The 72,089-nt window shown below is 37.0% G+C and overlaps 1 pseudogene across 1 annotated transcript; it reads left to right on the top strand.

The window, feature by feature from the left end:
* Positions 1 to 32,717: 32,717 nt before the first annotated feature.
* LOC308244198 (AP-1 complex subunit beta-1-like) lies at positions 32,718 to 35,701 on the top strand (annotated as a pseudogene). Its single transcript has 2 exons — positions 32,718 to 32,782; positions 32,887 to 35,701. The product of its transcript is annotated as an AP-1 complex subunit beta-1-like (transcript).
* The last annotated feature ends 36,388 nt before the right edge of the window (positions 35,702 to 72,089 follow it).

Below are 72,089 nucleotides of genomic sequence, written 5' to 3'. Positions count from 1 at the left end.
GATCATAATAATCTGCCCACTCAGTGTATATACCAATAAAATGGTAGTGTAGTAATGGACAAGCAAATACACAGGTCTGAAAGAAATGAAAGATAGAAAACTCTTAGATAAATTAACAACCAGGTTGAAGAATTAAAGGATTTTAATATAACATAACTAACCAGAGACCCTGCAATTAGAGGCCTCCTTTCTCATCTCTTAGGTGCCTGATGTCCTTTACACTATATCTAAAGGTTTACCAAATCCTTGTCTGTCCCTTAGTTATCAATTTTTATTTATTTTATTATTTGTGGTGAATTTAAAGTGAGTCATTTTAATATTAGACTTTTATCATTATGGCAATAAGATCAGTTATAGTTTAAGCCATGTTTAATAATGACTGCTGGTTTATATAACATATTGTTGATTTTTTTGATATGATGAAAATATTTTAAATTTTGCAGAAGTTTTCCAACCAGAGTCATTTAAGTGCTACAGCCTATCTCTCATATGGCAAAGTTCTTTATAACTATACTAGAGACTTGATGCATAAAATTAATGCCCGAGGGGTGGTGATCCCTCAGCCCGGCCTGCACACTCTCATAATCCGGAACCTCCCACTCCTAACCATCCATCTGCTCGCTCCTTACTGCTTGGCTCGCCACTCCTTATCGCTGCTGTGGAGGCGGGAGAGGCTCCCGCACCGCCGCTGTGCTCACTATCCGTGAGCCCGGCTTCTGTCTGAGCAGTGCTCCCCCTGTGGGAGTGCACTGACACAATCCAGAACCCCTTGGGGGATGTCAGACTGCCAGTCAGCCTGATCCTTGCAGGCCAGGCCGAGGGACTCCACTTGTACACGAATCCATGCACCAGTCCTCTAGTATGCATATCAGATTTTTGGCTAATCTCTTCCTGCCCTCCCCCCTCACCCCTTCCCTCAGTCTCTTCCATGTTTCCATGTCTGTGTGTTGAACGTCTGCCTCCTGTTGGTCAGTGCATGTCATAACTACTGGTTGAACAGTTGAATGGTTTAAAGGTTAGATGGTCACTTAGGCTTTTATATGTATAGATATAGTATAATATGTTTATTGGAGAGTCTGAGCTTTGTGGGGTATACACTTGAAAATAATTTACTTTTTAAATCAATGTTCCCAACTGTGCCAAGCCAAATATTTTCTCTTCTGGGTAGCAGATCTCTCAATTATGTCTTGGGTAGATTCTATAATTTCTCTCTAAGTGATTAAAAATTCTAGTCTAGTTAGCAACTCTAATGTCATATCCTCTCCTCATCACAATACAGGGGTTTGGGGCTAAAAGACTTGGAATGGGGAAGAAGTGTAGTCCACTTTCTCATTTGCTTATTATTACCAGTAGTCAAGTGGAAGGTTATAATATGTCTCTTCGGGACCTCTCCCCACCATCTACATTATGCTTTTATGTCTGTAGCTGCTCTAGGAAGAGACATAGAGTAAAGGGACAAGAGTCTCTTTACTTCATTGAACTTGCAAGAGCAATACTTTGTTTCTCTTATTGTCAACTGCCTTGGTCTCCTGGATCACACTGATAGGCTGCCAAAGTCCTGGATAACAGACATCTAACTATTGACTTTCTAATGAAACATGTGGTTCCTTGGAGGCTCTATTTGGAACATACTCACCGTAAATTTACATCATTTATTATTATGTTCATTTAACACTTACATAGTTTTTACTTTGTGCTATGCCCAGTTCTACATGCTTTACAAATTTAATTATCTGAAAATCATATGAAGTAGGTACTTTTACTAGTTTGATGGAGAAACTGAAGCACAGTGAACCGAGCAAATTGTGCAAGGTCATATTGGTAGTAACTGGAGGTAGTAATGGTGTAGAGCCAAAAGCTTTCTAGACTAAAGATATAATTTTATATGTTTGGAGTCATCAATATATATTTTTCATTTTTAAACTGGGATTTTTGAATTATGAGCATGGGTGAGTTCTCTGAAAGGGAATACCCAACTGGGAAAATCAATAATATTTAAGCAACACAAAACATCCCAGGGATGAAGACTTTAAAGAACCAGGAAGATCAGAAGATTAGACTCTATCACACACAGAGACATGGACATCCCCAGCAAACTGATAGCTGGGTGCCCACTCCAGCCTCACTTTCCAAGTGACTGTTCTAAGTCATTAATAGAAGAAACTAACCACTTGCAAGCCAGGGTGTTAGAAAAAGGCATTGTCTCAGTTTATGTAACTCTCAACAAAAAAAGTTTTAGAGTCAATAAAACATTGTCGTTGGAGAGTGAGTCAAAGGCAGTTTCCCTCAGGCTTAAGCAATTTAATTAATAATGTATCTAGGAGCAATCTTGGAAATTCATTTATCTTCTCATCGCAAATACAGTGATATTTTGATGTTCTTTATATATTGGCATTCTGAACAAGAAACTGCATGGCTTGAGTCTGCACTGAACCCTGAAGTCACTGGAGCCAAAGACTGGAACATTTCAAATAGAAATGAACAGCTGCAAAATGTTCAAATATGTCCAGTGGATCAAGATTTGGGAAATTAGATTCCGTATTTAGGAGATCATTCTGGTTTTGTAGGAGAAAATTGAAGTTCATTCATTTTACAGTGGCAACTCATGTTAAAATTTGACATTTCAATATTTGATTTTGAATTTTTAAATTTGAGATATGAAATACAGTGTTAAATTAATTTTTCTATTGAAGGTTATCCAGTTATCCCAAAGCCTTTTATAGAATGGGCTATTTTTTCCTTCTTAATTTGAGAGCTAAACATTTTCATATATTAAAATACTAGAGGCTCAGTGCACAGAATTCATGCATTGGAGGGGTGTCCCTCAGCCTGTCCTGCACCCTCTCTAATCTGGGACCCCTCGGGGGATGTCCAAATGCCGGTTTAGGCCCAATCCCACAGGTTCCTAACCACTTCTAACTGCTGGCTCCTAACCACTCACCTGCCTGCGTGATTGCTTCTAACCACCTCTGCCTCCTGGCCTGATCGCCCCCTAACTGCCCTCCCCTGCCGGCCTAATTGCCCCCTAACTGCTTGCTCCCCCGCACCAGCCTGATCTCGCTCCTAACTGCTTGCTCCCCCACGCCAGCCTGATCTTGCTTCTAACTGCTTGCTCCCCCTTGCCAACCTGATCTCACCCCTAACTGCTTGCTCCCCTGCTGGCCTGATCTCGCCCCTAACTGCTTGCTCCCCTGCTGGCCTGATTGCCCCAAACCACCTCTGCCTCAGCCCCCGCCACCATGGTTTTGTCCGGAAGGAAGTCGGACATCCAGTCGACCCGGTCTAATTAGCATATTACCCTTTTATTAGAATAGGTCATATATGTATTTTTTTAATCCACACCTGGGAATATGTTTATTGATTTTAGAGAGAGGGAAAAGGAGAGAAAGAGAGAAAGAGAGAGAGAAACATCAATGTGAGAGAGAAACATCTATCAGTTGCCTCCCTACCCTGCCCTCCCTCTAGGGACTGAACTGCAAACTAGGTATGTGCTCTGACCAGGAATCAAACCTGCAACTTTCTGATGCACAGGGCAATGTTCCAACCAACTGAGTCACACAGGCCAAGGCATATATATATATATATATATATATATATATATACATATATATATATATATATATAAAGCGTAATATGCTAATTAGATCAGACAGCCAAATGACCTTATGGACGTCATTCCAGACATCCTTCTGGATGAAGCCACGGTGGCGGGAGCTGAGGCAGAAGCAGTTAGGGACAATCAGGCAGGCAGATTGATTAGGGGTGATAGGGCAGGCAGGAAGAGTGATTAGGGGTGATCAGGCAGGCAGGTGAGCAGTTAGGGGTGATCAGGCAGGCAGGCAGGTGAGTGGTTAGGGGTGATCAGGCAGGCAGGCAGGCAGTTAGGGCAGTGGTCGGCAAACTTATTAGTCCGCAGAGCCAAATATCAACAGTACAATGATTGCAATTTCTTTTGAGAGCCAAATTTTTTAAACTTAAACTTCTTCTAATGCCACTTCTTCAAAATAGACTTGCCCAGGCCGTAATATTTTGTGGAAGAGCCACACTCAAGAGTCCAAAGAGCCGCATGTGGCTTGCGAGCTGTGGTTTGCTGATCACTGAGTTAGGGGCATCAGGCAGGCAGGCAGAGTGGTTAGGGGCGATCTGGCAGGCAGGAAGGCCAATGGTTAGGAACCAGCAGTCCTGGATTGGGAGAGGGTGCAGGCTGGGCTGAGGGACCCTGTACCTCCCGCACCCCCCCATGCAGAATTTCATGCACCAGGCCTCTAGTATATACATCCTATCTAATAAAAGATTAATATGCAAATTAACCATCACTCCGCTACACCCACAAGCCACACCAACAAGCCACGCCCACCAGCCAATCAGGAGCAAATATGCAAATAACCCCAACCAAGATGGCTATGGCCACAGAGAGCAGGAGGGAGGCTTGGGTTTCCCTGGCAATGGAGGAAGCCAAGCTTTCCACCTGCCCTTGCTGGCCTAGGCCTCCACGCAAGGCTACAAAGTTTCAATGATAGAAGATACATAAATCCAAACAGAAATGGCTGCCGCCACGGAGCAAGCAGAAGGCTTGGCTCCGCTCCAGGCTAGAAAGTTTCAATTGTAAAAGATAAATAAACCCCAGATACCAGGGCCTCCGCGTGGGTTGTCAGGAAGCGTGGCTGGCCTGCAATCCACCACAGGCTTCTCTCCCAGGCCTCCTCACGCCCCAAGAGAACCCCCACCCTGATCCAGGACACCCTTCAGGGCAAACCAGCTGGCCCCCACCCATGCACCAGGCCTCTATCCTATTTAATATAAGAGTAATATGCAGATTGACCATCACTCCAACACACAAGATGGCTTACTCCATGTGGTCAAAGATCCTGCCCCCATGTGGACACAAGATGGCCACCACAAGATGGCCAGCAGGGGAGGGCAGTTGGGAGGGACCAGGCTTGCAAGGGAGGGCAGTTGGGGGTGATCAAGCCTGCAGGGGAGGGCAGTTAGGGATGACCAAGCCAGCAGAGGAGGGAAGTTGGGGGCGACCAGGCCTGCAGGGAAAGGCAGTTGGGAGGGACCCAGGCCTGCAGGGGAGAGCAGTTGGGGGGGGGGCGGGGACCAGGCCTGCAGCAGAGGGCAGTTATGGGTGACCAGGCCTGCAGGGGAGAGCAGTTAGGGGAAAACAGGCCTGCAGGGGAGAGCAGTTAGGGGAAAACAGGCTGGCAAGGGAACAGTTAGGCATCAATCAGGCTGACATGGGAGTGGTTAGGGTGATCAGGCTGGCAGGCAGAAGTGGTTAGGGGCAATCAGGAAGGCAGGCAGGCGAGCAGTTGGGAGCCAGCAATCCTGGATTGTGAGAGGGATGTCTGACTGCCCATTTAGGCCAATCCCACTGGGATCAGGCTTAAACGGGCAGTCGGACATCTCTAGAGGGGTCCCATATTAGAGAGGGTTCAGGCTGGGCTGAGGGACACCTCCCCTCCCCCCCCCCCCCCCCCGCCATGCACGAATTTTGTGCACGGGGCCTCTAGTAAGTATATATATCCTATATAATAAAGAGCTAATATGCTAATGGTCATGATGCCCTCACGCCGTAATGACCTTTCAGCAGGAGGCTGCGTGTGTGGCAGGGTGGAGCCGCCGCATTGCTCCAGAGAAGGGTGGAAGCTTAAATGTTTGCAAATATTTTATAATGATTGTCTTATGATTCATACATAATAAGATCTGTAGTGTTTTTATGCAGTATTTGATGCATTTGGTATCTGTGTTATGCTTGCTTTGAAAAAAATATTTTCTTAAACCTATGATCCAGAAGAGTTTAAATATCTTGAAAATGACCTATGTATTAAGGATTTTTATAAATTTTCCATTTAAAACTATGGCCTAGCACATTTGGGAAGAAGTCTCAATTTAGCCACATTAATTCTTCTGAGGGAATTGACATGTTTGAAGTATTATTGCAGATGCAGTCAGTTTCTATTTTTCTAATTTTTTATTGTATTCCACTTTTCATATCTATTTTATTATTGAGCAAAGAAGCTTTTATGGTTTTCAAATTGTCTAAGTTTTTATTTTTTTGTTCCACATTTTAAAATTTTATATATTTGTTTTTTGTTTTTATGTGTGTGACTAGATTGGTTAGTAATTTGTTGACTATATAGTTATTTTAAAAACTAACTTTAAATGTCATTGGTTATACTTTTTTCAGGCTTATCAATAATTTGCTTTAATAATTTCTTCTTATCTTTTTCTTTGGCTTAATTTGGGATTTTTCTAACTTTTTGAATCAGATAGTTTATTTGTTTTAATTATTTTTTATTGACAAAATTGATAGCTATGGATTATCTTATTAATATACTTTAGGTATATTTTATAGGTTTTAATACAGAACATCTTTATTTAAATATTTTCTAGATCTTGTAATGCTTTTATTTTATTCTCTTTAGTAGAAAATTTTTTAAGGAAAAATACATTATTAATTTTTATTTGTTAGGCTATTTTGGTTTCTGATTTTAATGTTAAACATTTCTAGTTTTACCCAGATGGTGTTACTCATTGGATGAGCAGTGACCCTGAACCAGGAGGTCATGGTTAGTTTCCTGGTCTGTGCACATGCTCAGGTTGTGGGCTCAATCCCCGGGTTGGGACGTGCAGGAGGCAGCCGATCAATAATTCTCTCTCATCATTGATGTTTTTCTCTCTCTCTTCTTTCCTCTTTGAAATCAATAAAAACATATTAAAAATTCTAGTTTTCTTTCTCTTTAGTCAGATAATGGTATCTTTACAATATTTATATTTGTGATTATTGGAGCTCTTTTACTAGTGGAGATTCTGGTCATGTTTATTGTTTTATGAGCATTTAGGCAGTACCTTTGCACATGCAAAGTTCAATAGTTTTCAATAAGACCTGTCACATTCATGATGTTTTTTCAGATCTTCTGTCTTAACTTTTTATTATTTTCATTGTTATTATTTATCCATTTACTAGTCTGGACTAAGTCAATGAATTAAATTTTCTCACAGTACGGATTTTCTAATATTTCTGTACTTATATAGTTTTGCTTTATAATATTAACTTGTTATTTTAGTAAATAAATATTCCAAACTATTAAAACTTAATGGTTAATGGCCAACTTTAGCATCATAAAGTGAGTTTCTAATCTCTTATAATGTTTTGTTTTGTTTTTACATAAATTCAGCTTTTCCTCCAAAACTTATTGAGGAGTGATTGACAAATATAATTGTACATATTTAAAGTACACAGTGTTTCCATGTGATGTACTATACATTCTGGAAACATTACCAAGGTCAAGATAATTAACACATTCATCCCTTCATATAGTTAACTATGTGTGTGTGTGTGTGTGTGTGTGTGTGTGTGTGTGTGTGTGAATGCTTGAGAAGTTCTCCTTTCAGTAACTTTCAAGTTTACAATAAGGTTTTATTAGCTACTAGAGGCCTGGTGCACAACATTTGTGCATGGGGGGGGGTTGTCTCTCAGCCCAGCCTGTGCTGTCTCGCAGTCCGGGACCCCTTGCTCCTTACCGCCCACCTGCAGTGGAGGTGGGAGAGGCTCCCGCCACCGCTGCTGCACTTACCAGCCATGAGCCCAGCTTCTGGCTGAGTGGTGCTCCCCCTGTGGGAGCGTATTGACCACCAAGGGGCAGCTCCTGCATTGAGCGTCTGCCCCCTGGAGGTCAGTGTGCATCATAGCGACTGGTCACTCTGCCATTCGGTCGATTTGCATATTAGGGTTTTATTATATAGGATTGTCACAATGCTATACCTTAGATCTACAGAACTAATTCTTCTTATAATTGAAAATCTGTAGCCTTTGATCTATATCTCCCTATTTACACCTCCTCTCAGTCTCTTTCATTTCTGTTTCTATGAAATTAGGTTTGTGGTGTTTTTTTTTTAAGGTTCTACATGTAAGTGATGCTATACCACTGCCTTTTTCTGCCTTAGTTGACAGCATATTACTCTCATGGTCCATCCATGTTGTCACAAATGTCAGGATTTTTTTCTTTCTTTTTATAGCCAAACAGTATTTCATTCTATCTATCTATCATCTATCTATCTATCATCTATCTATCTATCTATCTATCTATCTATCTATCTATCTATCTATCATCTCTAGCTATCAATCTTCAATCTACATCACAACTTCCTTATCCTTTTATCTATTGAAGGACATTAAGGTTGTTTCCACATCTTTGCTATTGTGAATAATGCTGCAATAAAAATGGGAGTGCAGATATCTCTTTGAAGCACTGAACTCATTTCTTTTGGATATATTCACAGGAGTGGAATTGCTGGATCATATGATTGTTCTATTTTTTTAATATATTTTATTGATTTTTTACAGAGAGGAAGAGAGAGGGATAGAGAGTTAGAAACATCGATGAGAGAGAGACATTGATCAGCTGCCTCCTGCACACCCCTACTGGGGATGTGCCCGCAACCAAGGTACATGCCCTTGACCGGAATCGAACCTGGGACCCTTCAGTCCTCAGGCTGACGCTCTATCCACTGAGCCAAACCTGTCACGGCTGATTGTTCTATTTTTAATATTTTAAGAAACCACCTACATAATGTTTTCCATAATAACTATCAGTTGTCATCCCCACCTAATATGTGTAAAGATGTCTTTTTCTCCATATCCCTGCCAACATTTACTCTTTATTTTTTTATGAAAGCCATCTAAACAGGTGTGACAAGATATATAATTGTAGTTTTGATTTGCATTTATATTGGTGTTGTTGAGCACCTTTTTATGTAATTATTGGCCCTTTAAATATAATCTTTGGAACAATATCTATTAAGGTCCTTTGACCATTTTTAATTGGATTATTTTATTGCTACTAAATTGTATGAGTTCTTTATATAATTTAGATAGTACCCTTTATCAGATCTATGGTTTGTAAATATCTTCTCCAATTTGTAAGTTGCTTTTTAAAAAATTTCTTGATGGTTTCCTTTGCTGTGCTAATTCTCCTCAGTTTAATGTACTTTCACTTGTTTATTTTAGGTTTTGTTGCATCATTGTTAAGGATCCTTTCTTCTATGATTGTTTTTTTCTAAAAGTTTTATGGTTTCAGGTATTACATTTGAATCTTTAATGCATTTTTAGTAATATTTTGTGAGTGGTATAAGATAGAAATCCAGTTTCACTCTTTTGCATGTGGATATCAGTTTCCCCAACACCATTTATTGGAGATACTGTGCTTTATCCATTCTGTGTTCTTCTACCCCTGTCAAACAGTGCTGCGTATATGTAGGTTTATTTCTGGAAAGTGTGATGTCTCCAGCTTTCTTCTTTCTCAAGGTTCCTTTGGATATTAAGGGTTTGTCATGGTTCCATACACATTTTAGAGTAGAGTTTTTTTCATTTCTGTGAAAAATGCAATTAGAAATTTGATAGAGAGTGCACTGACTCTATACATTTCTTTGGACAGTATAGACATTTTAATAATATTAATTCTTCTAATCCAAATACATGGGGTATATTTCCATTTATTTTTTACTTCTTTAATATCTTTATTAATTTTTTATTGTTTTTAGTATACAGGTCTTTCACCTCCTTGGTTAAATTTATCCCTAAGTATTTTTATTGTTTGGGAGCTATTATAAATGAGGTAGCATTCTTAATGTTTCTTTTAGATGGTTCATTGGTAGTGTATAGAAATGTAACTGATATTTGTAGGTTGACATTTGCAGCCTGCAACTTCACTGAATTCACTTATTAGTTCTGACAGGGTTATTTTTATGGTTTCTTTAGAGATTTATATATAAGATCATGTCATCTGCAAATAGAGATATTCCTTTCTGATTTGGATGCCTTTTATTTCTTTTTGTTGCCTGATCTCATGGGCTAGACTTCCAGTATTATGTTGAATAGAAGTGTTGAGTGTGAACATTTTTGTGTTCTTACTGCTCTCAGAGGAAAGACTTCACTTTCACCAGTGAGTATGAGGTTAGCTATGGGCTTGTCATACATAGCCTTTTATTGAGGTAAGTTCTTCCTATATTTAATTTGTTGAGAATTTTTTTTATCATGGAAGGATGTTGAATTTATTAAATTATTTTCAGCATTTATTGAGATGATTATATGATTTTTATCCTTCATTCTGTTAATGTGGTATATCACACTAAGTGATTTGCAAGTGTTGAATCATCTTTGTATCCTAAGACTGTTTCCCACATAATCATGATATGTGCTCTTTTTAATGTGCTCTTAAATTAAATTTACTAATATTTGGAAGTAGGGGTTACATTTGTATTTATCAGAGATATTGACTTATAATGTTCTTTTCTTATAGTATACTAATCCTCGCTGTGGTATCAGAGTAATGCCAGCTTGGTAAATTTACTTTGGAAGTGTCATTTTCTCTTCTATTTCTTGGAAGATTCTGAGATGGATTGGTATTACTTTTTCTTAAAATGTCTTTGGGTATAAAACCATCTGGTCCTGAACTTTTGGTATAAAGACAGTAAAGCCATCTGGTCCTGAACTTTTGTTCTTTTGGGTGGAGCTTTTGATGACAAATTGAATCTCTTTACTAATAATCAGTCTGCTCTGACCTTTTGTTTCTTTATGATTCAGTCTTGGTAGGTTGTATATTTTTAGAAATTTATCCATTTCTTCTAGGTTATTGTCTATGATACTATCTTACACTCCTTTGTATTTCTGTGGTATTAGTTGTAACATCTCTTTCATTTTTATTTCTATTTATTCAAGTCCTCTTTTTTTCCTGATAAAAAAAGTCTAGATAAAGCCTTGTGTATTTTATCTTTTTATAAAACCAGCTCTTAGTTTTATTGATCTTTTCTACTGTCTTTATTTCTGCTTTGATCTCTATTTTCTTTCTTCTGCTAACTGTGAGCTTAGTTTGTTCTTCTTTTTCAGTTTCTTAAGGTATAAGGTCAGGTTGTTTATTTGAGATCTTTCTTGGTTATTGCTGTAGGCCGTTTTGCTATGAGCCTCCCTCTTTGAATTACTTTTGCTGCATCCCATAAATGTTAGTATGCTGTTTTTTTTTTCATTTTTATCAACCTATTTATTATTTTTCTGTTTTAATGTCTTTTTTGATCCATTGGTTGTTCAGTAGCATGTTGTTTTATCTCCACAAATTTGTGAATTTTTCAGTTTTCTTACTGTAATTGATTTTTAGTTTCATGTCATTATAGTTAGAAAAGTTGCTTGACATGATTCCAATCTCCCTAAATTTTTTAAGACTTGTTTTGTGGTCTAATATCTGTTAGGTCTATCTGATCTAACATATAGAATAAATCCGAGGTTTCATTATTAATTTTCTGTTTGGATGAAGGAGTATTGAAGTCCCTTACTATTATTGTATTACCATTTCTTTCTCCCTTTGGGTCTGTTAATATTTGCTTTTTATATTTATGTGCTCTTGTTATTGGAGAAGTGTCCTCTTCCCCACTGGGAGCTGGGGGTGGGGTACTTACAATATCTCGATAAAAATAATTTTCTGAGACTTGCACAGGAGGATGAGTGATTTTTATTTGCATGGAATTACATCCCTAGGTTTCCAAAGTCCCATTTCAGTCATAGAAGTGTAGCTGGGGTTTAAGTAAAGCTAGAAGCAAAGTCAGTGTCCAGAGTTTCCACTCCATGTTGCATCCAGGTCCAATGCAGCATCAGGCTAATTGTAGTCCATTAGTCCATTCTGTGTGAGGGTCCGCATGGCATGAGCAAATACAGGAGATCATGCTTTGAACAATAAGAGTCTCAAGAGCATAAGATGAACAAATCATGAGAATTCCTTTGTTTAAGGGGTTAGATATCCCAAATGTGTGACCTTGCAGTGGCCATGCCCATTCTGCCAATGGCCTGTTCCCATGTACGAGTGACAGGCAAGTGCTTTTAACATTTATCTATTGAATTATAATGTGTCTTGGTGTGGGGATATTTGGATTAATATTTTTTTTGTAACTTTCTAAGCATCCTGGATCTAGATACCTGTTTTCCTTCCCCATGTTATGAGAGTTTACTGACATTATTCCTACAAATAAGTTTTCTGTTTATTTTCTCTCTCTTCTCTTCTTTGGATCTACATAATGTGAACATCTGTTTGATATTTTTCCTAAGGTTCTTTAAGCTATTGCCACTGTTTTTCTTTCTGCTCCTCTGGAAGCATTCCAATTCCCTGCCTTCGAGTTCACTGACCTTTTCTTCCACTTTTTCTAGTCTACTGTAGAACCCTCTTTTTTAATATTTCAGCTCAGCTATTGCATGCTAGCTCTGTGATTTTTCTGCGAGGACTTTCTTATATTTTCTATATTTTTGTTAAAATTCTCATTTTGTTCCTACATTATTCTCCTGACCTTAGTGACTATCTTTATGCCAATTTTTTGAATTCTTCATTAGGTAAATCATTTATCCCCATTTCATTAATGTCTTTTCTGGGTTTTAACTTTTTCTTTCATTTGGGATATAGTTCTCTCTGTATTTTCCTTGACTCCTTGTGCATTAAATAAAACAGTCACTTCTCCCAATCAAATGAGTGGCCTCGTGTAGGATGTAGGAGATGAACCCTGTCCTGATCCCTGCCCAAGCTCTTGTTTGTCTCTCAAACTTCTGTCTAAACAGCCTTCTGTTTCTTAGCGGTTCCCATAGTTGAGGTTGTGCCAAGACCTGTCAGAGTCTCAAAGAGAGGATATCAGTGAGCTACATAAAGACTGATTGGAAGCTGTAGCCTCAGGCAGCAGCTTTTAAAGTATTTGAATATAACTCTTTGAGGGGAGATTGGGCAGCAGCCATAAAAGCCAGGGCACCAAATAGAAGCACAAACTCCTTTCACTAGTAACCTGGGGTGGGGCAGAAGAACATTAAGATGCCACCTGCTGGCCTCTCTGGTCTCTGGGGAGGATTATATGTTAAATGAGAATTCTGCTCCTAAGGATGTAGCTTTTAAGATCTACAAGTAGTCCTTTCTCAGGGAAAGTCTTGGTGTTTTTTTCTGCTACCTCTGTGCTGTGCTCTGGAAGATAGCCAGTTAAGAACTACCTCTCTGTTATAGTTCCGTGGAACCTGTGAATGTATTTCTACTAGCCACCAGAATTGCAATCAAGGGATGCATCCGCTGGGTGACATCCGCAAAAGCAAATGAACCAGACATGCACAAGCTCCTTTCTGGGAGATACCGATGACCTGGAGAGTGGCAGAAGACAGCAATGTTGGTACCCACTGGCCTGGCCTTTTTATAGAGAATATTACAATAGGCTCCTATATTAGAAGCCTGTCCCTTGGACTTCAACTTTTAAGATAAATAAATATGCATTTTTCAAGGAAATACTAGGGGCTTCAGTGGGCTATCTCTTGTTGATCTCAAGGGGAAAGCCACAGGGAGTTCTTGCAAACCCATTAAAAACTGTTTGCTATCTAGCTTTATGGTCTCATGAACACAAGCTCCATTGGCTTTCAGTGCTCGATGTTTTGGGGGCCTATCTGTCAGAGGAAAGTCTTAAAAGTTGGGGCACCACATGTGGGGTCCAAGCCCTTCACTCTTCATGGAGAAGCAGGAGTAGTGAGTTCCTTCCCAATGGTTTGTTGCTGGGCAGGGGCTTGGGTTTATGGTGAGAATGAGTCTCAGCCTCCTCTTCCTGTTTCAGTGTGTTTTTCCCCCTCATTTTCCTGATGTATAGGACTGGCTCTGCTAGTTTGGAGTTTTCCAGAGCTATTGTTCCACATAGCTATAGATTGAGTGTGTCCATGAGAGAAGATGAGTTCAGGATCCTCATATGTTGCCATCTTGAACCAGAAGCCCTTCTTTTTCATTCATATTTCTTTTTTCTGCTCTGACTAGATAATATCACTCTTGATATCATATTTTTCTTTAATTTCTCAGAATTTTTCTTTAACATAATTGAGCGAGTTGTTGAATCTCTCTATTGCATTTTCTCTTTCATTCATTGTATTCTTCAGGTTCAAAATTAGTTTGGTTTTTGTGATTTCTATCTCTTTGTTAAACTTCTTGCTTTCCTAAGTTCATTGGGTATCTATAGTCTCTTGAATTTTATTAAGCACCAGAAGCCCAGTGCACAAAATTCGTGCACTCGGGGGTGGGGAGTCCCTCAGCCTGGCCTATGCCCTCTTGCAGTCTGGGATCCCTCTCACAGTCTGGGACCCCTCGCTCCTTGCCACCTGCCTGCTTGTTGCTCCTTGCTGCTCAGCTCGCTGCTTCTGCCACCACCATTGTGCTCGCCAGCCATGAACCCAGCTTTTGGCTGACCAGCGCTCCCCCTGTGAGAGCGCACTGATTACCAGGGGACAGCTCCTGCATTGAGTGTCTGCCCCTGGTGGTCAGTGTGTGTCATAGTGACCGGTTGTTCCACCATACAGTCAATTTGCATATTAACCTTTTATTATATAGGATACCTTAAAATAATTATTTGTTATTTTTTAATTCTTTATTGTTTAAAGTATTACATACATCTCCTTTTTCCCCCATTGACCTCTCCCTGGCTGTTCCAACCCCCCCAACACATGCCCTCACCCCCCTACTGTCTGTGTCCATGGATTATGCTTATATGCATGCATACAAGTCTTTTGGTTGCTCTCTTACCCCTCCCTCCCCTGCCTTCCCTCTGAGGTTGGACAGTCTGTTCGATACTTCTATGTCTCTGGCTCTATTTTTGCTCATCAGTTTATGTTGTTCATTACATTCCACAAATGAGTGAGATCATGTGATACTTATCTTTCTCTGACTGGCTTATTTCGCTTAGCATAATGCTCTTCAGGTCCATCCATGCTGTTGCAAATGGTAAGAGTTCCCTTCTTTTTACAGCAGCATAGTATTCTATTGTGTAGATGTACCAATACATCATGTTTTTTAACCCACTCATCTGCCGATGGGCAGTTAGGCTATTTCCAAAACTTAGCTATTGTAAATTGTGCTGCTATGAACATAGGGGCATATATTCTTTCTGACTGGTGTTTCTGATTTCTTGGGATATATTCCTAGAAGTGGTATTACTGAGTCAAATAGGAGTTTCATTTTTAATTTTTTGAGGAAACTCCATACTGTTTTCCACAGTGGCTGCACCAGTCTGCATTCCCACCAGCAGTGCAAGAGGGTTCCATTTTCTCCGCATCCTCACCAGCACTCATCGTTTGTCGATTTGTTGATGATAGCCATTCTGACAGGTGTGAGATGGTACTTCATTGTTGTTTTGAATTGCATCTCTCAAATGATTGGTGACTTTTAGCATGTTTTCATATGTCTCTTGGCCTTCTGTATGTCCTCTTTTGAAAAGTGTCTATTTAGGTCCTTTGCCCATTTTTTGATTGGATTCTTTATCTTACTTTTGTTAAGTTGTATGACTTCCCTATAAATTTTAGAGATTAAACCCTTGATGGATATAATGTTGGCAAATGTGTTTTCCCATGCAGTGGGCTTTCTTGCTGTTTTGTTGATGATTTCTCTTGCTGTGCAGAAGCTTTTTATTTTGATGTAGTCCCATTTGTTTATTTTTTCCTTAGTTTTCATTGTCCTAAGAGCTGTATCAGTAAAGATATTGCTACAACATATGTCTGATATTTTGCTGCCTATGAATTCTTCTAAGATTTTTAAGGTTTCCTTTCTATGATAAATCCTTTATCCATCAAATAAAATAATTATTTTGAATTATTTTTTTTTAGTAACTCACAGGTCTCCTTTATTTATTTATTTATTTTTTGGTGGTCATTTATTGAAAATGACATTGGTGGTATATTATTTCCTTGCTTGTTGTTCGTGATGGCTTTGCATTGACATGTATGCATTTGAGGGAGTAGCCATATCTTCCAGCCTTCTAGGACTGACTTCATTGGGGAAAGACATTCACCTAAAAGTGGTTCTGAGGTTGCTGATTCATTGGAGTGCAGCTCTTCTGCTTCATGTGAGGGTGCAATGGTGTCATCTCAATTAGCTGATATCAACATTAGCAAAGGTGGTGGGGATCTTCTGTTGTCAAGACTGGAGTTCCTATGGATGGCATTGGAGACTAGGGTCATTGAGATCCTTGGGGTAAAGGTTCCTGGCTTCATCCTACTCTTCTTTACTGCTCTTGGGAGGAAGATCTAGCTGAGGAGATCCCTCTTATTGCTAGGTCTAGTACACTGTCACTCAGAGTACTAGGGACTAGGGTACTGAGATCAGACACACAAAGAAATGCCGAAGCATCTTTGTCTAGAAGGCACAGCTGCAATACTTCCAGTGTTTAAGGTACAGGAGTGTGCAGTGGAACTGGGGTCAGGGTTTCAGGGGCTTGTTTCAGTGATTGGACCTTGAGGGCAGGACACAGCAGCAGCATGGGCACTGTGATGACAGGACACAGCAATAACTTGGTCTGAGTGGGAAGGGTGCAATAATAGCCTTGAGGATGGTGGATCAAATTCCCAACTCTGGCCATTGTATGCGGTTGCAGAACATCAGCAGTTCAGCCCAGATGACGGCAGGTCAAAGTTGTGACCTATAACCTGGGGTCTGTGGCACATAGCGGTAGCGGTGCCAGCCTGTGATGATGGGTTAAAGCTTCAACTTTGGACCTGTAGTTAGGGTACAAAGTAGCAGCAGTGTAGTCCTGGTAATTTATCAAAGCTGTGACTTAGAACTCTGGAGCTGGGGCACACAGCTGTAGCAGTGCAGCCTGGTATTAGTGGGTAGAGCTGCTTATGACTCAAGCAAAGGAAGCTCTGCTCTGGTAACGGCAGGTCAAAATCATAATTGGGTACTTGAGGTCTGGGTGCAGAGCAGTGGCAGCTAATCTCATACATGATGAGTTGCTATGGCAATATGGTACTGGAGAGCAGGGCACAGCAGTGGTTAGGGCACCTGGGGTCAGGTGTCACCATACTGACAGTCATGTGGAGGAAACACGTTGGCTGGGAATCCGGGCAGCTCCATCAGCAGAGTTAATGAAGACTGTGTGGTTTCTCAGTAGCAAAGTTTGCAAACACCCATGGTGTTCTCCTGCTCTCCTCTTCCAAGTGGGGTGAAAGCCCTTTGAGAGGATCCCTCTTGGTACCAGGCTGCTCTGGACTAGAGGATAAGGTAATGCATCTAAAATGTTCTCTATGTATTTTTATGTGGCTATCCTTGGTTTCTGAGCTTGTGGGGCTACTGATGCTTCCTCATTATAGTCTAGAGCTTTCCCAGACTAATTTTGGTTTGTGGTGGTTTATTTGTTGTTTTTATCGGAAGAGAGGAATGTTGGGATCTCCTCACTATCCATCTTGCTTAAATTGGACTTTATTTTATAATTCCCTGGCCACTTTTGTCTGTTTTAAATAACATCATACAATATTGCACTTATTTTCTTTTTAATTTATGAATTATTTAGTATTAAAAGTTTGTGTTTTTATAGGTTTGGATTTTTTTTTCAAGTGCTATCTTTTTCAGTTCTAGAATTTCCACTTGGCTTTTTATCAAATCTGCCTAATCTTTCTATTTTAATGTCGTGTTTTATAATTCTGATTCTTAATTTTATGTTGTCAAACTTTTCAGAAAATGTTCAATTAATTTGAACTAATAAAACAGTTTACCCATTGTGCCCCACCCACCCCCACCTCTTGTAACTACCAATTTGTTCTCTATATCTATAACCCTGCTTTTCTGTTTTTTTTTGTTTGTTTTTAGATTGCACACATAAAAATTATCATACAGTGTTTGAAAGATTTATATAAAATAAAATGTTTTTCCTCTGGAGTTAGAAAAAATGATTGATTGATAGCTTAAGAGAAATATATGCATTCATTTATTTAGTGAATATTTATGGATACATACTATGTGCTCAATACCCTTCACTGAACAGCTATAGAGGAATCCCAGTTCTATGGAGGAGCTCATTTTTTCCTTAGAAATAGGCTAATATTAGACCAACTGAATAAGTAGACTACATAGTTGGTTGTGGATATATATGGCATGGAACAAAAATAGAGTATGCTAAGAGAAAAGCATGAAACTATGAATGAGTTAGGGTTTCAATTTTAAATATGGGGGTCCAAGTAAACCTCATTGAAAAGATAATATTTGAGTAAATATTGAATGAGATGATGGGATAAGTTGCATGGATGTAAGAAGAAGGGTATTCTATGAAAAAGGGAATCCAGTAGAGGCAATTACTCTTCTGATAATTGGTGAAAGTGGTTAAAAATGGTTGAAAATATACAAGATGTCCCCACAAAATGTATATGAACTTTGAATGATTATAAAGTCAGTGTTTAATAACATACTGTTCATTTTCAAAATTTAAAATAATCTACAGAAGTGAATAATTTTTTTTGGCAAAACCTGTTTTCAAACTGATGACTGTTCTAGTCCAGGCACTGCTGATAATATGAAGCAATGGAATCATTTCATCCAGTATTTGTATGCCCTCAATTTGTCAACTGTTGCCGGTTTTGTACCATAAACTTTATCTTTTCTGTATCCCCATAAAGAAAGTCTAGTGACACTTTAGGATATAGTTTCTTTGTTCAAAGCTTAGTCTGTCTTCACCCACTATTTCAAATCAGTTAAACCTGAAAATGAGTAAGTTATCAGCTGATAAAACGTATATACATTATTTGGGATACCCTATAGAAGGAATTTTTAGGTAAAAAGTGTTCATGCCTAGTTTTGTGAAAGAAATAGGATATAAATACATCATTTTGTTATCAGCATTGGGGTTCCTGAGTTTCTCAAGGTAGAAATCAAGAGGAACCCCCAGAGAAATTTCCAGATTTCATTAAGTTTATGCTCAAGCACAAGGGAAGCAGCACAGAGGAAAGGATGTTTTTCTGAATTGGATTGGGGGCTGGCTCTGCTTGGCTCACTTTTTATAAACTGGGGACAAGGCAGGCTTGTGTGAAAAGGCAGGCTTGGAAGGGTTCTGGAAGTGGGATTTTCAACCACAGGGTGCAGTTACTTCCTCTTTCTGTTGGGTTGCTTGGCAACTATCTCCAAGCCTGAACTGTTGGAGCAAGATGGCATTGTGGCTCATTACTGGCTCTCTAGAAAGATCATACCTTGATCAACTGCAGAGGTGCTTTGGAATAGTAGTTTTAACATCTGCAAGGAAGCAGGTGGTTAGAAGGGAGACAAAATCATTTACTGCTGTGTTTTTGAGTAAGGAGTATAGAGGGGTGATAACATTCTTTTGGTCAACTTAACTGGCACTCCTTCTGTCCATCTGGCATCCTTGGGGTACCAGGCGGAGGTATGCTGTCTCAATGTCAGGATGGGTTGAAGATACATGGGAGTGTTTTGTGTCAGCCTCAGCCTATGGATAACGATACTCTCAGCTAGGAGTGCCTCAGGCCATTCACTTGGGCCCATCCAATTTATGATGATCCCCAGAGGCATTTTCCCAACCTGAGCCAATGTTGTGGTTGGACCAGCCCTTATTGTTCATATTATGATTGCAAGATGCACCTCACAACAACCATCAGAGAACTTTAAAAAGACAGATTTCTTACTCACAGGTCCTGGAGGGTACATAGCACCCCCAGGGCCACACAAGGAGGGCAGAGGGAGAGAGAGAAAGAGAGAGAAAATGGACTGGGGGTCTGCCTTTAATGGAGTTAAGAGTGAAGTGCCAAAGTTTTCATGGGTTTACTGTTTATTAGTGAATTAAAGAAAAGCAAGTGGTTAGTCAAATGGTCAGTTTCCTAAGTCCCTCCGAACTTTCTAAAAAGGGGAACTTCTTGGGTTGGGCAGCCAGCAATGTTTATTACAGATGGATGTCTTGGCAATCAAACACTTAATATCAGACACATAACAATATTAATAATAAAAAAAGCTAATTGTCCTGGCCTGGCCAGGTGGCTCAGTTGAGCATCATCCTGTACACCAAAACTTTGCAGGTCTGATACCCAGTCAGGGCACATACTTAGATTGCTGGTTCAAAAGTTGGGGCACATATGGGAAACGACCAATCAATGCTTCTCTCTCTCTCTCTCAAAACATATCCTTGGATGAGTATTAAACAAATAAAAAAGCTAATTGTCAAGCGCTTACCCTACAGGAGTTGACAAAATATGACAAAATCATTGTGGGAAAGGAAAAGGTACAAACCAGGAATGAGTTACACTATTGTACAGAAATGATTTGAGCTGAAAAGAAAGTGATAGTCATTTTCAGGAGTCATTCAGTACAATTCAGCAGTTTTCTTTGATATGCCCTTTGGAGTAGATGTGAATGATAAGGGGGCTGTCATTTATTCATTACACAGTAGATGCAAACCTTTTGTAGGTTGTTTTAGAACATCTCAACACTAGTGCACAATTATTAAGTTTACATATGAGGTAACTTTACTCAAACAGGATAAGCTATCTGAGCCACCATCAGAATATAGCTTGGGAAAAAAAACAAACAAAAATCATATTCTGATTGTTTTTAGGTGATATTTTTATTTAATAAAGTAAAAATGCCAAAAGAGCCATGTTGATGAAAAGTGATAATTTAATACAGACTAAGCACAGAGGCAAATGTTCCAACAGGTAATAGTCCAGGAAGTAGGCAACAGGCAAGAAATTGAAAATCATGATGAAAGAGGAAAAATATATACTTTGTGAAATGAAATATTTAGAAACATTTCAGTCATTTATTGTTTTGGTATTCTAGTATGAAAAAATCATACTTGTGAATTGTATTTATGTGTAATTCTTTGTTTTTTACTCTTTACTAATATATTTTCTCATTAAGGTATGGCATTAATGTGAAAATCCCAAGATACTTTATTTGTGAATATTTTTAGGGCTTATGTTACACTTGCAGGTGGGAATGTTTTCAGAGTTATTATATCAAATATTTTCTCTGTGCTGCTTTCTCGTGTCTTGCTCTGTTGTAAATGCCATTATGGATATCTTGCAGTTGCCATAAAGCATTTTGGATGGACATTTTTGAAGTAATGTTGAATATAAGTAATATGATTGGATAGAATTTAATACTGTGGGAGTTGAGCATTTTCCAGTGGGAATTAGATAGTATTGTAATCATTCACTCTTTTGTTGAAAGCAATTTTGATTGAAATCACATATCATTGGGTCTATAATGTTAATGACTCATCCTTGAATTTTTATATCATTATCAATAGCCACACAAACCATTTATGTGGTACAGTGCGGTTTCAGTTTTCACAATTAGGTTTTATTTTTATGTAGATACAATGGCATATTGCATAGAGATGTTTTAGCTACTACCTAAACATAATGTAAAGTTGAATATATGAATTATCTTAAACTTATTTGCAAGGAAATTGAACAGCTGACCAACTAAAGGGCTTAGGTTTAGAGAGGCAAGTGAATGTACTGTACAATATCATTTTTATTTCTTTCAGATTTGACTTCTCTGTGATTTGTAATGAAATAGATTAATGGGCAATGATTGAATAGATTTGACTTGGACCTTTAGCAGGAAAGTCACAATAGCAGTAAGTGTCAAATGAAAATCTTTAAAATAAGAATAAAGGACCATTTCAGGGAATAAAAGGAACTAGGCAGTGATATAGAAGCAATTTTATATTCGAATGGACCATTTGATTAAAAGCAAGAATCATGCTGCTATATGTTGATGTGATAAGCAGGCATCTATAAAGTCAATACTTTTAAATTATGAAAACAACTCATGCATAAATCATCTTTTATCCATTCTTCAAATATATTTTGAATACTTACTGTGTCAAGCACTATTAGCTAAAGTTATGGGTTGAATTGTGTCTCCCTTCCCCCAAAAAATATGTTTAAGTCCAAACCCACATTAAGCGTGAAATGTGACCTTATTTGGAAGTAGGGTATTTGGAGATTCTGTCAAGTGAAGATGAAGTCATTAGGGTGGGCCTAATTCAATACAATTGGTGTCCTTTGGACACAGGCACACACTAAAAAGAGAACAGCCATGTGATGATAGAAACAGATAAGGGAGAGCAAAAGTAATTTTTCTTCTACCCTTCTAAGTTCTTCTGTCTGGGTTAACAGTAAAATTGACATGGGGCAAATTCACAGGAAAAGAATAACCAAATTTATTATGTATGTACATACAGGAGTTCCATAAGAAAATTGGTCTCGAGGACAAATCTAGCAGTTGAGGCTTAAAGGACATCTTGAGCTAAGGGGGCAGGAGAGTGGTGATGGATATAGAATTCAAAGGGCAGGAAGGCAATTCACATGGAGATAGCAAGGCAAATATGTGGTAAAGAAATGTTTCTTAGGTCATCATTAACAAGATAAATATCACATGATCTCACTCATTTATGGAATATAATGAACAACATAAACTGATGAACAAAAACAGATCCAGAGACAAAGAAACATCGATCAGACCATCAAACCTCAGAGGGAATGTAGGGGAGGGTGGGGGTAAGGGGGAGAGATCAACCAAAGGGCTTGTATGCATGCATATAAGCCTAACCAATGGACACAAACAACAGGGGGGTGAGGGCATGAGTGGGGGGGTTAGGGGGTAATGTGGGGATAAGGACACATATGTAATAACTTAATCAATAAAGAAATTAAAACAAAACAAAAAAACCCAATGGGATACAGATTGGACTTTGGTCTAACGGCCTTGCTAGGTTCCTCCTTATTATATGTAGTTCATATTAAACTATAGTTATGTATGATGATAGTTCCCTTTCTGGTCTAAATTCTTATAGGCAGGTAAGGAAGGGTCAAAGATTCTTTCTGAGTCTTTGGGGTCTTAAAAATAATCAGCTTATAATAATAACACAAAGAGGCATATTTTGGGATGGCAAACTCTGCTACCCCTCACAAAGTTTGATATTGGAGTAAATCAGTTGCAAGCACAGGAATTTTAAGAATTAGATGAGCCACCCCTAGAAGCTAGGAAGAGACAAGGAAGGCTTTCTTCTTTTTTAAAAAAATTGTTTTCCTTATTGATTAAGGTATTACATATGTGTCCATATCCCCCCTATTGCCCCTCCACCCCCCCCCCACTCATGCCCTCACCCCCCTGGTGCCTGTGAAAGCTTTCTTCTTTATGGGTTTCAGAGGAAGCCTTGATTTGGGACTTCTTACCTCCAGAACTGTGAGAGAATAAATACCTATTGTCTTAAGCAAGCCAGTTTGTTATTGCTGCCCTAGAAAATGAATACAGAAGTATTCCACTAGTCTCTAAACATGCTAAATGTTTAATCAATTTATACAGTGAACTATTGCAATGCTTTATCCAGATAAAATCATATATGTTAAGCATATAGGTATACACATAAATATACACTAAAGTAAGATACTCTGCTAATCACTAGTGATATATAAGGAGCCCAGTCAGACACAGTAAATATATTTAGGGAACTTATAATATTACTAAGGAAAATAAGACATAGCAGAAATTTTTAATATACATGAAAAATTTTCTAGTTCATGACCAGATACAGATATGCAAGAATAATTTCCAGTGAAAAAGAGATTATGTTGACTAGAAATACCTCATGGGAAAGGCAGCACTTGAGCTGAACTTAGAATACAGTAGTTTTTCCTGCCCAGGATACGTTTCAAGACCCCTAGTGAATGCAGGAAACCACAGATAGTACCGAATCCTAATTGACTTCTTCCACTCTGCAAGAAATGTGGCAGCAGCTTATTTATTGGCAGACACATCCTTTCCAGGCGTTTTTGTGTGTGTGTGTGTGTGTTTTGTGTGTGTGTTTTTTTTTGTCTAAAACTTTCTGAATCTGTAACCATTTATTACCTGCAGTGAATGACTATCTCATTCATTTCAGGGAATCCCTTGTTGAAGTCTCTGTAAGGACTAAGCACTTGTCACACATTGTGGCTGTAACTTTTGCGATTTGAGGTGCGATGGTAAAACTAGCATGAATTTCTTCTTTATTCTTTATAATTTCACAGAGAGAAGAATCTTTCTCACCACAGATATAAGCAATCTCAGTATATGATTTTTTTGTTCTTTCCTATGAATTCAAGAGCATTAACATTTTCACTTAAAAAAGACGCTTTACTGCTTATCTTCGACATATCTGAATTGCCAACATCACTACTCTTACCCTTTCAGGCCTTTATTAAGTAAAATTAGGGTAACTTGAACACAAGCACTGTGATGCTGTGAGTCCATCTGACAACTGAGGGGCCTACTAAGTGACTAGTGGATGGAGAGCATATATAGGGTGGAGATGCTAGACAAAGGGATGATTCAGGTCCCACTGGGAGGGAGCTGGACTGGTGAGATTTCATCATGCTACTCAGAACTACCATTTAAAACTTATGACTTGTTTATTTCTATAGTTTTCCATATTGGATTGAGGTTGACTATTGGTAACTGAAACCTAGGAAAGCAAAACTGGGATAAGGAAGGACTGCTTATTATATGTAGTTTGGATTTGAATATGCAAATTTGGAGGGAAGAACTTAAGGAGGGAACCATGTGTAAAGAACCACAGAGGCAGAAACCACAAATGAGTGGGATATTAAACACCCATGCTCTCCAGTCTATTCTAGATCTCTTTAGCAGTGGCAAGTGCACTGGGCAAAGTTTTGACATCAAAACCATGTTGGCCTATTCCTTTTTTTGTGCTCTCAGGCAGCAGGAAGGGGTTTCTATAAATTGTATCCTCAGGGCAGAAATGATAAAAGTAAAAGAAAAGGAGAAAACAAAAGAAAACAAGGAGGCAAATTCTTCACTTCTGAATGTCTGTAAACCTCTTGTGGAGACAATGTTTTGAAAAGACCAGATTTTCAATTTCAAGAAACTTGTGCTTGAGACAGAAAAGTATATTTATTTTTGCTTCAGTGCCAGAAGTTCAAATTAAATATGAAGAAGCAAAGCCAGTTGGAATTTGAACCAAGAATTGATATCTTAAAATAGGAAGTGAGGTTTCCACTGATTAGCATATGGAAAAAGATATCACAAAGGAATGTGACTAGATATTAGAAACAGTGTTCTCTGGGAAGTACCCAGCCCTTGTTTTTTTGGACCAGGCCCCCAAAAGTGAAGGAGATAAAGTAAACCTGTAGATATGAGGAGAAAGTACTAATTGACTGGCTTCTCGCAATATAATACAGAAAGTGACAAGCCTTATATAGGAAAACCGACTGTCCAAAATGGCACCCAGGATTAGAGTACCAATGACTAATGACTGAAGGAGATTCCTTAGATCCGTATGAGGTCAGATAACCCCTATCAAGGATTCAGAATTGTTGGAAAAAGCAAGGTACCACCAGAAGAGAACTTATGGTTAGAACAAAGAGGATGCAAATTATATGGTTTTGACAATTGAAATCTGGTATGGAAACATGAACTGGATTAAAGAAGACAGTGACAGTAGTGTGGGCCAGATTGATATGAACTACATTTCTCTGCAGACTGGAGAAGCCAGAAAGTGGCATGAGGACCAGATACCTCCCTTCTAATGCTAGAATAATATACAACTTCACTGTAGGATTTAGATGACTCAGAAAGTAAGAGGGAGAACCATACCTGTGCATTTGTGTGTGCCTAGTGGTGGTGTGTGTGTGAGGAAGAATTCTAAGAGACTCGTTTTTAAAACAGAAGTAAATGAGTTACGATGAATTGGTGGAATTAAGCATTTTTGACATCTATAAAATAGGAATCTTAAGAACAGTAGTGGCACTTATAAACAAAATTAGATTTTACACACCTGAATTGGTGTTGCAGGACCAATTCTTTGCTTGTGTGTATCAAAGCCCAATAAGAGAGGAACAGAGTTTATAGCAAAGAAAGTAATGGTTTATTTTTAGGAAGTGGCCCATACCCAGAGACACGGGTAAGCTAATGCTAAAGACCTGGCTCATTGATGGCTTTCGGGGAATGTGTTATATAAGAGAAACATTGTTCATCACAGTGACTAAAGGAGTTAGGGTCAGTATCAGGGCTGTGGTCTCTACTGCTTGGTTGGTGCTAGGTTGGGGAGTAGTTGATCACTGTATCTGATCTTGATGTCAGTCATTGTATCACTTTGTCAGATTCACTGCTTTCCCGGGCCTGGAGCTGAAGCACACTGAGGCCTAGATGTTATCTCCAGTTTGACAGAAACTTTGTCTCTGGGGTCAATATGTTGGCAGTGGTGTGAATGGCACCAGGTGTTAGACTGGTGGAGTCAGACAGGACCTTGGTTCAGCAACCTCCATACTTGAATTCTGGCTGGGAAAGAACTCAAACTATAAGAGAAAGTTTATCTAGAACACAGGCAAAATAAGCACCCTTGGAGCTTAGGAGAGAGAAGGGTAGGGGTTGTAGGAGGAGGGGGGAGGGAAAGGTGCAGGTGTGCTCTGGAGAGGGAGAGAGAACTGGGTCCTCTGTCCTAAAGGCTTGTAAGGGTGGAGATTTTAGAGGATGTCCTGGGGGAAGATCTCAATAGAATGTTCATCAGCTTTCCAGGTGTGTCCTTTCAGAGTGTGGTCTCCACTGATTGGTTGGTGCCAGGGGGAGGGGTCGGTCATTAGTAAATGCAGCTGGTCCTGATGTTAGGCATGGCACATGGCATCACGTGTTTAGTTTTTCTGCATCTCTAGGCCTGAAGATGAAACACAACTGAGGCCTAGATGTAATCTCTAGGAAGGGAAGATCGGGGAGGTCTAAACCACATGACTAGCAATATGCTAGGGAAGAAAAGGGAGGGGAGGTCCTTGTTTTCCCAGTTTTGTTTCTTTCTAGGCAGCTGGGGCTTTCTGCCCTGGTGCCCTTCTGTACTTGGCCCATTGTCCTTATTCTGCCATGTCTATCTAACTGCCTACCACAAATATACACAAGGATTTATTTATAAGATTATTTGATACCTTGATGATGACCAGAACATTGTCCTGAGGGCTTAATGATTAAGGGAGTGGACATGCAAGGGAGAAGAAGCAGGTGAATCAGGGTGCTAGATGAGGCCACTTTGAATCAAAAGGAAAGAAAGGAGTAAAGGTTATCAAACACATACAGTTTCTACATGGTTACATTTGTGGACTGTTTGGTATCTACTATAAAAGAAATTGACATGGAAGGTGCAATAAATAATAATTTTCCCAAGGTCCTGTATTTAATTAAACCAGGATGACTACTGATAAAGAGTTAGAATTGTGAAATAGCACATTTGTGCCAGGTTTAGATAAAATAATTTCATATAACTTCGTATACTCTTCAGGCAACTTTATACTTATTGGTCAGATGAAATAACTGAAACTCAATATTTAAAATTTTTCCTGACATAATATAGTCAGAGTTAATATTAGAGCCTGTGTTGGTCTAAGAACCGAGTCCACTATATCATGCTGCATCCGAGTCAGAGCATGCTCCATATTGCCCCAACAAAATTCTTTACATAAAAATGGCAGCAGTTAGAGGTTGCCTCTTCTGTAATCTACACTGTTTATTGATTTCCGTCACTGTGATTACATATATTTCTTCTTTTATCCTCAGGTTTCATCTCTTGGTCTATAAAACTTTATGCTCAAGAGCAATAAAAAGTTGTGGTAAGTCTCTACTTATGGAAGTCTCACTCTATTTTCATAATCAAAATACTTAGTTTCTCCTTGACAAAAGTTAAAAATGTATGCTTGTCCATGACATTTTATTGAAGCAGTTTGGTTCATATCTATATTCCAGTACCCAAATGTAAAGAACACATTGTTCTTTTCTAAAACAATCTTGTTCTGCCTGTAAAATGAGCAAGTGATTAATACATTTTGGGTTCTTTGGTCTTGCTTATTACTGATATCTAAATTTAGCTAATTCTAGAAAACAATCAAAAGATTTTCATGATTCTGTCAAAGTCAGGTAATTTTGAGTTAGAAACAATGAACATGCTTAATATTGATAATCGTGAATAGCTCAAACAAAATTCACTGATATTAATCACAAAGATGGCTGAAATATCATATTCCAAAAACAATGTTTCCTATCAACTTTTATCTTTTATTACATATATAGTTACATGTGTTTGTAGAATATTTAGAATGTTTTTCAAATTTAATTAAAGCTTAAATAAAGTTCAAAAGATTACAATAAGATGCTGTAGCTTTTCCATATAAAATATAAAAGTTAGTAGTTAATGTTTTCTTTCCTAATAAAATAGTTTTAGAGATTGATATTTTGAAAAATGGAGCTAGGATAGGTTTTCTTACATTATACTTATTACTTCAGATAAAATATGGATAACTTTATATTTTATAGCAAAATGGCTTATATTGTTGATATCCATGATTTTACTTCTAAAAGCTCTATTTCTGCTTGGTAAAGAACACTTATTTTACAAATTCTGGAATGATTTATATGATTATAATAAAGTTTATAATAAGCCACCTTTAATGTGATCTTCATTTTACAGATGGGAAAAGTGAGTTAAAGATAAAGTTATTAGCTTAAAGGCACACAACTAATAAATATCAGGGTCAATATTTGATTCATGGCAGTCTAGATCCATGAAAAAGAAATAATAGTTTACCCCATTACATAAGAAAGAGAAATGCTCTGGATGCTGGATCATAAAGAAAATCTATTATATCAGGTTCAAGAAAATCTTTACAGTGGCGGTTAAGTTTAGTTTTGATGAAGGGATAGAACAAAGTGCTCTGTGAACAGTGAGGTCTGTGTGATGAATAAGCAAAATGTTCTGTGAAATTTATCAGAATTGTTCCTGTGGGAAAATGGCAGGAAATAGAGTAGGATTTTAAAGCAAGCATAAGCACATGATGGGCCTTGGATAATAATATGAGAAATTTTAACTTTATTCTGAAAGCTAGGGAGGATTATTGAAATATTTTAAGTGTTTTAAGAAAGGCAACAGTATAATTATATATGCCATTTAGAAAGTTTGCACTTGGCAACAATCTGGAAGATGAGTTGAAGAAAGGCTAAGTAAGGGACAACTGAAGTAAACCAGCAAACATTGATGAAAACCCAAACAGAAGTATTGATGTGAAGAAAAAGGAGACACAGAGAAAAGATGTTTAATTTGTAACATTTAAAAGGGTTATCATTTAATTATATTTTCTGTGTACTAAGCATTTTACTTGGTATTTTAATATATAATCTTTCTAATTCCCAACAAGCTCCATGAGAGAGATTTCCTTAGTGATGTGTTATCTATATATAAAAAAGCCTAAGGGACTGGCTGATAGTCTGGTAGCTATGACACACACTGACCACCAGGGGTCAGATTCTCAACTCAGGAGCTGCAAAGCGACAGCAACTTTGCAGAGTGCCCTCTCACACTCCGTGACCCCTAGGGGGATGTCAGACTGCCGGTTTCTGCCCAATCCCCGCAGGTGGGGCTGAGGGACCCCACCGGTACATGAATCTTCATTGGGCCTCTAGTAATGAGAAAATAAAGGCTTAGAGAAGTTAAGCAGCTTATTAAGATTTACAGCTAGTCATAGATAGATTTGGGATTCAAGTCCATGGCTTATCTTCTTTTTAGCCTATGCTGCTGCTTGCTATGTAAGTCTTCAAGGACAGAATTTTGCAGATTTCAAAGAAAACTGGTAGTAGAAAGTAAAATAGAACTATGAATCTAGATTAATGTTCATGTTTCTGGTATGTGTGTGAGTTTTGGTATCATTTCACCAACATGTAGAGCCATGGAATTCTAATACAATTTTTCTCAAAAGTTATGTTTATAATTGCTGCATTCATTTATTATCTCTCGCTCCTCAAATCCTGATCAGGCATTAGCACCTTGTCTCTACCAAACAGCTCCTGATAAGAGCCACAATCATCTTCCTGGAAAGTATTACATATACCTTTTCCCCCATTGATCCCTTCTAGTCCTCACCTACCCCTCACCTTTACCACACCATGTGTCAATGGGTTTTGCATATATGCATACAAGTCAAAGAACAGTTTTGCATATGCTTCCTAGTCTGCTTAAGTAACATTCAGCACTATTTTCTACACTCTTGCGTTGAAACATTCTCATTATTTGAATTTCTTGCAATGATGCCCTTTGATTTTCTTCCTACCTCTCGCTATGCTTATCAGGTTCATCAGAGTGGGCCAATCAATGAGTATTGAAGTTGCTTAAGCTTAGTCATAGAATCTCTCATTTTTCACTTCTGATGCCTTTATTCACCTTTATGACTTCTACTATTTCTAGCTAGTTATACAGAGATAACAGATGCACTAATCCAGGACCCTTCTCTGATATCCATTCTTGGAAATTTCAAAAGCACCTCAAATACAGGATATATAAAAAGTAAATTCACCATATTCTCTCTCATTTCTAGTTTTTTGTTTTTTTTTTGTTTTTTTTTTCAGCCTTCCTTGTCTCTGTGAATGGCACTGTAGAGTTTACTAGCAAGGAATTTAGTAGTCATCTTGGACAGGGTGTTCACCTTCCACATCTAAACCATCACCAAGTCCTGCCAATCATATTTCATAAATATTTCTCAGATTGTTTATTTTTTTGCATGTGCAATGCTAGCACAACATTCCCTGCTATACTTATTGTTATAGAATTCTCAATGCCCTACAGACTAATCTCCCAGCAATCTCTAAACTTTCCTTTAACCTATTCTTCATTGCAGAGTAATATGTCAAAATATATTTCTGATCACATTCACCCTATGCTTATATACCCTTTAATGGTACATATTGTTCTTAGGAAAGAGGATAGAATTCTGACTATGGCCTTCAGCACCCTGAATAATGCAACCTTTATATCCTGCTCTCTTGTTTCCTCTTTATACCAGTCTTCCCTACTTTCTCTCATCCAGTGCCACTAGCCTTCTTCCAATCCTTCATACTCACCATTTCTATATGTTGTTCCTTTTGATTGGAACATTCTTTTTCCCCTTCTTAATTAGATATTTCTACCCAACCTACTTTGAGTTCATATATCATTTCCTCTAGGAAGTTTTCTTTGACCTACTTATGTCAACTCCTTCTATTAAGGACCTTAGAACATGTTAAGGGGAGGTCAAAAGTGTTCTTTATCTGTTGAAATATTAGTTCTCCAGTTGACACTTCTAATATAAAATGTGGGTGGGTTAAATTTACAGATCACAGTTGGGTTTACAGATCAAGTTTTCTTGAACAGGAGAAGAGAAGAGAAGAGAAGAGAAGAGAAGAGAAGAGAAGAGAAGAGAAGAGAAGAGAAGAGAAAAAGAGAAGGAAACATTAATGTGAGAGAGAAATGAACCGGTTGCCTCCCATTATGTGCCCCAACTGGGTCAACTCAGGTATGTGGCTTGACCAGGTATCGAACCCATGAAAGCCTTCAGAGTACAGGATGACACACCAACCAACTAAGCCACATTGGCCAGGGCATAGAACACATGATCTGTAAAGCTTAAAAATATGATGGTCTTCTGCAAAGTCTGCCTGCTTTTTTTGCATGGAATTCTGCGCCAAACTTCCCAAGGCAAAGATGTGTGTGTATTTGTGTGTAAGTTTGAATATATGATAGTGTGCACATATTTTTGGTTAAAGGTAGTGCATTCAAATCTACTCATACCATTTTACAGGTTAAATAAGTGACAGAAAAGTATTAGAAACTAGAGGCCCATTGTAGGAAGATTCCTGCAATAGGGCTTCCTGCGGTGGTCTGCTTCCCTCCCTTCTCCCCCACCCCGACTGCTTCCCTCCCTTCTCTGCCTGCTTCCCTCCCTTCTCCCCCATCCCGCCTGCTTCCCTCCCTTCTCCGCAGCCCCACTTGCTTGCTTCTCCGCAGCTTCGCTCCCTTCTGCAACACTTGGCTTCCTTCTATGCTGTCTTCAGTCTTCGCTCTACTCCTGGATATGCAAATTAACCGCCATCTTGGTTGGGTTAATTTGCATACTCGCTCCTGATTGGCTGGTGGGTGTGGCTGGTGGTGTAGTGGAGGTATGGTCAATTTGCATATTACTCTTTTATTAGATAGGATAAGGCAGAGATAGTAGATATGATTAGCAATATATTTGGGGAGGATATATTAATGTACAGGGACTTGGAGATAAAGAAAAAGGAAAAATATTTTAAGTCTGTTGGACTATATGGACAATTTGTTTCAATTAAATTTAGTTTCGATTTAGTAGAAGGAAGCCTTTTTAGGCAATGGTTCTTTGAAATCCTGCCTTATGACTTTGAATTGCCTACTTGCTTCAAAAGAATGGCCTAAACTTGCTCTCATTTTCTTTTTATTAATTTAAATATTCCCCTATGATTTTTAAAAGTAAAAATGCTTTTCTTTATCCTGCCAAAACTTTAGAAACAATAAACACAAGCAGACATCTCCTTCAAAACTCAGAAACAAAATAAACTCATTTTAGCTGAGAACTTTTTTCCATCCAGGTTCAGAAGGGAATTTTTTAAAAGTATAAAAGGGGATAAAAGACAAGTATGTGGAACTGCCAGCTCCATGCAGAAAGAGGTCAAAATATTACAGATAATGTTTTATTTAAACTTCAACTCAGTTTTTATAATCATGATGGCATGGATACTTTTCAGAAAAACGTTTGTTTGCTTCCCAATTAAAACAATAATATAGCCCATAGTCAGATGGCAACAATGAATTCTTGATTCCTCTCAGATAAGCACATTTGAATTGTAATCAAGTTGAATACCTTAAACTTTGCAAGCTCTTTGAATGCTACCTCAACTGAGTTTCCTTCCAACTATGGAAAATGAAACTCTTGGATGAATACTGAGCATGCAAAGCATATGACACAACATGGTGAAGAATAATACATCTTGTTGGAGAGCTGTTTATTTATTGAAAATAAAATTCTATACTTATAGAACATACATATTGTGGAGTAAAAGTAAAATCCACATGGATTTTCAAGACCAAACATGGACTTAAAAAAGGTTGATACTTGTGATGGGTTTTCCTTCTCACTCTCCTTTGATGCCTCAAGGTCTTGATGGGAAAGTTAAGGTGACTAAACCATTACTTCACTGAGGCTGTGTTCTCTGGCTGCTGCTGCCACCTGGCCCTTGCCTCTGGTGTACATTATTAAAGAGACAACTCAAAGTACTTCACAACCAATAAAAAAGGATAAATCTTTGAATTAAAGGCTTAATTCAACAATGAAAAGGGAAGAAAAGAGGGAAGATACTGTGAAGAAAGTAATTGCTGCTGACTGTGGGGAAGGATGTTAGCACTCTCTTTCCAGATGTAGTGAACTGTATGCAGACTGACAGCCTGGAACTAAAGAAGCTTATGTACGTCTACTTGATGAGTTATGCCAACAGGCAGCTGGACATGGCCAACCTGGATGTCTATAGCCTTGTGAAGGACTGTGAAGATCCCAATCCTCCAACTCAGGCTTTGGCAGTCAGAACCATGGGGTGCATCGGATGGACAAGATTATAGAATATCTGAGTCTCTCCACAAGTGCTTGAAGGATAAAGATACCTGTGTTCAGAAAACTATAGCAATCTACCTGGCAACATGCCATGATATCAATGCTCAAATGGTGGAAGATTGGGGATTTATGAATTCTCTGCAGGATCTTCTAGCAGATTCAAATTCAAGGGTGGCTAATGCTGTAGCAATGTTATCTGAAATCAGTGAATCACACCCAAACAGCAACTTATTCGATCTGAGCCCACAGAACATTAGTAAGGTGCTGACAGCCCTGAATGAGTGCTCTGAATGGGACCAGATTTTCATTCTGCACTGCCTGTTCAATTACAATTCTAAAGAATAACCAGGAGACTCAGAGCATCTGTGAGTGGGTAACTAACTCCCTGGCTATCTCATACCAACTCAGCTGTGGGGCTTTCACAGTAAAATTCCTAATGAAATGTATAGAGTTGTTACTCAAGTACTCTATTTTAATATGTTGCTGAAGAAGTTGGCCCCTCCACCTGTCACTTTGCTGTCTGGGGAGCCAGAGGTGCAGTACATCGCCCTGAAGAACATCAACCTAATTGTCCAAAAAATGCCTGAAATTTTAAAGCAGGAAATCAAAGTCTTCTTTGTGAAGTATAATGATCCCATCTATGTTACACTAGAGAAGTTTGACATCACGATTCTTTTGGAATTCCAAGCTAATATTGTTCAGATTCTGGCAGAACTGAAGGATATATCCAAAATTTGGTGTTGACTTTGTTTGCAAAGCTGTTTGGGCCATTGGACAGTGTGCCATCAAGGTGGAATAATATGCAGAACATTGTAGAAGCAAATTGCTTGATTTTATCAAGACCAAAGTAAATTATGTGGCCCAAGAGGTGATTGTTTTAATCAGTGACATCTTCTGCAAGTACCCCAACAAGTATGAAAGTATCATTGTCACTGTTATAAGAACTTGGACTCGTTGGATGCTCCAGATGATCGAGCAGCTATGATTTGGATTGTGGGAGAATATGCTGAATGAATTGACAATGCAGATGAGTTACTAGAGCGTTCCCTGGAGGGTGCTCATGACGAAAGCACCCAGGTTGCAGCTCACTCTGCTTACTGCCATAGTGAAGCTATTTCTCAAGAAACCATCAGAAGCACAGGAACTGGTCTTGATTTTGGCAACTCAGGATTCTGATAATCCTGACCTTTGAGACAGGGGCTATATTTATTGGAAGTTTCACTCAATGGACTCTGTCACAGCCAAAGAAGTAGTATTGTCTGAGAAGCCAAGGATCTCTGAGGAGACAGATCTCATTAGCTCATTGCTGGATGAGCTAATCTGCCACAGTGGTTCTCTGCCTCTTTGTACCACAAGCCTTCCAATGCTTTTGTGGAAGGAAACCATGAATCTATCACAAACACTTGCCAATACATCATGGGAGCACTGATGCAGGTGACAGTCCTGTTGGCACCACCACTACCCCCAACCTGGAACTACATCAGGTTATTCCCTCTCAAGGTGACCTTCTGGGAGACCCTCTGAACTTGATCTTGGTTCCCCCGTCAATGTGACACAGGCGTCCGCCATGCAGATGGGAACAGTGGATCTCTTGGGAGGAGGACTAGATATTCTGCTTGGCAGTGAGCTTGGCGGAAGCATTGGAGGAAGTCCAACAGTGGAACAATCCTTCCTGCCATTATCAGTGCCCACAACTATTGCTCCTTCACCTACTTTTGCTGTGGTCAGCAGTGGTCTGAATGATTTATTTGAATTCTGTACAGGGATAGGCATACACATGGTGGATATGTGGCTTCTAAGGCTGTCTGCAGTAAAGGCTAAATGCTTAGAGATTTCCGGAATATTTATTCCATCATCAGGGGCACAACTATATAGACTTGAACTTCACCAACAAAGCTCTGCAGCACATGACAGAATTTGCAATCCAGGTTAATAAGAATAGCTTTGGTGTCATCCCCAGAACTCCTCTGGCCATATAACACTGATGCCAAACCAGAGCATTGATGTCTCCCTGAATCTCAACATCTTGGCCCCAGTCATGAATATGGAACCTCTGAAAAACCTGCAGGTGGCTGTGGAAAACAGGATTGACATCTTCTACTTCAGCTGCCTCATCCCACTCAATGTGCTTTTTGTAGAAGATGGCAGAATGGAGCACCAGGTTTTTCTTGCAACATGGAAGGATTTCTGCAATGAAAAGGACCTTCAGTTTCAGATGAAGGAATGTCATTTAAATGCTGACACTGTTTCCAGCAAGTTGCAAACAACAACATTTATACTATTGCTGAGAGGAATGTGGAAGGGCATGACATGCTGTCCCAACCTCTGAAGCTCACAAATGGCATTTGGATCTTGGCTGAGCTACGTATCCAGCCAGGAAACCCCAATTATATGCTGTCACTGAGGTATAGAGCTCCTAAAGTCTCTCAGTATGTCTATCAGGTCTCTGAAAGCATTTTGAAAAACTAATAGATTGTTCCTGTGCCCTCAGGCCACTGTGTGATCAGTAAAAGCCAAGAACTCTTTTAACTGGAAGAAATTGTATTGCCATGTAGAATCTGAACCTAAGCACACTGAGGCCACCCACCACTGTAGTGACTAGTCAAACTTGTGCTAAATTAGGGCCCAGCCTGCTGGATAGTTTTATCTTTCTGTGAACATTTGTTAACCATTGCTTCAGTCATTTCCCACCTCTTGCCTCCTGGTGTCTGTCCTAACTTGTGGGCTTCTCTGTACTGTGCCAATGGCTGGAATTTTTTTATATAACTTGATATTTTGTTATTGAGAGCTCATTTCAAAAGCATAAAAAAGTCCAAAAATATGAAAGGAAAAGTATCTGGAGAAAAAAAAGTTTAAGAAGCCACAAGTAACAATCTCCAAGGTTTATTTTTTAATAGAAAAATATAAAGGTAAGTGTAGCTGTCCACAAACACATTCTTAATTTAATTTTTATTCCTGAGAGACCCAACTGAATGTCATGTCTTCCTCTTGACAATGCACAGATTCACATTCTGTTTCAAGAGGGAAATGGCATAATGAAAGAACATGGGTTGAGATCAGATCTGGCTTCAAATCTGCATACCATTATTCGATATCTTATATATTTATTTAACTTGTAGGCTTATTTCTTTGTCCTTTAAATGGGGACAGAAATCCTGTATTTCATGTTGTTATAAGAACAGTGAGAAAATGTATACATTGTAAAGCAAATGGTTGTTGCTACACTTAAGGTGGCCATCATCATACTATCTGTTCTCCCTTTTCTAAGTGGACTAGAATTCTATTAATAATAGTTGATGGTACATTATTCATCTTGGTATCTTTAAGATACAATAGTTTCCATATTGTTCATGTTCAATACAGTCTGATTTAATTTTTATTAAGCCACTTGCAGTTTCATCTTGTATTGAAGATTTTTTTATATGAGCTTTATGAGAAGACAGGCGATGCTTTAATTGTCTTTATGTGTTCTCATGCTTAGCAGACTCTTTTGGTCATCCTGGGTACGTGATGAATATTTGTTGAACTTCTTTCTTCAAGCAGTTCCACTTCTAATTTAAAATGGGAAAAGTGCAGTGAGCTGTATGACAAGAGAAATTCAGCAGGTATTCATCTCATGCCCAAGATAATCAAAACAGTATGCTTAGTGCAAGGACACATAAAGACAATTAAGGCATAAGTCTTATTCCTCACCCTCACTCTTATCCAAAACCCATTCCAAATTCAAGCTGTATCAAGTGTTTTGTTTTTTTTCTCACAATGTCTCTCGCATCCATTTCTCTTTTTCTGACTGCTTACTTCCTGAGAATAAGATTTTTGTAATTATTGTTAATTTATTTTAACTCCTTACTCTTTTTCCATTGCACTTACATATCAATCTTAACTTGCTTTATATGATTAAATATATTTAGTTCACTAAGACATTATAAAGTAAAGATTATCATAGTAGGTAAACAAGTAGTGCAGAATTTAAAAAATAGAGGTAAAAGGGCAGTTTTTTCAAAGTGGAGGGCAGTTCATGTGCAAATGAAATAGTGTAAACAAGAAGAAAATACGCTACTGTTTTCAGAGCTATTTCAATATACATTTTCATCAAGTCTCTTATACACAAACTCTACCCATATATACTGCTGCTACTCACTTCCCATTTGTTTGAATTACATGTCACTGTTCTCTTCAAGAATCTCATGGTCTTTTGAGCTGCTCTCTCTCCATATTCTTCAGCAGGGCTGCCTCTTCTGATAAGCCCTGAAGTAAACTTCTTTTATTTCTTAGGATAACTATGAATTGCCTGCCATTAGCACTTCCTACACTCTTCCTTAATACAAATGTACTGGTTTGGAGTAGCTATGTACTGAGTTCAAAATATTTTTGTGATTCTCATTTAGGTATAGTAGGTCAAAATACTTTTGTGAATCTCTTTAGTTAGGTATAGTCATATAACTATTTTGGTCAATGAAGTATATTTTAGGTTTTTTTTTTTAAACATTTGTTTTCTTACATTGAAGCTTCCTATTTCTACTTTATTTTTTTCTGTCTAGAATGTGTGTATGAGACAGGAGTGCAGTGTTCTCATAACTATGAACTAGTAAATGTAAGTGTGAAAGCCAACACTAGCAGATTCAGTGAAAACAAGTAGTTCAAGGAAACAAGCTAAGTCTTGGAAGATAGTGTTTAACAGTGGCAAAAACCCCTGGAGTTTTCACCACTGGATTTCTGGTTCTGTGAGAAAAATAAGCCTTTTTAAATACTGTTATATCATTGTGGTATTATATTTATCTTGCTAAACCCATTCTTAAATAACACTTTTTTGGTTGCCTTATCTTCTCATTCTGTATTTTTACCCCAAGTTATCTATACATAACTGCCATTTTCCAATAACACATACATCTGTAGTTTCACTTGGTCCCATTCCTGAGGTCCCAGATGATCTATTCAGATCTGTACTGAATTTTGTTTCCTGTATTTAGTTAATCATTTTAAAGTCAATAGCTTTATTCATAGACTCATTGTATTTTCCCCAAATGTGATCATTCTCCTTCCTATGCTCATAGGCATTGCCATTCAATCAATCACTGAATAATCAAATCTAGAAGTCAGCCAAGACTCCTTTCATTTCTTAATTTGTTCAAATGATCAAGTCTTGTCACCTCCTAAAAAGCTCTCAAATTTAATTTCTTATCAACAACATACAGAACTCTGTTCCTTTATATTTCTTTCCTCATTTCATTTGGTTATTGATGGCATACATTTACATCTTTATACTTCTGTGCCTCCAAAACATAAACTAAGATTTTATTTATTTATTTTTAATTTTACTTTATTGTTTAAAGTATTGCAAATAGTAGTACATATGTCTCCTTTTTTTCCCCATCTACTTTTCCCTGGCCTCCCCTACCCCCCCACCCAGCACATGCCCTCTCCCTCACCTAACTCCCTCCTCCCCCAGTTTCTTGTCTCCATTGATTATGCTTATATGTATGCATACAAGTCCTTTGGTTGATCTCTTACCTCCCCCCTTCCCAGTCTTCCTGCTGCAGTTTGACAGTCCATTCTATGCTTCTTTGCCTCTGTGTCTATTTTTGTTCATCAGTTTATAATGTTCTTTATATTCCACAAATGAGTGAGATCATGTGATATTTTTCTTTCACTGACTGGCTTATTTCGCTTAGCACAGTGGTTGGCAAACTGCGGCTTGCGAGCCACATGCGGCTCTTTGGCCCCTTGAGTGTGGCTCTTCCACAAAATACCACGTGCGGGCGTGCACATACAGTGTGATTGAAACTTCGTGGCCCATGCGCAGAAGTCGGTTTTCAGCTCTCAAAAGAAATTTCAATCGTTGTACTGTTGATATTTGGCTCTGTTGACTAATGAGTTTGCCGACCACTGGCTTAGCATAATGCTCTCCAGTTCCATCCATGCTGTTGCAAGTGGTAAGAATTCCTTCTTTTTTATAGCAGCATAGTATTCCATTGTGTAGATGTACCAATGTTTTTTAACCCACTCATCTGCCGATGGGCACTTAGGCTAATTCCAAAATTTAGCTATTGTAAATTGTGCTGCTATGAACATAGGAGTGCATATATCCTTTCTGATTGGTGTTTCTGTTTTCTTGGGATATATTCCTAGAAGTGGGAATACTGGGTCAAATGGCAGTTCCATTTTTAATTCTTTGAGGAAATGTCATACTGTTTTCCACAGTGGCTGCACCAGTCTGCATTCCCACCAGCAGTGCAAGAGGGTTCTTTTTTCTCCACATCCTCTCCAGCACTTGTCTTTTGTTGATGATAGCCATTCTGACAGGTGTGAGATGGTATCTCATTGTTGTTTTGATTTGCATCTCTTGATTAGTGGCTTTGAGCATGTTTTCATATGTCTCTTGGCCTTCTGTATATCCTCTTTCAAAAAGTGTCTATTTAGGTCCTTTGCCCATTTTTTGATTGGATCATTTATCTGCCTTATGTTAAGTTGTATGAGTTCCTGTAAATTTTGGAGATTAAACGCTTATCTGAAATATCATGGGCAAATATGTTCTACCATGCAGTGGGCTTTCTTGTTGTTTTATTGATGGTTTCTTTTGCTGTGCAGAAGCTTTTTATTTTGATGTAGTCCCATTTGTTTATTTTCTCCTTAGCCTCCATTGCCCTAGGAGCTGTATTGGTAAAGATATTGCTATGACATATGTCTGCTATTTTTCTGCCTATGGAGTCTTGTAGAATTTTTATGGTTTTCCATCTTACATTTAAGTCCTTTAGCCATTTTGAGTTTGTTTTTTTGTGTGGTGTAAGTTGGTGATCTAGTTTCATTTTTTTGCATGTATCTGACCAAATTTCCCAGCACCTTTTATTGAAGAGACTGTCTTGACTCCATTGTATGCTTTTGCCTCCTTTGTCAAATATTAATTGAACATAATGGCTTGTGTCAATTTCAGGGTTGGTTCTCTGTTCTGTTCCACTGGTCTATATGCCAGTACCAGGCAGTTTTGAGAACAGTGGCTTTGTAGTATAGCTTGATATCTGGTATTGTGACCCCTCCAACTATGTTCTTCTTTCTCAAGATTGCTGCAGCTACTGGGGTGTTTTTTTTATTACAGATTAATTTTTGGAGAGTTTGTTCTAGGTCTTTGAAGTATGCCATTGGTATTTTAATGGGGATTGCATTGAATCTATAGATTGCTTTAGGTAGTATGGACATTTTAATGATGTTGATTCTACCAATCCATGAACATGGTATATTCTTCCATTTTTCATGTCTTCCTCTATCTATTTTTTCAGCATCCTGATATTTTCTGAGTACAGGTCCTTTATCTCCTAGATTAAATTTATTCCTAGGTACCTTAATTTTTTCTTGTTGAAATGGTAAATGGAATTGCTTTTTTAGTTTCTCTTTCTGTGAGTTCATTATTGGTATATAAAAAAGCCATAGACTTCTGGGTGTTAATTTTGTATCCTGCTACATTGCCGAATCCATTTATTAAGTCTAGTAGTTTTTTGATTGAGTCTTTGGGGTTTTCTATGTACAATATCATGTCATCTGTAAATAAGGACAGTTTTACTTTTTCTTTTCCACTTTGGATGCCTTTTATTTCTTCTTCTTGTCTGATCGCAATAGCTAGTACTTCCAGTACTATGTCGAACAGGAGTGGTGAAAGTGGGCATCGCTGTCTCATTCCTGTTCTTAGGGAAAATGGTTTTAGATTTTGCCCATTGAGTATGATGTTGGCTGTGGGTTTGTCATATATGGCTTTTATTATGTTCAGGTATGATCCTTCTATTCCCACCTTGCTGAGAGTTTTTATCAAGAAAGGGTGTTGGATTTTTTCAAAAGCTTTTTCTGCATCTAGGGATATGATTATATGGTTTTTATCTCTCAGTTTGTTCATGTGGTGTATCACGCTTATTGATTTGAAGATATTGTACCATCATTCCATCCCACGAATAAATCCCATTTGGTCATGGTATATGATCTTTCCAATGTAATGCTGGATTCGATTTGCTAGAATTTTGGCGTCTATGTTCATGGGAGATATTGGCCTGTGATTCTCTTTCTTTGTATTACCTTTATCTGGTTTTGGGATTAGGGTAATGCTGGCTTTGTAGAAAGAACTTGGAAGTGTTCCTTCATCTTGAATTTTTTTGATTAGTCTGAGGAATATAGGTTTTATTTCTTCTTTGAATGTCTGATAAAACTCTGCTGTGAAGACATTTGGTTCAGGGCTTTTGTTTGTTGGAAGTTTTTTGATTCCTGCTTCAATTTCCTCCAGAGATATTGGCCTACTCAGATTTTTTGATTCCTCTGGGTTGAGTTTTGGAAAGTCATATTTTTCTAGGAATATATCCATTTCTTCTAGGTTGATCAGTTTGTTGGGATAAAATTGCTCATAGTATTTTTTTATGATTCTTTGTATTTCTGTGGGGTCTGTTGTTATTTTGCCTCTTTTGTTTCTGATTTTGTTAATTTGGGTCCTCTCTCTTTGCTTCTTGGTGAGCCTGGCTAGAGGTTCATCAATCTTGTTTTTCCTTTTAAGAAACCAGTTCTTGGTTTCATTGATCTTCGATATATATTTTTTTGTTGTTGTTGTTTGCTGGTTTGGTCTCTATGTCATTTATTTCCGCACTGATCTTTATTATTTCCCTCCTTCTGCTCCTCTGGGATTTTCTCTTTTTAATTCTTCAAGTTACGGAGTTAGATGGTTTATTACCAGTTTTTCTTGTTTTTTGAGGTAGGCCTGTAATGCTATGAACTTCCCTCTCGGGACTGCTTTCACTGTGTCCCAAATATTTTGGATTGTTGTGTTTTCATTCTCATTTATTTTTAGGATGTTTTTTTATTTCTTCTTTGATCTCTTTGGTAACCCACTCATTTTTTAATAGTATGCTATTCAGCCTCCAAGTGTTTGAATTTTTGTGATTGTTTTTATTGTAGTTGTTTTCTAATTTTATGCCATTGTGATATGAGATGATGCTTGATAAAATTTCAATCTTCTTAAATTTAGAGAGACTTTGCCTATGTCCCAATATGTGGTCTATCTTTGAAAATGTCCCATATGCACTTTGGAAGAATGTATATTCTGTAGTTCTGGGGTGGAATGTTCTAAAGATGTCGATTAAGTCCATTTGATCTAGTGAGTCATTTAGGATTGCTGTTTCTTTTCTAATTTTTTGTCTAGAGAATTCATCCAGTGATGTTAATGGGGTATTAAAGTCTCCTACTGTGATTGTATTGCTGTCAGTTTCTCTCCTGATATCTTCCAGAAGTTTTTTATTTAGTTATTTATTTATTTTTTATTTTATTTTTTTATGTATTTGGGTACTCCTGCATTGGGTGCATATATGTTTGCCACAGTTATATCCTCTTGTTGTATCAATCCCTTTAGAATTATGAAGTGGCCTTCCTTATCTCTTGTTATGGTCCTCACTTTGAGGTCTATTTTGTCAGATATAAGTATTGCTGCCCCAGCTTTTTTTTTTTTTAATTTTCATTTGCCTGATATTTTTCATACCTTCACTTTCAGTCTGCGTTATTCCCTTGTTCTGAGGTGGGTCTCCTGTAGACAGCATATATATGGGTCATGTTTTCTTATCCATTCATTCACTTGATGTCTTTTGATTGGAGCATTAAATCCATTTACATTTAATGTTATTATTGACAAGTAGAAGCCCAATGCATGAAGATTTATGCAGAATGGGCCTTCCTTCCCCTGGCTGCCGGCACTGCCTTCACTCTGGTCAGAGCCGCCTTTCCACCTTCCCAAGTTGCCCAGAGGCCTGGAGTGGCTGGGGTGGTATGAAACGCCTGCGTTGTCGCCATGGCAATGATGCAAGCATCCCGCCTCACCCGGCCACTTGTTGCCTGTGTATACAAATTAACCCACCATCTTTGTTGGGTTAATTTGCATGCTCACTCCTGATTGGCTGGTGAGTGTCATGAAGGTATGGTCAATTAGCATGTTACTCTTTTATTAGGTAGATAGGTACTTGTTTGTAGCCATTTCTGTGCTTTGTGCTTGTGTTCCTTCCTCCCTTTCTATTTCTTCTTTTTACAGCATTCCTTTTAGCATTTCTTGCATTTCTGGCTTGGTAGTGATAAACTCCCTTAGTCCTTTTTTGTCTGTGAAGCTCCAGATTTCACCTTCAATACTGAATGATAGCCTTGCTGGGTAAATTATTTTTGGATTCAGTCCCTTGCATTGCATCACTTTGCATATTTCATTCTTTCTCTTCTAGCTTGGTGTGTTTCTGTTGAGAAATCATTTGATAATCTGATGGGGTATCCTTTGTAGGTAAATCTCTGACTTTCTCTTAAAGCCTTTAAGATTTTCTCTTTGTCATTGATATTTACCAGTGTAATCATGACGTGTCTTGGTGTGGGTCTTTTGGGATTCATCTTGCTTGGGACTCTCTGTACTTTTGTGACTTTTTTTCTTCCCCATATCAGGGAAGTTTTCTGTCATTATTCCTTCAAATAGAATATCTAATTATTGCTGCTCTTCTTGTCCTTCTGGCACCCCTATTATACATATGTTACTTCATTTCGTGTTGTCCCAATCCTCCCTTAGGCTCTCCTCCTGCTTTTTAATTTTTTATTTTTAAAAGTTGGTGTTCAGCTTGGGCTTGTTTCTCTACCTTATCTTCTAACTCACTAATTCAGTCCTCTGCTTTTTCTAGTCTACTGCTGAAACCTTCCATAGTGTTTTTTATTGTAGCTATATCACTTTGGATTTCTTCCTGATTTTTGAATAGGTTGTTAATTTTCTCATCCATCTGGTTTATGAGCTGTATGACTATTACTCTGAATTATTTTTCTGTCATACTGCATGCCTCAGTTTCACTTATTTACTTTCTTGGTGATTCCTCTTTTATTTTCTCTGTGGATTGTTTTGCTGTCTCCCAGTCTTAACTATCACCACAATGTCCAAATGCCAAGTTGCATGGGCCTGAGCTGTGTGCAGTGAGAGCATTGTGCCACCTGAGTGTCACTGAAGAGCTCTTACACCAAGACGTGTGGCTGCCGTGGGTTGGTGGAAGCCACGCACCCTGAAAATCAGAGTTACCATTGCTCAGTGTGGCCTCATGCATGCATCTAGAATCAGAGTCCCCTAGCATGCACCAGGAGTCAGAGACCCCATATGCATGTGCTAAGAATTGAGTATCGTAGTCTCTGTTGCTTGACACAGCCTCCGGCCATGAATCAGGGTCCCTGTGTGCACATGTGCTGAGAATTGAAGTCATAGACCTTCAGTGTGCATGCACTGAGAATCAGGGATCTGTGTGTGCCAAGAGTCAAGTCACTGGTGCTCAGTGCTGCCTCTCACGCAGAGAATCAGGGTGCCTGGTCTGCTTGGGGGCCAGGTTGCACAGCTGCCCTGTATAGGCGGGAGGCCCACTCCTACACTGCAAGAAGCAAACTCCCCATGTCTGCACGCCCAGAGTCAAAGTCAGGCAGTGCAGCCACTCTGTGTTGGTGGGAGGCCCACTCCTGCACCACAGGAAACAGACTCCTGTGTGTGTGTGCCCAGAGTCAAAGTTAAGCCACACAGCCGCCCTGTGTCGGCAGGAAGCCTGCTCATATGGAACGGGTCTGGCAGGTCCTATGCCCCTCTAGTGGGCCGGCATGGAGGGTGATGGGCTTCGTGACTCACAGTAATTTTCGGCCAGGATGTCTGGAGTCTTGGTCTCCGTGGGTCTGCAGGTCTTTGTCCGAAGTCGTTGTAGGGTCCTGGCTTGCATCTGAGACCAGATTGGGTGGTGGTGAGGTTAGGGTCCTAGTCGCAAGTAATCCTGTTCTTCAAGATGGCGAGGTCTCTGTGCCCATGCTGGCTGCCCCGGAGTGTCTGCAGTGGCAGTGGAGTTTCACAGTTCAAGACTGCCCGGTCTGGCAGCACCCGCCCGGAAAACCCGCAGGATCTTACTGTCCCTATCTCACAGACACACACACATCTACACACTCCTCTATTGCTCCCTCACTCTCTCACACATTCTCCCTCCCTACCTTCTTGCTGGTTACTATCTTCCAAGCCCTCTAGACTAAGATTTTAAATATTTTAGTCTCTTAAGTTATGTAGAGAACAAAATTTGGAGTTACAAATCAAAGTCACAGTAATAATCACGTTTTCACTAACATTTTTTTTGGTTGGTTTAAATGTTTCAGTCTCTTAAATCATATATAGAACAAAAAATGCAGTTCTAAATCATTATTACAATAATATAAGATTTTATAAGTGGATATGTATTTACTTTATTTGAGATCATTATTTCTTCATATGGCTTTGAGTTACCGTCTAATGTCCTCTTATTTCATCTTGCAGGACTCCCTTGAGCATTTCTTATAGGGCAGGTCTAGAGATAACAAACTCCCTCAACTTTTGTTTCCAGGGATTAGAGTTTATTTTTTTTTTATCACTCTGATAGGACAGTTTTGCTGTTTATAGGATTCTTGGTTGATAGATTTCTCTTTTAGCATTTTGACTCTATGCCCTCTAACATTTCTGATGATAAATCTGTTGATAATGTTATTAAAGATCCCTTGTATGTAACAATTTGTTTTTTGTTTTTTGTTTTTTTGCAACTTTCAATATTCTGTCTCTTGAAAGTCTGATTATAAGGTACATTAGTGTGGGCCTCTTTGAGTCCATATTGGAGTTTTTTGTGCTTCTTGCATATTTATATTTATGTCTTTCATCACATTTGGGAAAATTTTAAGCATTATTTCTTCAAAAATTTTCTCTCTGGCTCTTATCTTTTTGGGACTCTCATGATGTGTATATAGTCTTCTTGATGGTGGTCTTACAGGTCCCTTAGACCCTGTTCACTTTTTTTTTCAAATGTTTTATTGATTGATTTTTTTAGAGAGGAAGGGAGAAGGAGAGAGAGAGGGAGAGAGTTAGACACATCAATGAGAGAGAAACATCAACCAGTTGCCTCCTGCACACTTCCTACTGGGGATGTGCCTGCAACCAAGGTACATGCCCTTGACTGGAATCAAACCTGGGATCATTCAGTGCACAGGCCGACACTCTGTCCTCTGAGCCAAACCAGTTAGGGCTGTCCACTTTTTTCCCCCCACTCTTTTTTCTATTCCTCAGACTCATTAATTCCACTGTCTGATCTTCAAGGTTTTGACTGCCTGCTCAAATTTGCCTTTAAATTCCTATGTATGTGTTTTTGTTTTTAATTTTATTTATTTTTCTTTTCAGCTCCAGAATGTCTTTTTGTTTTCATTTTAGGTTTTCTTTTATTGATATTTCATTTGTTCACACATTACTTTTTTTTTTACTTTTTCCTTTCCATATCTTTCTTTAATTCTTTGAGCATCTTTAAGACAGTTGTTTTAAAGTCTCTGTCTACCATATCTACCATATCCTCTTCAAGAATAATTTTAATTTTTTCCTTTGATGGGCCATACTTTTCTGTTTCTTTTTATGCTTTGTGATCTTTTTATTAAATGCTGGACATTTGAATCTAATATTATGGTAACTCTGGAAATCAGACTCTTTCTCTACCCCAGGTTTTATTTAAAAAACCAAAAAAAAACAAAAAAAAACACAAACCTGTTTTTATTTTTATTACTATAGAGTATCTCTGTGCTGAGAATCATTAAGGAGACCTCTGGGCATGCACAATCACTTTCTAATTTTTCCTATATATGTAGTTGCTTTAATGCCCTGATCCTGAAAAATGAAATAAAATGAAAGAGAAAACATGGGGTCTATCCCTTGAAATCTCCTGTAGGTAGGAATTGCATCAATGGAGGGAGGTGCAACAATAATGTCTGTCGATTTCTTTAACTGCCCCCCTGTGATCAAAAGCAGCAATCAGAGCAGAGAACCCTGATATTTTAAGGACAGGATCTTTTTGTTCCCATTCATCCTCCAGTAAACTCTGCACTAGCTGTTCCATGAACACAGCTGCCAAGCCACATGGATGGGGTGGGGGATAGGTAGCTGCCACTTTACTAAGAAAATGAAATAGACCAAAATTAATTGTAATTTACTGTCAAAATTTCCCCCTAAAAGTTGCAAGTCTTCAACAGCCTCCAGAGTTCCAAATAATTCTATCAAACAGATTCTGCCAGTGGAATCTTGTCCAAATGTGTAGTCAGACTCTTGGTGCTACATCACCTGCCATCTTCCAGGAGCCTCTTTCAGATCTTTCTTTAACTTTGACAGTTTTTCTTGGTGGGTAAGACCCATTTCAAATTATTTTCATGTATCGTGGGAATATACACTTGAAACTTATATAATCTTATAAGCCAATGTAACCCTAATGCATTTAATTTTTAAAAATTAAAATAAGAAAATAGTTTTTGAGTGTGAAGTATCTAAATATTGATTAGTAAATCACATGATTATTGTGATCTCATACTATGAAATATTTTTATTAAATGACAATCTTCATGTAAGACTAATGCATTTATGTAAATATTATAGACTAAGCCATCTATTCACTCTTGGGTTGTACAGCTCACTGTTTATAAATAGTGACTGTGAAACTTGGAACCCTAAAACTACCTTGGAACCCAATATCATTGAGAATATTTTCTTATTAGAACAATGGCAGAAAGAAAGGTAAACCAATACAAACAAAAATGTAAAACAAATAACAAAATTGTGACTGTATCTGGGATATCTCAGTTTGGGAATTTAGATGAGATGTTATCTGATGATGTTAGATGATGTTAGATTAGTGTTTTCCATGAATATGTTCCTGATACTGACATTTTAGTATTCCAAGGTGGGGGACAACCCTATTGAGGACAACCCTATTTATGGTAAGTATATTTGACATGTCACCCAATTCCCAAGAGCAAATTATGTCCTCAGTAATTTTGACATCACAAGAGCCTCCTGCATGTTCAGACACCTCCCTAAGTTGAGGACCACTTAATGAAAGAGGATGGTGGTTAGGGTAATTTTAAAAAAAGAAGGCTTTGTTCTAGAAGTAATCAAGAACATATCTGGGAAGAATTGAGGGATGCCCCAAAATTAGGTAAACTTCATAGGAGATTTCAGCTTTTAGAACCAATCAAGCCTATGTTTAAAACAATAAAAGGCACATGTTTAAAAATATATCTAGATGAAATTTCTTAAAATAATTCTGGAAGGAAATGGGTTTTCATAGTTACTAGGTTAAGGAAGTCAATGATAATTCAAAGAGATGCAAAAGAATAAGAAACAAAGATCTCAGGGGAAGCCTGAAATAAATAAACCAGAGAAAATTAAGATGCAAAAAACTTTGACATATACTTTGTTAAGTTGCAGAAAGAAGATGAATAATAAAGCCAATTGAGGAACCACTGTTTGAAGATTGGGACAACTGTGGAATAGGATTACATAAAATTTGGACAACTTAAAATACTAAAAGCATTATTGGGTGAGTTTCAAGGTGATTCAATTGTTGAAATGCAGAGGTTGCTTGTGCTGTGGGAAAAATGCTCAAGAAATTTATGGAATTAGAAATCTAAGAAAAGTGATAGGAGCATTATATAAAACTAAAGGGGAAACAGGCAAGACCACAATTGTTAAAAATAAATTGAGGGCTATATATTGGCATGAGGAAACTTCCTCTAGATGGAATAACTCCATTCAGGAGAGGTAAGATGTTTTTGAACAGCTCATTAGAACTAAAACATAGGAACTGTAACTGAAATGCAGAAAGAACTTTCAAATGTTAAAATAGCCCATCACCCAGACATACAGTATACAAAATTGTGGCCTGTGTTTATCTTAGTAATTCCGATCTGGCTTTTACTAAGAGAAGGTCACATTTGTTATAACCGTGTGCACATTTCTATAAAAACATGGGGAAAAACTGTGTTTACAATTTATATATGATGTGTGTTGCTTGTTGGTGCTTTAGTAGTTAACCAATCTGAACATAATTTAAACCAATTCTGCTCAAAATGAAGACTCCCAGATAAGGCAGAACTCAAATTTTAAATTATTTACTTTTGCCAATTCTGTATAGTTAAATTTGAAGATATATATGAGAATGATTAATTTATGGATTAATAAATAGAAGCTAAGAATACGAACATGCCTGAAGTTTCTAAATGAGGAGCAGGCATATAAATCAGAGGTACCCTAGAGATGAACATTCCTTCCTGGGGAGAGGAATAATAAAGTTGATGGGATTCAGAGGCTTTGACAAACTGAAGATAGCCATGAATGTTTGAATGGAATCAGAGCACTACTGAGGGAGAAATAACTAAGATTACACACATTATAAAAGCTATGAATGTGCCCCAGCTCAGTGATCAGTTGGTTGGAGTGTCATCCCACACATAAAACAGGCTGTAGGTTCGATTCTTGGTCAGTGCACATACCTAGGTTGTGGGTTCCACCCCCAGTCAGGGTGTGTATGGGAGGCAACCGATTGATGTTTTTCTCGCTCTAGAATCAATAAAAACATATCCTCAGGTGGCATTAAAAAAAAAAAAGCTATGAATTTTTCCAAAAAAATTATAAATTACCAAATTATCAGAAAAAATCAATTTTTAGAACTGAGATTTCAACTGGGATAATAGACAAACTTAATGAGAGACAGAACAAACCAGTTCTATGGTCCTGACACTTTGCTAGGCCTGGGTGTCTATCAGATAAACACAGGGAACAGCAAAGTAGTAAAAAATCAGTGAGACTTCATTATTGGTACTGGGGCTGTACTTTCCAAGATTAAAGGTATCTTTCCTAAGGTTAAAATATTTGAGAGGTTGTAAAATCTGAGCCTATCTAATTCAAAGAGGCAAACTTACATTTGAATGGGGAGAAAGTAGGTCTGTAAGGTCCTCCTAGTCTAATAATTATTAAGAGTCTTATTAAATTAAGAATCATCATAAAATTGAACAAAAGACAAATTGATAGAGGCTGAATCATGTCATGCCCATCTCTTGTATATTATTAATACCCTGGGAAGTTAGGAGAGATTTCAGATGCATATCCTGTAAAAAAATAGATGTCTGGACCTACTATTTAGGTGGTTGGTCAGCTTGCATCTTGGTGGAACTGCTAGGAGGCCCTCCAGTGAACCATAAACAGTAGAGTATACCATAAAAATCAATAATTGAAGTGGATATACAGGAAAAGGATGGAGCTGCCTTGTTTTCACACTATATATTAGCTCAATCTGTCTGTACAAACACCAAATGGGACTTTAGAGATTCATGTTCAATTTAAAGTAGGGTAATCATATATCCCAGTTTGAGACTGTCTTGTCTTACTTGTTTCTGTATGCCTATTAATACAGCTATGTTTCATTCTTAGAAGGGTTTCTTTTTGGAACCTTTGACTAAATTCCCTATGCCATAGGGAATTTAAACTAAATATCAAATCCAATTGTTTTTATGATGATAGCCAGAGATTAAAATGGGAAAAATTTTATAAGCAGAAAAATCCTTGGGAAAAGAACATAGATTTAGCAAAATAAATTTTGGTCTATACCCCTGAAAGATATGGCAGTACAAAACTGCATTTGGGGGAATTTATACAGTGGATATGATTGTTATTCTGTTCTCTACATTTTTTGGTGCATGTCAGGAAATTCCAATAAGTATATATAAAGAAGGCCAGCAAGTATTTTAAAAAATGGTAGAATTATCTTTTTAATGTATATATTAGAGGATAAATATAAAGAAATAAACAGCCCTCTGTGGTAGAAGAAAGATCTAAAAAATAATCAACCACATCAGATCTGTTGGGAGAGAAATGGGTGTCAGGCATGCAGGCTTCAGCAGAGAGGGGGTTGGGGACTCCATGGAGCTGGGGTCCCAATGGCAGATCCTAGAGAAATGGACACTTCTTTGTCTGTGTCTGCCCTCTGCATCTTCTGTGGTGATGTGAGGGCAGGCATGAGGAATAAAGGTGAACTTTGGAAACTCAGGGACCACACAGGTGATTTTTGAAGCGGTAGGGAGAGGATGAAAAGGGTTTCTCTGTCACCTCTGAAAACCCTTGGTGGTGGAGCTTTTGGGCCAGGTCTTTGAGTCCTTCTGATGCAGCCCGACTCACAGCTGAGGTATCAGTGACCGAGGAAATGGGGAGATTTCATTCATGTACTAGTAAACTAATTAAAGAAAGAAGGCTAAACAACCCAAACCAAAGATATACCAAAGGAGAAGCATGGAAGGAAAAGGAAGAGGAGATGCCACTATGAGAGGATAGGAATAACCGGAAAGTAAAGTGGGCTCGTCGCCCTAAGTGGGGCTCACTCTCCCCACACTTCCCAAGTTAGCTACTTTGCCAAGTCCAGAGTCTTAGATTACCTGAAGCACAGCTGTCAGACCAACCAAAGCAGGATGCTAGGAATGCAGGTCTAACAGATGACCAGCTTCCAGGTATTCAAGTCTAGGGGATGGTATTTTCTCCTACACCCACCAGCCAGAGTGACTTCACTGCCTGAGAGTATATGGTGGAAGGATCCTGACAGCGACACTTTCTTTCAAAAACCAGATTGCAGGAAATTAATGATGATGAGGAGCCAATTAGTACAGTGTTTCCCCACTTAAGGGAAACCTGATTGAAATAATGAAAACAAAAATAAACTTCTGTTCAGGATGAAGATGCTAAAGGAAAGGTGGTGCAGTTGAATTAGCCCCACACAAGTCAGGAGACACAAGTTCAAGTCCAGCTTTGCCACTTACTTACTGGCAACAACATAAAGGCCCTCAAACTGTATGGCTCTCAAATCTTTTGACTGTAAAATGGCATTAATACGATATACCTTATAGGTTGTGAATATTTAATAAATGACAAAAGATATTGAATTAAAAAAAATTCAACTCACTCCTGGATGGAAAAGGATAGATCAGAATAAAGCCAATTTAATTAGGTTAATGGTGAAATATGTACTGCACTTCCTGTTTTGACTGGACTCTGCCAGTAATTTAAACAATACATAATGAAATAGCCCTGCCTAAAGACCCAGGTTGCATATAATACCCACTAAGACTAAACAGTCCATCTCAGAGTAATGGCAGCTTTCTTGGGCAAGTGTGTCTACTTTTCAGGACCAAAATTCACTCAGATTAGACAAGCATCCTGGTGTTTATTCCTATAGGTTCAGAGGAGATAACAGGTCTGGCCTTTAGAATTTAAGAGTAAGATACCTTCTCTCATAGTTTTATTAATAACAAAATTAATATTTTGGCTTCTTTTACAACTATATCTGAGTTGGTTCTGAGTTTAGGAGGAAAAATGAGCTTAATATACCCTCTTGAATTCCAACATCAGTCCATGTTTTTTATATCCTGAACTCTAGAATATTTGTTATTGCAGCCATAGTACATAGTACAGGCCTTGGAACAATGCATTTATTTTAGTACATTTAAATTTAATTACTTTAATTTCTTTTAATCCTTATAATAGCTTTGTGAGCAAAGTATGAAAAACCTGTTTTTAGAAAACTGGCTATAGAGGTGAAATGATGAAGACTCAAAATAATGCCTGTTTCCAAATTTTATCTCTATTCCTTGTTTCAGGCTTCCTATCCACAAGGAGAGGTTGCAAGTTAATGAACTTGTCATCTTGTTGAATAACCTGACAATGACAGTGATTCAAGATAAACTAAACAGACAAGGTGAGGAGTATTTTGGAAAGTCTTAAAACTAGATTAAGAAGTCTGAAATTATGTTGGTAAGTTATTGAGAGCCATTGAAAAACAATTCTGAGGAAACCCGAGATTAATTGTACAGTAAAATAGTAAATTGGAAGGAGGTAGACTGAAACTTAGAGACCATTTGGGAGGCTGATGCACTGTTCTGGTGTATGGGGGGCTATAGCAGCCTCAATTAGGTTGATGGCAATGAAAATAGAAAATAATGGGAATTTTAGTCTGTTAAATGTTTTAAAAATTAAGAAGTATTACTATTAGTTTGAATTTACACTCTGTCTTTGTTACCCAGAAGTCCATCCAAGTAATTACACAATCCCAGATTATTCATAAAACACTCAGCTGAGGCCAGAAAGTGCTCAATTGACTCACTATAAATCTGTGAGCAGAACCATAGAGTACTGTTATTTTTCAAAAGCAAACTCAATGTTCCCACATCGAAAGTGGTGTCAAGGTTATAGTTTAACAGCAGTTTAAAAATTAAATTTACATCAACCATTAATCTTCCTCCTTAGGCGCCACTTTGATTTTGCTATTCCTCTGCTGGAAAGCCTTCTAGGATCCCCATTATCTGATTCCATAATAAATGCATCATAATGTGGGCCCAGCCAAGCTTTTTATCCCTATCAGTGCTACCCCCCAGTATAAAATCCATATATATAAGAAAAAAATAAAGGATCAACATATCTTAACTTATAAGATTCCCATTTATATTTCCATCTCTAAGTGAATCTGCTCAGGTTTGACATTGTGTGTCCTTGGGGAATTTCTTACACTTTCCTATGCCTTTATTTCTTTTTCTTCTTCTCCTTGTTAAGTAGTAATACATAAAGAGACTTATAATCATGTTTAAGCGATTGTAGGCACTCACATGCTAGCTATATTATTTTGTCTAGTAGATCTGATCTACTTCAAAATAAATAGTATTTCTTAAAGAATAGAAGCTAGATTTTTCCTTTGAAGTTTTTACAATTGATTTAACTAAGATATTATTATTGTCATATTTTTTAATGTGAGGTGTCTGGAATAAGGGAAAAAGCTAATTCACTTAGTTTTTGAGCAGCTAAAGTTAGCAGATATTTTTTTCTCTAAACAACCAGTGTGTCAGAGGGAACTTCATTTTAATAGCTATGTAAGCTATGTGAAAGACAAGAGAATGTTAACTCTTAATGTCCTTATTTCTGTTCCCTGCAGAAACAAAAGCAAATCCTAGCTGACATAAATTTAATCCTGCTGCCTTTACAATTTCACGTTTGAAATAAATATTTTCTTATTGACAGCTAAATACTCTAAAGGTATTCTTCTCAGGTAAGCATAATAACTAAACAAATAAATAGATAAGGATTGTTTATTATCAGACTACCTAAAGAATAATCTAATGACAATGATAATATATCTTGAACAGGAAAGATTATTAACTAGGCAAATAAAGCAATCTTTTCATTCCAAGTAAAAAAAGGCTTGTTGTTTCATGATACTGATTTTGAAATGTTTGCATTCGTATACAATGTCAAATATTTTAATGCCTTCTGGAATGACCTAATTTGTCCTTTTTTGTTATTTCCATTCATAATAAGGCCTGTATTTGAGCCAATAAATTGTCTCTATATATATTAGATGAATATTTTCAGCCTGAGATTAAGATAGCAGAAAATGCATGTAAATGTCTTTTCAGTTGTAGGTAGATGGTTGTTTTATTTGGTGCATTGAAAGAATACATTTTAATAAATACTGGGTTGTTGTTTTTTAATAGAACTAATCTTTACTTAATATAAGCAGTTTGAAAATACAGAAACACCATCTAGGTGATAAGATCCTCCCATTTCAGACACTGATAGATCTGGGCACATTCTCAACTGCTGTGGGCCATTCAAAATAAAACAGGCTGCTTAGACAATCACAAAGATTTAAGAGACAACTAAGAGCTAGGGTAAGGTTGAACAATAACTTTTATGTAATATATTGAAAGCACACTGAGAGTCAAAAGATGAAGAAACAAAATGAATATGTTCTGAAGAAACAGAATGAACATGTTCTAAATAAAAGAACAAAATATAACTTCAGAAAAGACTTTAATGAAATAAAGATAAGTGATATACTTGATAAAGAGTTCAAAATGATCATAAAGATTTTAACTGAGCTCTGCAGAAGAATGGATGAACAAAAGGATAATTTCAACAAAGAGAAAATTAACAAAGTACCAAATAGAGATTACAGAGCTGAAGAATATAACACAGGGTCCCATCAGCAGATGAAAAAAAAATTGATGAACTTGAAGACAGGGCAATGGAACTCCCCCAGTCACAGAGCAGCAAAAAAGGGAAAAAAAAGGGGGGGCAATTTATGGGACAATGTGAAGTGAAAAAAGCATTTTCACTATAGTGCCCCACAGGTAGAAGGGAGAAAGAAAGGGACAGAAATCATATTTGAAGAAATAATGATTGAAAGCTATCCTGAATTTTGGGGGAAGAAACAGAAATCCAGATCTAGGAAGTCCAGAGAATTACAAATAAAATGAACCCAAAGAGGCCCACACTGACACATTATAATTAAAGCGTCAAAAGTTAAAGACAAGGAGAAAGTTTTAAAATCAACAAGAGAAATACAACTGTTATGAACAAGGGAAGCCCCATAAAACCTCTAGCATATTTTTCAGCAGAAACTTTGTAGGCCAGAAGTGAGTGGCATAATATATTTAAAGTGCTGAAAGAAGGCCTTGCCGGGTGGCTCAGTTCGTTGGAGAGTGGTCTCATACACCAGAAAAGGTTGTGGGTTCGATTCCTGGTCGGGGCAAGTACGGAAGGCAGGCAACTGATTGATGTTTCTCTCTTCACATTGTAGTTTTGTCTTGCTTTTTCCTCTCTCTCTCTCTCAAAAAAAAAATAATAATAATAACACATCCTCAGGTGAGGATTAAAAAACAGGGTTGAAAGAAAAACCAATACTGTAACATTGAATTGGAATAATTTTGTTAAAATGTCCATACTTCTCAAAGCAATATTTAGGTTAATGTATTCCCTATCAAAATTTGAATGGTATTTTACAGAAATAGAAGAAACAATCTAATATTTCTAGTTTATAGTTAAATTTTGGTTTTAGACATACAATTTTGTTTTATAATTATTATACTACCTAAAATGTTTTACCTAATTTTACATGTGTATGTTTTGTTTGACAATACATGAAAAAAAAGTGATTTTTTTATATTTGATAAACCAAAAGTTTAAGAAGTATGCTAAGTTTTCATAATTAAAATTTAAATTGGCCTTATTCTTTGTGTATTTTTAGCTGTTTGGTGTCACAAAATAGAGATATTCATGGTAATTTACATTTTTAAGTAGTAAAATTAACTACTTATAATTTTTACATGAAGCCTCTATTTTTTGTTTTGCCATTTCTGTAAAAATATACATGCATACCTATGTTAGGTAGGTTTTTAGAAACTTCTTTTGAAGTATACTGGAGGTTATTTAATTTCATTACATTGTAGTATTTCCTAATGTGAACATGCCATCATTTATTTATTCATTCTGTTGTTTATAAGATTTTTGATAGTATCCAATGTGAAGCTGTGTTACCGGGCATATGATTTAGCACTATTATATCCTCCGGAGAGAAAAATAATAATACCTTTATCATGATGAATTATCCCTATCTATCATGTAAATATACCACATCTTTGACAGTAATTATGGTTTAAGAAGGTCTTCAGAAGTTTACTCTAGTGTACAGATACTAAGGAAATTCCCAACGATTCCTGCCTTATGATACTCATGCTCTTGTACATTCTCTTCTCCTTACTTGCTTCCAATCAATAGTGTATGGCAAATGTATTTGCATGTCATCACTGCAATTAAGTTATAATATATGTTAACTCCATCAGACTAGCTTCTGTGCTAGAGATTTCTCTTTCTTGGCTCAAAGAAGCAAACTGCCCTGGAGTAAAGGCATGTTAGAGAATCCCACATGACAAGGAATTATGGGTAGCCTCTTTATGTAAAAGCACTCTCCAGCAAGAAACCAAAACTTCAGTCATACAAACATAGGAATTGGTTTCTGCCAACCATCTGAAGAAGCTCAGAAGCAGATATTTCCATAGTTAACACTCCGATGAAAACTCAGCCCCAGCCTACATGTGGATTGCAGCCTCCTGAGACAAGAAGACCCAGTTAAGATGAGCTCAGACTTCTGATTTACAGAAACTGTGGATAGTTAATGTGTTTCAGTCACTAAGTTTGTGGTAATTTGTTTTGCAGCAATAGATATCTAACACATTCACCATTACCTCAACTATCCTTCTGGATTTTGCAGGGTTTATACTGTTAAATTTAAAGGAATATGATAGAGAGAAGCATCCATACATATTTTAATTTGCAATCCTATAGAGTGGCATTAATCCCTGCCATTACATCTGTATTATGGTATTATTTTTACTATTTGGCAAGGGGAATGTGTACATTTTAGGGCTATACATATGGATTTTGCTATCATAATAGTTCTTAACACATTATTTCAGAAAATTATTGAAACAGTTTCATCAGTTGTTTAATATATCTGTTTCAATATGTATTCAGACAAGTAGGAGATAGCCAAAGGGAAGGTCTGTAGATGAATTGAGCTTGTGTGATACGGACTTGGTTTATATGCCCTAACCCCTACAGGGAGCCATGATTGCAATTGGGTTCCCATACAGACACACACGCATACACATATATAAAAGGAAGAAAGAAAAAGAGAGGGACTAGGAAAAAACTAAAAGCAATTAACAAAATGACATTAAGTACATACCTATCCATAATTACTTTAAATGTAAATGGACTAAATTATTTAATTAAAAGACATAAGAGTGGCTAAATTTAAAAAAAAAGACCCATTTATATGTTGCCTAAAAACAACTCCCTTCAAGTGTAAGACAGACACAAACAAAGCGAAGGAATGGAAAAAGGTATCCCATGCAAACGGAAACAAGGAGGAAGTTGGGAAGTGAACAGAGAACATATTCAACAAACAACTGATGAGACCTTCCCAAACCTATGCACAGAGCTGAGCCTTCCAATTAAAGAAGTTTACAGAACATCTAATTAGCTCAATGCAAAAAGACCTTCACAAAGATAGAGATTATATTAAAACTATCAAAAATTTATGACTAAAAATTCTTAAGGCTGTTACCTATAAAAAAAAAAAACATTAGATTATCATCAGTTTTTCAGTAGAAACTTGATAAGTCAGGAGAGATGGATTCAAATATTCAAAATACTGAAAAGAGAGAAATGATAGCCAAGAACAATATATCCAGTGAAGTTATTCTTTAGATATTAAGGAGAAATAAAGTATTTTCCAGACTAAGGAATGCTGAGAGATTTTACCTATATAAGATCTGCATTATAGGAAATAGTGAAGGGTGTGCTTCTCTTGAAACAAAAAGACAAAAGGGTTTATAAAACTCTGAGCAGGATGACTAACAGACAGAAGAAGAAATTGCAACTTTATTTCAGAATAGGTTATTAAATACTTAATTATCACATAAAGGTTAAGGGGAAAAACATTTTAAAAAAGACTATAGCTTTTGCAGTTTGGAAATTAACAGTATAATAAGAGATAATCTGTGAAAACAAAGTCATAAAAGGGATGGGAAAAAGGACTAAACTTGTGCAGGTGAATGGAAATAAGATGCAGTCAGAAGGAAAAATATTATTATATGCATAAACTTTATTTAACATAACAACAAAAGAAATCTAGAACTGAGACACATAAAATGAAAAAAAAAAAGAAAACAGCAAAAACTATTCAATATATGTGCACCAAGCCTGGAATCACCAAAATATATAAAGCAACTACTAATACTGAAAGGGAGAAACTAACAAAATACAATTATAGTGGGGAACCTGAATACCCCATTGACAGCAGTGGGTAGGTCATCCAATCAGAAAACCAATTAGAAAATTTGGCTGTAAATGACACATTACACCAAGTACACATAGTCAATATTTTCAGAGCTTTCCATCCCAAAACAAAAAATACATACATTTTCTCAAGTGCACATGGAACATTCTCAAGGGTAAACCATTTGTTCTGGCACAATAAATTTCAGAAGACTGAAATTATACCAACCATATTTTCTGGAACCTGGAAATTAACTACAAGAAGAAAGCTGGAAAAACCACAAATATGTGCAGACTAAACAACATGCTACTGAACAACTATTGGTTAAAGGAGAAATAATTAAAAAAAAGAGAGATCAAAAGATAGATGGAAGTAGGGGTTGGGGGTGACCATAGTTAAAAACACTGTATTGCACATTTGAAAGTTGCTGAGAGTAGACTTTTAAAATCATCACTAGAAAAAAAAGTTTGTAAGTATATATGGAGTCAGATGTTTATTTAGAGTATTATGGTAATCATGTTGATATATATATATATATATATATATATATATATATATACACACACACACACACACACACACACACACACATTGAATTATTATGTTGTACATCAGAAACTAATATAATGTTACATGTCAACTATACCTCAATAATAAAATTAAAAATTAAGTTTAAAAAATTGAAATCATATTAAATTTATATTATGCATTTTGAGCAGGGATAGGAAAAAAAGAGAAATGGACTGTTTCTCATGACATTATTTCAGGAAGTAAATGATATCAATTTATCCCAATTTTATAATGGTAACTTTGACCACATAGTTGTTCTTGGTTTGCAATTGCTTATTGACTTTCTCAACAGACTGAAACACCTCACACTCCTGGGTGTGATGTTTCCTTTTGAGGCCATCCTGAGACTTGCCCCAGTTACTGCAGTAGAAACAATGAAAGGAGGTGGGGTTGTGACCATGGCAAGCATCATTATTCAAGGTGCTGGCTTTATTTGAGGAATTTGCCTTTGATTCTTAGTTTTGATCAAATCACTTTCTTTATCGCAATAAGCTAAAACAAAAAGGAATGGTAGATCCATAATAATAATGAGTGACTTTTTTTTTCCTAGAGTCAGAACTCTAAAAGATAAAATTTTACCAATATTTGCAATCAGAATTTCACAGATGTTAGAATTACAAAATGACCCTAAAATTGTCTTATTTTACAAAAAAAAAAAGTATATAAGACACAACAAATTGTTAGTCTCTGGTGTTGGAATTATAAATTATAGAGTCCAAAGTAGAACACTTCACTTGCTTAATGGTATTTATTTACTTTTGCATATTTTCTCTTCATAGCAGCCATTATATATTACTTACAGATAGTGCATGACTGTGATATAGAAATATTATATTATTTGTACATTAGACAAACATAACCTTTTCAGCAGCTCCATAATATTAAGTTTTTGATTGTAAAGTTATATGTCCTAGTAATTATGGGTAGATTTTATGTCTATATGACACACCATCATCTGGTTACAAAAGGAAAATGCAGTTGGCAAGTGGGCTGACAGTTCACGGCTATACAGGTATGATTATGAGTGGGTAAAGTTTTATTTTTTATTCTTCTTGCTGCTTTTAATTTGCACTTATTTTAATGTCATTAGGCAATTTTCTGCCTTCTATCCAGCAAAATTTATGGCAATATACTTGTAGTGAGACCTCAGGAGCCAATTTTTTAAAAAATATATTTTATTGATTTTTTACAGAGAGGAAGGGAGAGGGATAGAGAGTTAGAAACATCGATGAGAGAGAGACATCGATCAGCTGCCTCCTGCACACCCTTTACTGGGGACGTGCCCGCAACTAAGGTACATGCCCTTGACCGGAATCGAGCCTGGGACCTTTCAGTCCGCAGGCTGACGCTCTATCCACTGAGCCAAACCGGTTTTGGCCCAATTTTATTTTTCACACCCACATACTCTATTTCCACAGTTACTCTATAAATTCTTGGTTTTTTTTTTTGTTGATCTAGAGTTCTCAGTGACTTTTTAAGTTTTCTCCCTACTTGGCAATACTTTTTGCTAGTGGCTCTCCAGGAACTGTGAGAGTACCTGGGAAATTTAACTGGTCTGCAGTGTAGCACAAACTTGGCTTTATAACCTTCTGAATAAAGATTTTTAGCAGCAAAGTTAATGGGCTCAGAAATATCAGACCTGGATTGTATAATTTTACAACAAAACATAGACAGATAGATAAATAATTTTGATTTACTGTTTTCATATTTATATAACTTATATGTTGTAAAACAATTTCTGGTTCCAAAAATAACAATTTGATCATTCCTCTGTAGGAGTGTGGAATCATGTTTGGATTAGAGTCAGTATATATAGTGAGTTCAAGCTTGTAAAGAATCTGTATTTTGCCCACATTATGTAAGGACAGATCAACTTCACCTAGACCTTGAATGTTAGAGATGTGAGATAATTTCACAGAATGATAAATAGGGTATTTCTTGTTCCTTATAAATAGATGGTTAGGCCCACAGCTGAGAACAGAGGCATTCTAAAGAGAGCAACAAATAATTGAAAACAAAAGTATTTTTCAGGATTTGTTAAAATGGTGTACAGTGAGCCCTGTCATACTCAGTTATTAGCCAAACACTCCTCCTTTCCCTATTCTGACCATTCCTTGCCAGTTGCAGAGGAAAAGAGAAATGAAAGTATAGCTCATATTCCTGTTCCTACTTCAAATTCCTTCAGCCATTGGTCTTGCCTAAGATGGAGAATAGGATAAATTGTGTATATTTGTGTGTACGTGTATGTGTGTAAGTTGGAAACATATTCTTTTACCACAAAATCCTTTCATTTGTATGCCTTAAGAACAAAACCATTATCTTAATTAGTTGCATAATTATCAAAATCAAGATATTTAACATTGGTACATTATTACACAGTCCATATTACAATTTTTCAATTGTGCCAATAAAATAAATTTCATGAATTCTTAACTTATTCAATGGGCTTCAATTCCTTATAATTATTATAATAATTATTTAATTTGATATCCAAAATATCCTAGAGTGGCCAGTTTGAGTACCTTCTAGCTGGAAACTATATACTTTCTATGTGTTCCCATCATTCTTTAAACATTTTCTTCATTTATAGCATAGCATGGTGTTCTAGGAAAGATTTACTCCTTCTATAAGTAGATTCTATCTCTTTACCAACAGCCCTATTTTTCTTTAGTGAAGAATGGCTTTTAGAAACCAAGATATGGTCTCTGAATGTGCTCATTGTTATTGGTATATTGTTGCTTTTATGCCATCTTTGTGGACATGGCTGAGAATATTCTTCAACAGTGTTCTCTGTGGCTCCCTTATTTGAATGCATTTACTTATTTCCCCAAACCTAATACACAACAATGCAGTTTGAAAATTGATAATCCATAACATTTTGAAAAGCAAACATACTAATTACTCAAAATTGTTTATAGTTTATTTAAGTGTATATTTTTTATTTTGACAAATTCACACACTTATGGAACTCATACCTTTGTTAAGACATAGAATATTTTCATATCCCAGAAAGTTCAAATGAACTTTGAAATGAGATTAGAATTTTAAAATGTACTGAACTGCATTTTTATAATTAGAGTGACTAATACATTATGAGATTTTTAGAGATATAGTTTAGAGAGAAAAGGTGTTTTTTGTTTGTTTCAGTGTTCAATAGCACTTGATTAAAATAAGCAATCAGAAAATATAAAAGCATTTTGTGTACTACATTACTAAAGAATATGCCATTATACCAGTTTTGACTTGAGTAACTTCAATTCTCTTTATTTACAGATAAGACTACTAAAGCTGAGAGAGGATCCAGACTTAACTCAGTTTAAAAAGTTGATTTGCATCTCCAGGACTATTCTGTAACTATCAATTTGTACTTCTTAATCCCTTCACCTTTTTCACCCCTCCTTCCAAATATCTCCCTTCTGGAAACCAACAAAATGTTCTCTTTATCTCAGTCTGTTTCTGTTCTTCTTGTTTATTTTGTCTTTTTTTTTTTTTTAGATTCAATTGTTGGTAGATATGTATTTATTGCCATTTTGTTGTTAGTATTTTTGATAATTTTTTTTTTCTTCTTCTTAAAGACCCTTTAACATTTCATATAAGACTGGCTTGGTGGTGATGAACTCTTTTAGTTGATTTCTTATCTGGGAATCTCTATCTGTCCTTTGATTTTAAATGAAATTACAGCTTTGTTGGGAATAGTAATGTTGGATGTAGGTCCTTGCTTTTCATCACTTTGAATATTTTCTGCTAAGCCTTTCTGGCCTACAAAATTTCTTTTGAGAAATCAGCTGATAGTCTTATGGTAGCTCTCTTGTAGGTAACCAACTGCCTTTCTTTTTTAAAAAAAATATCTTTTTATTGATTCAGAGAGGAAGGGACAGGGAGAGAGAGATAGAAACATCAATGATGAGAGAGAGTCATTGATCCACTGCCTTCTGCACGCCCCATACTGGGGATCAAGCCTGCAACCAGGCATGAGCCCTTGTCTGGAATCAAACCTGGGACCCTTCAGTCTGCAGGCCGATGCTCTATCCACTGAGCCAAACCAGGTAGGCTCCAACTGCCTTTCTCTTGGTGCTTTTAAGGTTCTATCTTTGTCTTTAATCCTTGGCATTTTAATTATGATGTATTTTGGTATAGGCCTCTTTGGGACTCCCTGAACTTCCTGGACCGTGTTAGGAGAGTTGTCTCTTGTTATTTTTTCCATATAGGTTTTCAATTTCTTGTTCTCTCTCTGCTCTTGGCACTCCCATGATGTGAATGTTTGAGAATAGTCATGAGGATGTAAAGTATAGCATAGGGAATATCGTCAATATTCTAATGATATAAGATCAGTATGGGGTTTGTTGGAATGATTACTTAGTAAGTTATATAATATATAACCACTTGGGTGTACACCTGAAACTAATAAAATGTATGTCAACTGTAATTGACAAATAAAATACTGATTTAAATATAAAAATGAAAGTTGCTTTGTACTACCTATACAATTAGAAGTTATGGATTCTACCTGTAACAAGTTGAAAATTATTTCCATATTTTACTTAAATAGAGGAGATCTAATTCAACTAGTTAAAAAAACACAAAACAAAGCAGTATGCAGGCCATCAATTCAAACTTATGACTGTCTAACAAGTTCCAACATGATCTCACTCAACTTCTCACTAACATATCATTGGACATAGAAAAAAATAAAAACTTACAGGACAAAAAAGCCAATATTGACAGATAAATTAATGAGAGAATCTGGAAGGAAATTGATATAAGTTATGAAGCAGATTGAATTTATTAACAATAAAATCTGCTTATGCTTAAACTCAAGATGGATGTTGGGTATGTTTCATAAATCAGAGTATGGTAGGTGTTGCTAATTTATTACCAATTCTTCACTTCCTTTCTAGAACAGAATTAATTGATGCACTTTCGTATTTGTTTCTGCAGAAGGTAGCTTTCACTAGAATGGACAAAATATATTTTCCTGCCCCATTTATTGTGAATTTGGGTATTAACTTGCTTTGTTCAATGGAATGTGGATAGATGTGACAGTGTAACATTTTAAGCCTAGATCTTTAGAAGTATACTGTTTCCATTTGTTCCTCTACACTCCTGCAATTCCCCATGAAGACATGTCCCAGGTACCAGGAGGGTAGGAGACACCATGAACAGACCTGAAGCAGAGCTATCCAGCTGACCAAAAGACCAAGGAGTAAGCAACTGAGATAGTAAGCCATAGGGGCTTAATCACAAGGAACAACAACAGCCTGTAATTATTGGAATAGAGAGTCTAGGTCAGTGGTCTGCAAACTCATTAGTCAACAGAGTGGCAAACCGCGGCTCACGAGCCACATGTGGCTCGCGAGCGGCAGTTTGCTGACCACTGCACTAAGTGATTGAGGTTTTTGTTTTTGTTTTATTTCATAGCAAAAACAGATTAATGCATAGAGATTTCCTGGAAATAATGTACAAGATTGGGGAGCAATTTCTGACTTAGAGACACAGAGTATTTCTTTCTATCCCTCAACAATTGTTTGGTTAGGATGGTATACTCTTTATCTTGTTATTTTTAGCTCTCATTACAGTCATTGCTGCATACAGCAGAGGCTTAAAAATAAAGCAAACAACCCTAGAAAACTTGAATTGGTGGTTGTTAAGTTATAAGATGAACCCTTGGGTAAGTCAGGATGTTCTAAGAAATATAGGCACCAGGGGAACATAGATTTTGGTTAAGAGCTGTCACATGAAGACTTTGCTAGTATAGTGTGGTAGAGTAGTCATAAACTATATTTGGCTGTAAGAGCAGATAATATGAAGACAGGAGTAAAATGCCACCTGAATAGAAATAAAAATGATGAAATCTTGTTAAAGACGAAGAATTGGACTGGGGTTGGGAACATCAATTTGCATTTCAGCTTTAGATCAGAAAAAGATGATACAAAAGAAGAGAAATTTGGATTAAAAAAAATTCTGCATTTTTTCCTGTTGGAAAACACTGAGTTTTAGAAATATTATAACATGCTGTCTCAACTGCTGATGTGTAAGGAGAAAAGTAACACAAAACAACATTAAGACCTATGAGCGAAAAGCGCTGTAGGTATGAGGAAAGCTGCTGGAAACAGCACTCAGTGAACTAAGAAGAAAAAAAATCCTCTGAGTAAAATCCAATGCTAAGTACAAAAGAATTTCTATGAAGTCCTTTGATAAACTCAATAGAGAATGCAGGAAGAATAAGAAAATACATTCAACAAAAAGGAAGAAGCATTATGAAAGAAATAACGATAGAAATGGATAAAAAGGCAACAATAATATATGTATACATGTATATATGGTAAAATAAATATGGCAAAATTTATATATATGTAAATGAAAAAACAAAAATATTGAATGCTATATATTTGGGAATTATGTGCCACAATTTAAAGTGTTCATGTTGAAAAGAGTGTGTTCAATTTATGAAATTATAAATAAGTTTTTTTTAAGAAGTATATTAGCATTTTTATTTTAATCATTTTATTTTTATGAAATTAAATATTTAAGATGTTTTGAGTTGGCTACAAGCTTTTATATGTATGACTGAAAAATACTGGATAGCACCCTTAAAGCCTTTTTATCTAATGATAAATAGGTTTTAATTAACTTTCTGATGAACAAAATATTTCTATGCTGATTACTTCCTTAGATTATATTCTAGAAATTAGCTATATTGGCCAAAGGTTCTTAAGTTTAGGACATTGTGTGACTTCAAAATGTTTATTTGTGCTCCTCATACCCTCTCAGATATTGATATATTGCTCTCTACGATGGTTCTAATTGACACTCCATAAATAATGCCTTTAGTCAGCCTTTAGCTAGTATGAGTATTTTAATTATTTATGCTTTAGGAATTTGATAGAATTATAGTAATCCAGGGACCTTTTGTGGAATTCCTGGGAAGGAGAAGCTATCTTTCTTAATACTGTGGAGCTGTGAGGCTATACACCTGTGGTGGCGGGGACCCTAATGGGGAGCAAAATGAAGCTAACACAGAAGAGACATGTTCGGAGAAAATCTAAATTCTGATCATGTCAACTGAATTCTAGTATTTTACATTACTTCAGGCAGTATCCCAAATTATTTTATTTTGAATTTATTGTTGTTGATGTTGTTGCTTAGAGCAGTTTGAGTTGGATTTCTGTAAGTTAAAACAGAATGAAGTGTCCTAACACACAGGTAAATGGTTATTATTTTCATACATTCAATTTGAATACTTTTCTGTAATTGCAATTTGTGGTAATAGAATTGTCAATTACACTAAATATGTTCAAATATACATTTGCACTCTAACCATTCAGAGTTTTGATCTCAGATTGCCATTTATGAAATCCCTGATGAACTTGAAGTTGCCTTCTGTTAGAAGCTCAACTATAATACCCACCTATTGGAATTTAAAAGAAATATTTTGTTGTTTTGTTTTTATAAGCTAAGCATATATATCCTGGCTGCCTAGTAATGAAGTGTAAGTGAATTTTACTTTGTTATTTCTGTTTTTTTACATGGAGAAAATGAAAACTTAGTCTCTGAAGAGAAAAGAAATAAATGTTCTGCTTCTTTAAACAACAGACTTACTTTGTCATTTCCATTAAATTCCTTTTTTGTTGTTGTAAGCAAGTCTATTCTCTCATTTATCTTAGGAAAATAATTCCATCTGAAATAGGATTTATTTTGTCTGTTAAAAAGACACTGGCAACTTAAATCTCAGATACAGAATCAGATTTGTGAGATGCTGTACCATGTAGCTATTTACATTTGTTATACAGAGAATTATTTGTGATTGATGTTTCAGAGCTCATCAATTCATTTCAACTTCAAATTTGCACATTTCAGTTTTTATTTTTATTTGTTACTTATTTTTTTAACCCTCGCCTGAGGACATACTTAGAGAGGAAGGGATCCAGAGAGGTAGAGAGACAAAGACAGACACTGATGTGAGGGAGGAAGATCAATCCGTTCGTTGCCTGGAGCACATGCCCTGGCCAGGGATCGAACTGCAACCCAGATTGCCTGAAATGGAACCAGGAACCTTTTAGTGTATGGAGGAGGCTCCAACCAACTGAAACACCAGGCCCGGGCCTTCAGTTTTTATTTACCTGGTATTTTTCCATAAAAATCTATTCAAATGCAATGCCAGTGTAAATGTGTCTCCACTCAGGATACTTAGAATTTTTTCTAAATGATCTATATAAAAAGGAAGAACTAAAATCATGTATTTCTGCAAATTTGGAGCTCTTCTTCTCTCTTAGATATATACACCTTTCAGAGCTCAATAGATTTTTTTAAAAAATACTCTTCATGAAGTTTTTATCATGTTTCATTTCACCTTCTTGTAGATCTGGACACTTTTTTTTTCCCTGTAAAGGAAAGATAGTGAATTCTATGAGCTTTGCTTGCCATAAGGTCTGCCACAGTTATTCTTTTCTGCTGTTGTAAAAGAAATGTAGCCAAAGGCAATGTGGTTTGTACCAATAAAACTTTATTTATAAAAAAGACAGTGGTCAGGATTTGGCCCACAGCTATAGCTTTCTAATCTCTGTAGATAGCTAATTTTCTCATTGGCCACGAAGTAGGAGACATGTTACACTAGAGGATAATACTATGCTCTAAAGATTTCAGTATTTATAGATTCTAAATATCTATAGCCATAATTCTTGCTCTCAAGACATAGGATTGTGAGACAAGTTTGGCAAAAACAAAAACATGCAGACAGTATATTCAACCTTATCAATATATTAATATGGTGAACTTTGATCTATAGCAGGCTAGACATTTTCAGAAAATTGAGTTCTGAAAGATCTGAATAAACTATTTTTTGGATGTAAGGAACAGGAATATGGGAGAGCAGTTATAGGATTGCACCAAAAACCTGGGTATGTGCCCTGACTAGGAATTGAACCAGTGACCTTTTCAGGGCATGGGGCAACACTCAACCACCTTAGCCACACCAGCCAGGATGCTCTTTTGGATTTTATTTCCTATGAATGTATTAGTATAATGGAGTTTTCTAGAGGCTACATGATGTGTGCTATTGCAATTTGCTATTAAACTGAACATTCAAAAGATTTGTAAGAGTGTTATAAAAATACTAGATATGTTTCCATCTTAAATCTATTAGGATTTGTTTTGTGGTTTAACATAATCTATAATGGACAATGTCCCATGTGCTCTCAGATGGCTTTTTCTTGAACTTAGTAACCTTGAGCTAGATATTTCAACTTTGTAAAGTAGGCAGGATGCTGTGGCTTTTTAATTCCTAGACCACCCTCCTTGTATCTCTATTTGGTGTTACCTCTCTGGGCAGTACTACCAGAATTTCCCTTTGTTCCACCGGACTCTCAGAGCCTCAGCAAATTAATGCTTCCTCTTTCAGTTACATTTGCATTTCAATCAGGAGTAGAGATTTATGCTTTCCATCACCTCTAACCCACAAATATATATAAAAAAGAGTGGTTAAACAGGTACAGGACACATTCTGGACATTTTTAGTATTTACTATATGGAAGACATTCTGCTAGATGGGGGGCAGGGGGGCGTATAAACAAGGAGATAGCAAAGGTATAACATAGGAGATAAAGGCATCTAACAGAGTAGGCTAAGATACATGTTATTAGAAGCATATACTCAATGAATCATATCACTGGGGGGTTTGTGAGGTTTCTCAGAGGACCGAACTACTAAAAGGCGTGTCCTGATTTCTACAATAAGAATAATATTTTATCCCAAGAAAGAGAAACCCATTATTTTTCTAATATCTCATTTCTCTGAATAGAGCTTTTTATGTGTGTACGCTTATATTCCAACCAAATATATATAGCCTGGCAATTCATTACACAAGCACATGAAATATCCAAAGAGAATCAGAAAACACAGAGCAAAACATGATCTTTACCTTCAAGATCTCAATTATCTCTTTATTTTTTAAAGTCAACTTACCTTTACAGATCTAACATTTCTTAGTGGGTAAATGTGCCTGACATTTAGTTTTCTCAAATTGAATTTTCTATTTTGCCCACTTGTTAGAACTGAGTCTGAAGTAATCTTTCCCAAACTTCCATATACTGTTTATTTTTAAATATTACCCACCTCCCATATATTTTCTCATCATGAGCAGAATAGCAATGTTCAAATGCCAGCTTTATCCATTGCATGCTAGAAAAATAGGCAAGATGCTTATTTATTCTGGACACCTGTTGCTTTATGAATTAAATATATCATATGTAAATTTCAGCACAATGCACAGTACACAGTAGACATAATAGTGACTAGATCAATTATAGATTTTAATGAGCAACCTGTCTCCTCTCTCAGCGCAATGCAAGATGGAGAATACTCTTTGCCTTCACAGTTTTCTTAGTCATTTGTAATCTGATGTGGTAGTAAGGAAAATTCCTGCCAAATTTTCACTATTCCAAACTGAAAGATGGGGAAAGAATAAGCAATCTAATTCTGTCTAATCATGTATTCTTCTAACATTTTTTTAAATTAAAAGTCACAAATTCATTGCCATGTACATACTCTTTGATTTTACCCTTTAAAAAAAATGCCTGCTAAGGAAATGATAAGTCTCATGTGACTCAGCCATGAATTGACGAGGACCAGAAGGGTTTCAGATGAAACTCACAATATCATCTCTCTCCCTCTAAAGGTCACGTGCTCTCTTGACCCTGGCTTTAACCGAGATGTCTACCAATCTTCTCCTGTAGGAAACAAAAGTTCTATTTCGTTTTTGAGGAGTCTCCACAGATATGTTTAGCAACTTCTCACTTGCCAGAAGAAAAAGTAAACTACACAGTTTCTAAGTGACACACTGGTATTTGGTAGTTTATTTAAATATCTATTTGATTTGATTTTTTTTCCTTATACAAGAATAACACAGTCCAGTAAATTAAAGTAAAGCTTGATTTTAGTATTACATGGATTTGACCAGGCAGTAGAGGGTTTGTTAAAAATTAATGGTGCTTAGGATGGTACATGCCTTCCTTGGCCTGAAATGAGATCGGGGGCTTTTCCCTGAGGTCTGATCAAGTGACTTTATGAATAAGGATAAAACTGTGGTGGCTGTTTTTTCTATCAGCTCCATTTTATAATTCTAGAAAAGACTATCAACTTGTACTCATGATATTTTTGTACCTATTCTATGTTAGTGCCATAATTTTACTGGGAATTGAAGTAGGGCTCAGAGGAGTATAATTTCCAGGAAATATTTCATGGTATTTTATAAATTATTCTATTATTTTGGCCTCACTTTATTGGCTTTTTCAATGAACTGGCTGTATTATACTACAAGGCTCACAGTAGATCCTGTCTTCTCACAAACACGTTGTATTTATACTTACTGTGCTCTCAAGGTACCAAAAGCCTTTTGTGTACTGCTAGTTCAAATGACAATGTGAAAATGTCAAGGATATTGAGAAGGCAAATGACATCACTATAGTGGAGGACATCAGTTGTAAATAGACAGTATTTACATCATTTTAAACTTTAGACCAGGTCTACAATGACTCATCCACGTTTCCAAATACACAAAGCTCTAAAAACGATAGGACTCCTTTTTATTTTGTTTAAGATATGTTTTGATAGTTTGATGCCTAAACTTATTTGGCAGCTAAATCTAACACAAAGAAAAGTGAAGCTATTTATAATTTGTATTTATCGTGCTACTGTGAATATTCATGTTTTGCTGTATATATAGGGAGAATAGTGCACCAGTCTTTGCCGAGTATTATATAGTAAATGGTATGAATGTCATAATAAATTTTAAAAAATAATTTAGGATAATATACATAAAGGATAATACACATGTATATTAGTTTTCTAGGTCTGTCATAACAAAACACCACAGATAGATTAGGTGGCTTAAACAGAAGTTTATTTTTTCACAGCTCGGGAGGCCAGAAGTCCAAGATCAAAGTCTTGTCAAGTTTTGTTTCTTCTGAGACCTCTCCCCATGGCTTGCAGATGGCAGGATCTTTCCTCTGTGCACTTTGCTCTGGTGTTTGTATGGCCTAATCTCCTCTTCTTAGAAGGACATTAGATTGGATTAGGGCCCTCCGAAGGGCCTCATTTTAATTTAATTACCTCTTTAAAGGCCTTATCTCCAAATACGTTCCACATTCTGAGGTACCATTGGTTAGGGCTTCAACATATAGATTTTGAGGGAACACAGTTCAGACCATAACAACATGAAACATTTGGTAAGGTTTTCATAAATACACATAATACTGCCAGGACCACAGAAGCCTCTCTGTGTTCCCTGCTATTCACTATAGCTGTACCAGCAAGGGAAATCTGCTGACTTTTATTTGAATAGATTAGATATTTCCTCTTGTGTTTTTTTTATTTTTATTTATTTTTCTTTTTTTTTTATTAAGGTATTATATGTGTACATATCTTACCATTGCCCCCCCCACCCCACTCCCATACATGCCCTCACCCCCCAATGTTTTGCATCCGTTGGTTACTCTTATATTCATGCATATAAGTCCTTCAGTTGATCTCTTATTTCCCCCACCTCTCCCTAACCTTACCGCTATAATTTGACAGTCTGTTTGATGCTTTACTGCCTCTGTATCTATCTTTTTGTTCATCAGTTTATAATGTTTTTCATTATCCCCAAATGAGTGAGATCATGTGGTATTTTTCTTTCATTGACTGGCTTATTTCACTTAGCATAATGTTCTCTAATTCCATCCAGGTGCCTACAAATGGTAGTAATTCCTTCTTTTTTATGGCAGCATAGTATTCCATTGTGTAGATGTACCATAGTTTTCTGA

This window comes from Plecotus auritus, assembly GCF_963455305.1.
Source record: "Plecotus auritus genome assembly, chromosome: 3".
NCBI lineage: Eukaryota > Metazoa > Chordata > Mammalia > Chiroptera > Vespertilionidae > Plecotus > Plecotus auritus.
This window is presented reverse-complemented; position numbering and strand designations above follow the sequence as displayed.